The sequence below is a fragment of the Mytilus edulis genome, chromosome 8, assembly GCF_963676685.1.
Source record: "Mytilus edulis chromosome 8, xbMytEdul2.2, whole genome shotgun sequence".
In the NCBI taxonomy this organism is placed as follows: Eukaryota; Metazoa; Mollusca; class Bivalvia; order Mytilida; family Mytilidae; genus Mytilus; species Mytilus edulis.
In genome coordinates, this window is record NC_092351.1 from 58,311,105 (window position 1) to 58,383,193 (window position 72,089).

The 72,089-nt window shown below is 30.5% G+C and overlaps 2 protein-coding genes and 1 long non-coding RNA gene across 5 annotated transcripts; 2 read left to right on the top strand and 1 right to left on the bottom strand.

Moving 5' to 3' along the window:
- Positions 1–8,054: 8,054 nt before the first annotated feature.
- Positions 8,055–13,021, bottom strand: LOC139485995 (uncharacterized). Its single transcript, XM_071270680.1, has 7 exons — positions 12,839–13,021; positions 11,806–12,022; positions 11,398–11,525; positions 10,976–11,046; positions 10,106–10,200; positions 9,182–9,291; positions 8,055–8,424 (listed from the first exon to the last, which is right to left on the bottom strand). Exons 1-7 carry the CDS (start codon positions 13,019–13,021, stop codon positions 8,110–8,112), a joined length of 1,119 nt encoding a protein of 372 aa, XP_071126781.1. The 3' UTR covers positions 8,055–8,109.
- A 46-nt stretch (positions 13,022–13,067) lies between these two features.
- Positions 13,068–23,599, top strand: LOC139485994 (uncharacterized). Of its 3 annotated transcripts, none has more exons than XM_071270679.1 (6): positions 13,068–13,180; positions 15,045–15,131; positions 15,870–15,951; positions 17,314–17,505; positions 18,748–18,818; positions 19,434–23,599. In XM_071270679.1, the coding sequence occupies exon 6, from the start codon at positions 20,135–20,137 to the stop codon at positions 23,000–23,002; it is 2,868 nt and encodes a 955-aa protein (XP_071126780.1). In that variant the 5' UTR covers positions 13,068–13,180; positions 15,045–15,131; positions 15,870–15,951; positions 17,314–17,505; positions 18,748–18,818; positions 19,434–20,134; the 3' UTR covers positions 23,003–23,599. The 3 variants fall into 3 exon arrangements, with proteins under 3 accessions (XP_071126780.1, XP_071126779.1, XP_071126778.1); XM_071270678.1 differs by having other exon boundaries at positions 13,146–13,289; positions 15,045–15,135; XM_071270677.1 differs by having other exon boundaries at positions 13,146–13,289.
- Positions 23,600–42,391: 18,792 nt separating this feature from the next.
- LOC139485956 (uncharacterized) lies at positions 42,392–45,541 on the top strand. The gene is made up of 3 exons (XR_011655435.1): positions 42,392–42,493; positions 43,843–43,958; positions 44,997–45,541. It is a non-coding gene; the product is annotated as an uncharacterized lncRNA (long non-coding RNA).
- The last annotated feature ends 26,548 nt before the right edge of the window (positions 45,542–72,089 follow it).

Here is a 72,089-nt window from a genome sequence, read left to right on the forward strand (position 1 = left end):
TACGATGGCAAAAGTAGAGAGGACTTAATAAATATCACTAAACGTCTTGAATCTGAACTAGCAGTGAAAAAATGCAGTGAGCAATCAATACAAACTGAATTATCAGCTGTCTCTGTTGAGTGCCAAACATCCCAATATGTCAACACTTGTGATGCATCTACTCAGACAAGACCTATTCCAGCTCCAAGACTGTCCAAGTTAAAACTCATAGAAGATAAATGCCTACCTGTCCTTGAGCCAAAATCCCAACATAAAAACTCAAGTCCAAATCCAAAAACTATGAACAACCATTGTCCAGAGAAGGTTAAAAATTCAGGTGACAAAAATTTAATCATTGGATCATCAATACTTAAAGGGATTAAAACTTCTGGCCTATCAAAATCCAACATAAGAACATTCAGAGGGGCACAAATTGATAGAATAACAAAGGAAATTATGAATATGGATCTGAAAGCATATAAGAATATTATTCTTCAAGTTGGTGGAAACGACATAAGTGGTGGAAAATCCCTAAAAGATTTTGAAATTGAATATGAAAGTTTGCTTATAGCAGCTCGTAGTTGTAGTAACTCTGACTGTAACATCATAGTCTCAGGACTCCCTCCCAGGATTGATGTAGATGTTTACAGGGCAAATGTAGCTTTAGAAAGATTATGTCAACACCTTGGACTAGTTTTTATAAGACAGTATGAAATGTATATGCGTGACAGTTTCAATCAAAACAATCATTTCTATGTTCATGATGGTATTCATTTTAATTCAAGAGGAACATCAAGATACATCAAAACAATAGATAACATAATAGGAATAATCAATACACATGATGAATGTGAGAACTGTGGTGAACTTAACCATAAAACATCCTTCTGTAGATTTAATATGAAAATTAAATGCTTCAAGTGTAATAGGTATGGACACAAACTAAAATCTTGTACTGCTTGAAAAAATGGCAAAGAAGGAAATGTCAATTTAACATCTGTTTCAAACAATTTTGATGTACTGACAATAATATGTTCTGAATGCAATTTATTTCCATGCATGTGTAAATTATTTTCTTTGTCACAAGGGCTTCAGATTTCTGAGATAAAGAAAACTAGAAACACTAGACAAACAATTAAAGAAAAGAATGAGAGTAATTTCTCACTTGACACAACCCAGGAAATGTCTACTGTCAAACTTTATAGTACTAATGATGGGTTGATTAATTTTGATAATTTTAACACTGAATCTCAGACATCTGGACAGGATATATTACTTGGTATTAAACAGCATGATACAAACTGTGTAATGTTTGATAATGAGTCTAATGTAGATAATTTATTATTACCTCTCCCTCAGGTCAGTTTAATAATTGATGTGAAATTATCCTATGTCTCTGTGTTTATTTTAGCAATAAGTGTTTGTATATATTATATAATCAATTTAGAAAACCATGCACTGACAGCTAATGATAAGATTTTTAATTCTTATGGTTTTAGTAAATAAAAAGGTATCAGGATTTGTTCTCATAATGTTCATAGGATTGAAAGTAAATATGAAGAAATTAAACATAACCTTATGTTTTCTGATAACCAACCTGATGTATTAGGATTGTGTGAAACATTTTTAACAAAACACACAACTGATAATGAATTACAAGTACCTGGTTATGTATTTGAAAGAAAGGACAGAACATCCCAAGGTGGGGCTGGTCTGATTGTTTACTTTTCTCAAAATATTAAATTTTTAAGAAAAAACAACATAGAAATAGGGGGTACGGAAACGATGTGGTTTGAAATTAAACCAGATTACAAAAAATCTTTTTTATTATGTTTTGTTTATAGGCCACCAAAATCACTGATAGATTGGGTTGATGATTTTGAAAAAGAAATAAGAATGGCAATGACCATGAATTCAGATAAAACAATTATGGGTGATTTTAATTTTAATTTTAAAGTACCAAACAAACCTCCTCAAAAATGGCTAAATGTTTTAGAATCATATAATGTTCAACAACTGATTGAAGAAGCCACAAGGGTAACAAAAGATACTAGTACACTGATTGATCATATTTATGTCAATAATCCAAATATGGTAGAGGAATCACATGTGTGTAGATATGCAATAAGTGACCATTGTCCTATCTGTTTAACAAGGAAAGAAGTCAACATAGGCAAAAAGAATACACACAGTACAATTACATATAGAAATTTTAAAAATTTCAACCAAAACAATTTTTTATTAGATCTGCAATCTACACCTTTTCATGAAATTGAATTTGAAGAAAACCCCTCTGACTGTCTACAATTGTTTTATGATATGTTGAACAAGGCTTTAGATAAACATGCTCCTGTTGTTAAAAAGAGAGTTAAAAGGGACAGGCAGCCTGAATGGTATAACAGTGAAATCATTTACGCTAGGAATATGAGAGATAAATATAATGCACTTGGTTTATGGAGTGAGTATAAATTTTGGAGGAATAAAACTAAACAAATTGTAGATAACTCAAAAAAGAATTATTATAAAAATATGGTAAAAGACTCCAATGACCCTAAAACCTTATGGAAATGTCTTCACAGTTTGAACCCAAAAGTTAAAAATACACCATATGAGTTAGCCACAGAAGATAACAATACAACTAAAAGTAAAAAATGTATAGCTGATACTTTTAATAACTTTTTCACTTCCTGTGCTGAAAAACAAGGACATTATACACCTGTTAACAAAGCAGATTTTAGAAATCTAAGTAAATTTGTTAAAAATAAATAACATAAACATGAACATTTTTCTATACCACCAGTGAACATGAATGAGCTATTTAATGAATTAGCAAAACTTGATATAAATAAAGCATCTGGTATGGATAATATTGGACCAAAAGTCCTAAGATTAGGTGCCCCTTTTATTGCATCACATCTCACATATATATTTGACAGAATGATAGATACTGGTATATATCCTTCATTACTGAAGAATGCTAAGGTAACACCAGTTTTCAAGGATGGTGACAAGCTTCTAGCAACAAATTACAGACCTATATCTGTTCTTCCAACGTTATCAAAGTTAATAGAAAAACATGTTTCTAATAAAATGTACAAATATTTATCAAAACTTAAACTTTTACACCCTACACAATCTGGTTTCAGGCCGCAACATTCTTGTCAAACTGCACTTATCAATATCATTGACAAATGGTTGCAAGAAATGAATGATGGTAATTTAAATCTAGCAATTTTATTAGATTTTAAAAAAGCTTTTGATTTGGTAGATCATGATATTCTTTGTTTAAAGCTTAAAATTTATGGATTTAGTGAGGCTTCTGTTAGTTTTTTCAAGTCATACCTCAATAACAGAAAACAGCAGGTAAACATTTGTAATGTTTATTCTGAACAACAACATGTAAAATTTGGTGTCCCCCAAGGTTCTATACTTGGTCCCCTATTGTTTGTACTATTTATAAATGACCTTCCCTTATGCATTGAAAATTGTGAAACAGACCTATATGCTGATGACACCACTCTTCATAAATCTGGGAAAAACATAGAAAACATACATGATGATGTTCAAGAAGATTTATACAGGGTTGAAGAGTGGTGTAAAATGAACAACATGTTCATTAATGCAAATAAAACAAAATGTTTGGTTACTGGAACAAAACAGAAACTATCAATTCAGACCTGTCAACCAAAGACCTGTTGGTGACCCTCTGCTGTTGTTTTTTATTTGGTCGGGTTGTTGTCTCTTTGACACATTCCCCATTTCCATTCTCAATTTTATTGATAATAAATTCAAAAGTATTACAAAATTCTTCATGTGAAAAAATATTAGGTGTTAAAATTGACAACACACTTAACTGGAAAAAGCAAATTGACCAAGTGTGTGCTAATATATCATTCAGAATATACGTTCTTTCTAAAATAAAGAAATTTTTAGATATAAATGCAAGAAAACATATTACAATGGGTATATTCTTCCCTTAATTGACTACTGCTGTATTATTTGGGGTGAATGTAAAAATGAAGGGATAACAAGAATTTTAAAACTCCAAAAAAGTGCAGCAAGATTAATTCTAGATGCAGATCCTTTATCCCCCCCAGCCCCCTTATTTAAAAAACTTGGGTGGATGACAGTTGACAATAGAATAAAATACCACAAATATTTACTTCTATATAAATGTATGCATAAGGAAGCACCAATGTACTTAGTTCAAAAATTTAAACTGAAATCAGATAATAATCCTTACTCCTTAAGAGGCGTCACTCAAGGTAATCTGATAGTTCCTAAGCCAAAAGCTGAACTATTTAAGAAATCCTTTGCTTATTCTGGATCAGTATTATGGAATGGACTACCACACACAATGCGTAAAGCTCAAAACACTTTTACTTTTAAGCAAAGTATCAAGAAGTACCTAACACAACCCTAATAAGAAATGTTTGCTACAATGTATTTGTATATTTTTTATTTATTATTTTCATTTGATTTTTTTTGACTACATGTATACATCTTAAACAGCATTATATCTTATGTTAATAACAATACATTGAACTACATGAGTGTAAATTAACTATGTGTAAATATCTGTTTTGATTGTATTGTAATTTGTATGTGAGGGCCTCAGGGAAGATTAGTTTATTGTAACTAACTGAGTTTACCCTCTTTAAATAAAGAATTTATTATTATTATTATAGTTATAATACTATATTTCAAAGTTAGCATGGCAGCCTATGTCAACTTGTAGGAAATTTTGTGTTAAGGTAGATGTCTAAATAATAATCAATAGAATGTTTTAATAATTTGCCAAAATGTAGTTTATATCCTGCTTGTTAAAAAAAATAATAAAAAGAATGGGTCATGGGACTTATTTTCACACTACAGGTTGTGCAAAATTGCCCGATTTTGTATAGATTATGCATGAAAAACCAATTTTCCGCCATAAAACGAAAACTACACCAAAGAATTTTGAGATAAAATATGAAAATACAGCCCCAATATTATCGTTACAGATAAGAAGAAGAAATATGGGGTCACAGGACTTGTTTTCTTGCTACATAATACAAAAGGTAAATTCCTAGCACATTCTTTTGTAAAAATAACACTATCTGAATTATCTTCCCTTGCATTTGAGTTACCTCCCCTTATTTGGCAAAGATGGAAAAATTTGAATCAAACAAAAGTATTCGTTTTTTCGTAAAATACAACCATAAATATGATAAAACAAGGCATTTTCTAGATTATAATGAAAATTCATACACATGAATTACCTACTAATCTCATAATTTGCACAATTAATCAAAGATCTAGACCTTGTTTTCTGGTATTTCAAAATCCAAGATGGAGGAAGACACCCTATCTACCTTAAATACTATATATCGAATTTGTTACTAATTTCCGAAGCTTTTCAAACAATACGATTATCACTATCGGTACAACTTTTCACTTTCTTCTTACCTTTGTTATCAAAATTATGGCATATTTGGTCTGTACAAACTGCATGCTGAGTTATGCAAGGAATCACTGAAAGGAACAAAAAGACTTCATATGGGGTATATTTAAAAAGTTAATATTATGTGACAGAACCAGATTTATATATTAAGTATTAATTTAAGCTATTAATCAACAATAATTATTTACATTTTGTCCAGCGTCTAAGTACATTTGTTTGGGTCACTTGCTCACTTTATGGTAAAACATGAAATTGTGCAAAAAGTTAGTTATGACACTGATAAACATGTTTGGCTATATTGAGCCATAAAAAAGAGTCCAAAATGGCCGCCAAGATCAAAATGGCCGCAAATGGTCAAGAAGCTAGGGTCGATACATTGGTATGATTGATCACTTTCCAATAACAGTATGAAACTTGGCACTGTGCTATTAATGACATTCTTTTTTTTTTAAATGATATTCTATTATGGCCGCTAAATTCAAAATTACCATCGATAGACAAGAGGTACAGTTGGGTGCAGACCAAGCATTACATGTAGACGGGCCGAAAAAGTTAACGCGGCGTTGACTCGCGTGCACTTCATGTAAACGCCGCGTTAACTGTGCGTTAACTCCGAAATTGCAGTAGACATTAAAAGTAAACGGGCGTTTACTTTCGCGTTTACCTCCGCGTTAACGCAAAAACGGCGCGTCTTCTAATTTTGTAAAGAGTAAACGGGCGTTTACTTTCCCGTTTACCTCCGCGTTAACGTGGAAAAATGCGCGTCTTCTATTTTCCTAATAATTAAACGCGCGTTTACTGTTTGTAGTAAACGGCCGTTAACGCAGATTGTCATCGTAACCTGGATACACTGACCTAAAATATGAAATGATAAGGAACATCAAAATTAATTGACCAACCGGTCATTTCTGCTTGACATATTGACGATTAAAGTTATTTAAAAATGTCACACATTTGTATTTAATTGAACAATAATTATAGTAAATTTCTTGTTCTTCGCAAATAATAGTTTTCTCATCTTAGACAGACTGACTCGTAAAACAAAATTATTTGATATCATTAACCAAAACTGACAATATTTACCTCTTAACAAGTTATCTTATTCTATATAGAAGTAATTCAGTCATATTTTCATGCATGAAAAAATATCTTTTGAGATATCCAAAAGATGACTAAAAGGCCCAATTTTGACTACATTTTGATGACTTTTTAATACATTTTTAAAAAATCCAAAAGATCTAAAAGATCATCTTTTTGTATACCTTTTTTACTTCAAAAGATAGTCGAAATGGCCCACTTTTGTTTTCACAAAAGGTGTTTAAAAGTCGATCTTTAAATAGCTAAAATGTGTTTGAAAGGTGGATGACAAAATATAACCTTTTGTATGTAAAATATAATCTTTTTTTCTTCAAAAGATAACAAAAGTTCATTTACCAGAAGAAAAAAAGATGACAAAAGGTTTGATACAGATGATATTTCATAGAATAAAAGGCCATAGTCATATGATATTTTGATCCCAAAAGGTCTTCTTTTGTGTAAATATATAGTGACAAAAGATATAGGACAGATTACTTGGTGTGATCCAAAATATTGTAAAAAAAAAGATACAACATGTTTAGATTGTGTGTATCTTATCTGCCAAACTGTACTTCTGAATTTTGACTAACCAGAAGGCTTGTGAGGTTTTTGTAATTCATTCCATGTCAGTTTCGTTTTGTTTATATAGATTAGACCGTTGGTTTTCCCGTTTGAATGTAATTTTGGGGCCCTTTATAGCTTGTTGTTTGGGTGTGAGCCAAGGCTCCGTGTTGAAGGCCGTACTTTGACCTATAATGGTTTACTTTTTAAATTGTTATTTGGATGGAGAGTTGTCTCATTGGCACTCACACCACATCTTCCTATATCTAGTTATATATATAAGTTTTAGTAATAGTAATCATTGTCTCTCTTACTGTCATTTGCTTAATGCCGATATAATAACACCTGAATAGGAAATCAGGAATTAAATAACCAACAATTCCTCTAACAAAAGTTGTACAAACAGAGGAAACAACCAACAACACATTGGCATGGTCCACATAGACTACAGTATTATCAAAATCATGGGTACCTTTAATTTTTTGTTTGTGCCAAATACAAACCTCCCCTTTTACACATATATATATATATAATCAGATTATTTGCCATAAAAGTAAAACACACAATAAAAATTAAAAAACAGAAATCCATGGCCATGCAGCTACCAACCCCATTGCCTCTATAAAAAAAAACACGGAAATAAATGAATGCAAATGATTTGCTAAGAAGGGTCAATGTGTGCTCCTAACTTAATAAAGCTATAGCAGATATAAGCAGTTAAAGCTGTTTGTTAAATGTTGATATTTTATGAGTTTTACATGGATGTACAGAAATTAAAAAAAACCACTGCAAGTAAAAGCTGATATGTTCATTTTGCCAAGGAGTTCTATCTAACAATGTTTCAACTATATACAATCCTTTGTGTTTACAATAACCCTAAGTAAATTATACTAAAACCTTGCAATTGCTGTAGTTGTTTGTCTCATGGAAATTAATACCACATCTCGTTCTATAGTTGAAAATATGTTTATCAAAAGAATTAAACAACTATCAATGCATATATGTGTCCTCACACTTAAGTATTTATTTGAAATTACATGTATCATGTTCTAATTTTCTTTAATAACCCATAAAAGAGTTTCATCTTTTATGTCTGGGTTTTCTTTTTCAGATACTGAACCAATAGTTCTTTTTGACAAAAGTCTTCTGCTCTTTGTGGAGCATATATCTAGAAATTTGCTATCTAATTTCCTCTTGTATTCTGCGAATCTCTTTGACTGCCAGGATGGTTGATGTGTTATAAAACCATCTGCACATTCTTCATCAGATGACATGTATTTGTTTTCTAAACAAGCTCTTATATTTGCTTTCTTAGCTGCGCTGATCTCCATCTTCTCTAGAGCAGTAATCCTGCGCTTGGCTTTCTAAAAAAAGTAAAAATAATCATTGAAATTTATTTTACAGATCTCCAAATCATTTGTATGGTTAAAATAGCTTTCAGCTAAAGATACTTTTTTGTCCTGAATGTGTGCTATAATTACATTTCCCAGTAAGTGTTACACCAAAATTTTCTTCATTAAAACATTATTACCTTTTGGTAAAGTTTAAATGAAATCTGTGTACCATAACTTTTCAATTTGAAATTGAAGGTGTTATATTTACAAGACATATTAACAGACAGATAAGTATACCCAAAATGTTATAACTTTTTTTTATACCAATATACAATATATATCACATCAATCTGGCCGATAAAATTTCGTTGATTTGTTTATACAGAAAATATCATTTCATAACTTTGAAATTAAACTAATAAGACTGTACTTGAAGATACAAAGTTAGTTTTAAAATTAACAAATATATGTTTTCTACCACATAGTCAAATTAACACATACAATACCATATGGAAATATCATCAAAAATTGTTGAATAATTTTTTGTTCGAAAACTAAAAGCTATTAACAAAACCAAAGGTATACAGAACAGAACATGTTTGTTAACTCTCTAAATGATCATTTTAGTGAATACCATACAGTGTGCATGAACATTTACTGTCCTATAATGCAGTAACTATTTGATTACATAATGATTGCTTATGTTGTCTGTTAGTTTGTTTCATGAAAAATTTACTCCACATTTTTAAGAAAAAAAAGAACATTATATATGTCCTTTTAAACATACTTCTTTCTTCCTTTCATACGATGCTCTTTTCCTTTTCTCTGTCTCAAGCTTGTCTTTATGGATGGCAGTGTTTTCCTGCTTCTTTGTAAGGAAGTATCTGTTGAGAGCATCTGAAATAAATCAAATAATCTAGATCTTCTCGTACATATTTTTTTTTATTAAAACATAAGTTCTTTGAACATCCCATCATAGAATACCAATATATGGAATTGTATACTTTATAATAAAAGCGTTTGCATCAGGTCGATACAAGGATATATAGACATAAAAGAAGTATATTGACTGAGGTCAAAGTCCGCGGTCGATATATCTTGTCTATAATTGTTATATTATTAATTTCCACCTTGTTTTAAGATCATCACTGAGTATAATAAATATAATAAGATCATTTAATTTGTTGGAATTTAATAGATATCATATTGTCTCCTGGACAATAACACCCTGTTGTCTGCTCTATGGTCGGGTTGTTGTTGCTTTGACACATTCCCTATTTCCATTCTCAATTTTATATTACTTGTTTTTACATTTATTTTTTTATGTTTTGTTAAAGTTTGTAAATTTTTTTAATTTGAAGATTTTTTTTCTTTAAATAATCGATCATAGATATATTTAAAAAAAAAACTTTTAACAATATCATGAAATTTATTTAATACATGACGTCATGGGGGTTATTTACCATGTTAAAGGGGCACAAGCTACAAGATAACTAGAAAATTAAATAAATTATTTGTTTTGCTCAATCATTAATGAAATGCGAATAGTGAAATAATAGTTCGCTTTTAGCAGCCAGTATGTTTCAATTTGACAAAATATGCTAACAAAAAACATTGATTATGAATGATTCACTTGCAAGTAAATAATTCAACCTCACTGAATCCGTATGCATGTGAACTTCAATTTAAATAGATTTTAATATATACTCACGATTAAGGACAGTTGGGTTATCATATGTCGGATTCCAACCTTTCATAAAATTTTTGATGTGAGATGTCATACCATCATTTACGGCATCACAAACTCTAAAAACAAAATGAATATAAATAAAAAGTTATTGTTAGTTTGAAACAAAGCTTTAAAGATGAAAACTGTAAAACTTGTTAACGAGAACATTAAAATGATGTGATTAAGGTATCAATCATACGCATTACAGTAAAACATTATGTACTGTTTCGAAAAGTATAGTACATTTTAATAGGGATTACTTGAATTTAAGTATAGCTCAGTATTACCGAGTACATGAGAAAATTATAAAACCAAATAATCAGAATACATTTTTAGAAAAAATCAAACCCCCCCCCCCCCCTCCTTGAAGTTAAATGGTCATTCCCTTACAATCAAGTAATAGCTTTGCTTATTTATTGTTATAGGCCATACAGTGAATTAAAACTTCCTTCATTTCATCATGTTTTATTCCACTGCAGGTGGGTAATTATCCCATAATAAATCTTCGCAGTTGTACGTGTACATATGAAAGTATAAGGCAGCAACCATTTGATTTTCTGGGGGCGGGGGCTATGGATTTTTTTCTGGACAAACATTTTTGTTTGCCTGCGGCGAAAAACAATCTATTTTTATCACGACAAGTTGAAAACAAATTTTTTCTTTCAATTTTAGCATTACATATAGTGGCAGCTGAGGATTAAACAAACAATTTTTTTTTCTTAGGATCAAAAATAAATTATTTTTTTTCTCCAAAAACTGGAAACAAACTTGTTTTTCCAAAAAAACCCATAGCCCCCCTCACCAGAAAATCAATAGTTGCTGCCTAAATGTCTAAATAAAATGCTGTAATACCTTTTACCATCATCAAAGATCCATGTCAAGCCTTTGTCTTTTCCATTCTTAAAACCTTGTCGCACAGCATTCTGCAGAAATATCAAAAGTGTGAATTAAAAGTAATGAGACCAAAAATAATAAAAATAAATAATCACACATGTATATGTATATATATAGGTTTGGTAAATTGCATATTTCATTATATGTACATAAAAGCAAGTTGAAAATGCTGTTTAAAAATTATTATGGAACCTTTTAGAAATAAAAAGCAATCATTTGTGAAATTTAGCATGATGACATATGCTGTAGTCATGGTAGTGTTTAACTGATAATTTTGAACTTTATAATTCTTATGGCATTTTGAACTTTATAATTCCTTTGTCATTTTGAACTTTATAATTCTTTTGGCATTTTCATAATCGTCCTCAGTTAAAATATACCTTAACAGCAGGAGGTACAATAACTGTTTGATCAACCTTCTGGGATACTCCTACAGTTTCCCTCTCTTTTAGTCTTATCAAAATTTCATTCTGTCTTTCGTAAATCTTTATGAGTAAATCTCTTGTACCTGAAATGTTCAACAAAATAAGTTTTAATTATTACATATTTCACAAAAATAATAATTTGCAGGTTCTTTAATATATTAAATAAACAATTCAAGTGTACATGTTTGTGTCTGTTTTCCCTTTTACACTCTTGTTTTCTTGTTATACTTTGCCTACTATTATTATATTATTATTGAAAGTTGATAGATATACTAATTTCATTAAGAGAAATCTAAAGAACTATGTATTTACATTTAGTTATGTGTGTACACTGTGGAAATTTATCAAACAGATTTTTCTTACTCATAGAATGTACTGATGGAGTTGTTGTATTCTCATCTTGTAGTTGAGAACTTTGGTGCAGAGGTGTACTGGTGTTAGCTCTACTGTAGCTTGTGTTGTTAGGTGTCCTAGAGTTCCTGTTAGAAATAGGTGTTCTTTGTTCTGTTCTATTTGAAATAGCTATTGGCGTTCTTATTTCAGCAGGCACTGGTGAAACTGAGATATCTCTTGCATCTATCTAAATGGTAAAAAACACATTTTCTATATATATAGTATAAAAATATATAAACATTCAAACTCCATCAGAGGCAGATTTAGGGGGAGGGGGCCTGCACCCCCTTTTGGGAAACAAATTGGTTGCTTAAATAGGGAATCACTGAAGTGTGACTGGAGCAGGCCCCCACTTATGAAAATTCTGAATTATGAATAATGTTATCGGCATGGCCAAATATAACGTAAATAATGTAAAAATGGCAAGATAAAATCAAATTCTGTTTCAACCTTAGAATTTTTTTTTTTTTGGGGGGGGGGGGGTCTGAGTTTTTTCCTAGGCCAGTGATCAAGTATAATAAGGCAGCAACCATTTTATTTTCGGGGGGGGGGGCTATGGTTTTTTTGGAAAATAAAGAATTTGTTTCCAGGTTTTGGTGAAAAAAATAATTTGTTTTGGACCCTGAGATAAAAAAAAAAATTGTTTGTTTCACCCTCAGCTACCACTATATGTAATGCTAAAATTGAAAGTAAAAAAATGTTTTCGGTTTGTCGCTAAAAAAAACCCCAGATTGTTCTTCACTGAAGGCGGGAAAAAAAACATAGCCCCTGCCCCCTGTGTTTCTTCCTCAAAAGATTGAACGGATTGTATATATATATTTCATCCTATTTTTATGAAGGCTTGTATTCATGTTTTCTTAACTGGTCTTTTGGTTTTTGATTAAACTGTTTGATTATCTCCCATTTCATGTAAAAAAAAATGGCGGACTATTTGAGTATTTCATTTCCCTGGAATTATATTTGGCCGTTTTAGTTTTGGATAAAGATTTATTTAGAATAATACCTGGTGTCTTGAATCACTTTCATCGTCAGAATCCACACGAGTTGTTTGGTCGATATCAGAGTCGTCGTCTTCTAGATGGCGGACAAGTTCATCGGCAGTCAATCTCAATCTTTTCATACTTGAAGACCTTGAGCTGGTTGCTTGAATTTCGTCGTCTGATATGTCCGATTCTTCACTAGACATGATAATACTACGGAAATGGAACGTTGATATTAGTTATAGACTATAGCTAGAATACTGCGACTTGAAGATTGAATGGCGATGTTCTCGTTGACCGATGCCGTTCTTTGAAAGAAGCGCGAAGACTGAGAAAAGATAAGAAAATACAGCTGCCGATTGGATGTAAGTTGCTGATGTACTTATATGGAATCCGGCACATGCTCAAAGACAAAGCGGCTTTATTATGCTGATCCCTGATTTGAAATCAACTATGCAAGAAGATTTTGAACATGTATGTAATTGTTAATTGTATTAATATTTGTAGCTACATCAGTACATGCCTGTACAGTAATAATTTCAAGTTTTTAAAAAGTTTAAGGTTCATTTAATATCCCAAGGTTTGTATGTATGTAGTAGCATCATGGTAAACTGTCATGTAATGAGATCCAAAAGGATTTTTTTTATAGATTGTCATGATTGTTGTGATGGCACAGTGATGCTATAGCTATTATTTGTGTTTCTGACTTTTAGTAAAGAATATTTATTTTTAAATATTTTGTACTAGTTATAGGGTGCTTAACTTTTCTTAAGGGGGCATGCTCCAGTCATGCTTCATAATCAACTAAATTTTTCCCACAAAAGGGGGCCCAGGCTCAACCTATGATTTGGAATAAATTGTATATACATTTTAACTGGAATTTCAAAATTAAATATAAATATATTTTTGTGGCTATAACATCATGATACAATGATTATGGTATCCTGTATCAATGAAGAAAATATGGAAATTTCCAAATAAATTGTACTAATTGGTTTCAAAACAAGCACATATTTAGGAGTTTTATAAAACTGTTACATTTAAGATTGATTTTAAGAAAAAGTATACTGTTCAGATCATTTTAAGCAGATTTTGCAATAAAATAAAACTGAAAAAATGCTTTTGGTTTCTTATGGTTTCCTGTCGCGTTTAAAAAAAACTTTAATTTAACATTGAAAATAGATTTTAAATATTAAAGTCATAAGAAACCTCAAATAAAAAAAATAATGCATATGTTTTTTTATAACTTAATGGATAGTTTTCATTATTAAACTTATGTACATATACTTTTTTCTGAAGAAAATTCTTTAATTTATTCATATTTAGAAGAAGTTTACTTCATTTTAATTGCTTCCTTCCAGCAAGCTATTCCCCCGACATATTTTCCATATGCAAAGTGACCTCAGTGTGACCCATCTCGTAAAAATCCGGTGATCACAATACACATGGATGTCCTTAAAATAAACTATTATCTGAATTTACATGTTAAACACGTGCTCTCTTTCCATGCTTTTTTGTTTATTATTTGTTGATTGTTGACAAACAGGTGACCACCGTTAAACTTCGGCTTCAAAACACGAACTTTAATTACCTGCCATATTTTCACAACAACACTGACCGATTGAAAAATAAATGACGATTATACGAAATTTACACGAAAAAAATAATAAATTCGTGCACAGAAGACTAAATTTATTGTGTTAGTATGCATTAGTTCAAGAATTGGAAGAACATTATTTTTCACCGGTCACTCGTTTCTTATGACTTTAACATGAAGCAAGTAACACTAGTAATGGTGTACATTTATATCTTTTGAAATATATTGTGCAAAATAAAGAAAATAAAGATTGGTTTCCTGCTTGGTTTCCTGTCACGTAAACGGTGAATCAAAACGTATTAATTTTTTCTCAAAAAACTCAATTGTTCCATTCATACTATTCTAACACCAACACAACCCACAGAATAAAACTTAAAGTTTTAGAACTTATAAAAAAGGATACAAAAAGAAACCAAAGGTGGAATACCAAATTATGGTCCATATACAATGTACATATGTTGAAATGATTGAATTTATTTTTATGATGAACCTCCAGAAAATTTGTCTGTTTAAAATTCATTCTTATATTTGTACGTGCATGCTGATTTTAATTCATGCTGGGGTTTATGAATGCATGGAATACTGGGCAACGATAGATTTTTTATTTATGAAATGCATTACTTTCATTTCAGAATGCTTGGAGGAATAATAGTTATTGAAAAAAGTGGTATTGATGGAGCCAAGTTTCCTTTAACTGTTAGAAACTGTTTGCTTGGAAGGTAGGTGAGAATATAAAAATCTTTATTAAATTAATTTGTATGTCCCTTGGGCCCTGGTCATGCTGATGTAAGCTTTAAGCTGACAAGATCAATTAATTCAAACATATTTATATGTATATGAAAGAGAATGATAATCCCTTTCTTCATGAATAAGTAGGAGCATTAGTTATCATAAAGAGAGGGATTATCATTCTCTTACAATCTTTGAATATTGTAAAGTGCTCAAGGCTTGAATGACCCCTTGACTGGTTTTATTCAAAAAAATTAGTTTCATTGTCTACATGGTCAATGTAAATTAAATGTTAATTATTGATGCATGACTTCATTTCTAAGCATTTCATTTATAAGTTAGTTTTAGTGATGTAACTTGTAAGGATTGCTTTTTAATTTGGGAAACATTAAAAAAAAAAGTGTTATAGACATTAGGTGACACAAGAGTTTAAAGTAGTTGTTTCCTGATTGTGAGTATGAAAAAAAATATTCATGAAATCTGTTGGGGGAAGCATAGAAATTATGGGTAGGTAAAAGTTAGAAACAGAACTTTATTGTTTGACTAAATGATGATTCATCTTAAATCATCAAGCAATTTAAAAAAGAAAAACAAGATAAGGTTTATTAATTAAGGCATGTTCAACTGGGAGCATATATGCATTTTCTTTTATATGAATATAAATATTTTTTATAACTTGTCATGGACAAGCATGACTTAATTACATGTAGATATATCTTTGTTTGCAGAGACAAAGATTGTGACATAATTATCAATCATACAAATGTGTCCAACAAACATTGCGGAATTTGGATCTTAGATAATGGAGAGGTAATTATTGAATCATATATATATAAGTTTTAATATACATGATATATCATACATGTTCTTGCTGAATATATAATGCCAAACTAGTTTTAGTTTCAATGTTATGCATGCTATTAAAGTCCAAACTAAATAGTTTAGCTGAAGTCAATTACTAGAAAAAAGTAAAATATAAAAAAAATAACTCTAAGGAAAATTCATATCGGAAAGTCTCTTATCAAAAGACAATATCAGAAGCTCAAACACAGCAAAAGAATTGAAACAAATGTCGTATTTCTGACTTTGTACATAGCATGCATCCTGTCAAAATATATCATCCCATTGTTTTTTTTATTTAACAATAAAAAAGCCTGTAATTCAGTGGTTATTGTTTGTTTATGTGTTACATATTTTTTTTTCGTTCATTTTTTTTTACTTAAATAAGGCCGTTAGTTTTCTCGTTTAAATAGTTTTACATTGTCTTATCAGGGCCTTTTATAGCTGACTATGCGGTATGGGCTTTGCTCATTGTTGAAGGTTATGCAGTGACCTATAGTTGTTAATGTTTGTGTCATTTTGGTTTTTTGTGGATAGTTGTCTCATTGGCAATCATACCACATCTTCTTTTTTATATATATTGTGTTCAGATTTTGAGACTTGACCCATATAAATTTGTACATAATAAATATTTAAACATAAGACTGCAGTCTTATAATTTGAAGATTATCAAATTGGAAATCATGAAAGAAGGAAAATAAAAAAGATATTTTGTAAATTTTTCATCATCAGAAATGCCAGCTCATAATTAGGAACAATCATGTTTAATATTAAATAGATATGAATTAATACTACATACATGTATATATGTACTTCCTGACCAGATGATTGGATATTTCAAAACACACATAGTTCTCAACTATAGGCCACTTAAATGACTTTCATTGTACACACTTCATATATATATGCATGTTATATTCATATTGCACTGGACACTTGGTGAAAAAGATCATGATGATAAATGACATCTTTTTTGTTTAAATGAGAGACTACAGAATACTGCTTGTGATACTTGAGTTTTGAAATTTAACCTCATTTAATACATTGTATATGAACATGTGAAAAAGAAACTATATGTCGCAATGACACAAAAAACACCTTTAAAAAATGAAAGGTCACCATATGGTCTTCAATATAGAAAGAAAAAGCTACACCACTGTGAATACATACACATGATATAGGGCTGACGTAAAACAAAAAAATCAGCTGAGAAAAAAAGACATACTGACATGTACATGAATGACCAATATATATTCCATGTATTGATTTCATATTTTGTGAAGGAAAGAATTATCACACTTAAAATATGTTTTCTTTTGTATAATTTTGTAGGCAAAGATTACAAATTTCAGTACAGATTATCCTCTGAAAGTAAACAATCAAGTAATTACAAAACCTGGGAAGCTCAATCATGGAGATGTGTTTACTATAGTAGATAGATCCTTTCGTTTTGAGCATTGTAAAACAGCAACATGTTATCCTGACCAGAAGTCAAAATGCAAGAAACATTGTCCTGAAATCACAGTAAGCCATAAAAACTACCAAACTAGCCAGAACTTTTTTTACACATATATAGCATGCGCCTCTCTCTCCTTTGAATTTTTATGCCTCCGATGAAGTGGAGAGGCCAGGAGGTTTTAACCTTGTCCATCTGTATGTTTTGCCCCTTTATAAATGAAACTTACAAAATGTTTCTCAATAAGCCTCAACCAAATGTTATCAAATTTATACAAAATGATTATTACCACAAAACACAGATCAAGATAGAAGTTTGGCACTTTAATTGGTTTAGAGTAATGCCCCTTTATACAAATGTAAATAGAGAAATTGCAAAATCTTTAGTTTCCGTACTCTTTTATCCTTTTTTTCACAATCAAATATTATCAAACATATACATAATGCTTATTTCCACAAAATACAGATCTAATTTTGGTGGCGTTCACTTTAACCATTCTTTAGGTTTGCCCCTTAATGATGAATGTTGTATGCTTGGCAGCAACCAGGGGCTTCATCAGTGTCTATGGGGACACTTTCTAATTTTTTATTAAGTCATGCAAAACAAAGTTGAGATACTGAGGATTCATTATTATTTCTTGGATACCAATTTTCGTGGGTTTCGTGGATACACTCTCTCTTTTTAAAAAAAAACACAACAAGATTAAAGACACCAATTGAGAAGTTTTTATGTGATCATCAACGGAAGTCATAATCCTTATTTTATACACACCCAAGCTCATTAGTTTAAATCACAATTAATTGTGTTGAAAACATTTTAAATACTTTTCCAAGAACATTAAAAATGTATCACTAATTATTTAGGAAAATTCTATAAAAGTTAATCTTGGGTAAACACTCATGGAAATAGCATATCACAAATCAATAGAGTGGTCAGTGTCTAAAAAAATAATTACATGTGTATCGTTAGATTACCTCTTAAATCCATTTAAATAATTGCTGAAGGTCATGTTTTGACATATGTGTATAAGTTTGAGATAAATAATGAATTTTGAATGCTTTTGTTAACCTTGGGATTGTAAATTTAGTTCGACTCAACCAAAATTTCGACTCATCTGGAGTCGAATTACATACATTTATAAATTATATGGAACAAAGTTCGGGACCAAGTGAAAACTTAAACTCATCCAAATTTCGAGTCAACTGAATTCTAGACAACGAGAGTTAACTGTATTATCATATTACCTTCTCTTTTGTTTCTTTTTAGGTAAGAGCAATATTTATATTTTTCTTCAATTTTTCTTTTCAAAGGAGCGTACAAAGATAAGTAAAGAAAAGGTTAAAGCAAAAAGTAGAAAGCGACGCAGAGAAAAAAGGCAAAGGTAGGCTTAATATCTTTTGATTTTTTTCTAGACATAAACATGATAAACACACTTATAATATACACTTTCTTCAGCATTCTATTTATATCCTTTTAAAAATCAGAGGGGAATCAGGAATATTTCAAATTGTCACCCAAATCAACTAGACATGACCTTGTGATCTTATACACATTAAAATGTGGTCTTATACAAATTGAAAAACTCAAATTACAAAAGACGACTCCAAAAAAGACCACCATAACTAAATATATTTATAAGACTGCAATATTTTGTTTGTTTCATATAATGCTATGATGATGTTGACATTGTCTTCCGGAGACAAATTTTGGTTTCCAGACAATAACTTTAATACATTAATCTGTATGAATCATTGTGCCATTTTTCAAGAAAGTTCTGCTAGTTAGTGATATTATTTGATTTATCCTCTTTGTGACTCATTGTACGCCATGCTGTCTTGAATAAAAATGTGATAAGTCCATACTGAACCCATTAGGAAATGCCAAAATTTAAACAATTTGATTTTCTTGCAAAAAAAAAGGAGCGTCATGGTATTTGCTGGAGCAGCCCTGACATGTAGTGGCATTTAGATCATTTTGGTTTTTTGTTTCACTTTAGGTATAAAGAAACATGTGCACAAAACAAGCTACAACAGGAACTGGCCAACAGTATAACAGAAACAGAAATAGTCACAGAAGAAACACCTGTTCCATGTAAAATAAGGAAACAATCAAACAATTTTTATGAAGACTTGAAGAAAGATCCTCTATTTTCCAACATGGTACAATACCGGAGAGGTCACAGGCTTGCGGCCAACTTGCTAAAGAAAAATAGTGTATTGAATTTAAGTTTGCATTCACATAATTGATATTGTTGTTATATTGATAAGTCACTTGTACAATTAATTTATATTATATATATGATTTATTTTTGGTTTTAACTTAATACCAACATTTAAAAAAACATATTTTTACCTTAAAGGTCTATAAATAATTTAGATAAATTTTCATCGATTAGATTGAATGTTAATTTACTACTTTTGAATTTAATCTGCTATAAAATGCTCTAGCTTAAAATTTTTATTTTCAATTACTTGGTTAGATTATTGGTGTATGAGCTACTTAGGAGAAAGTGTGCACACGGACTGAGAAACTGCAACTCCCTAGGAGAAAGCGTGCACACCAAGCTGTGAAGCCGCTACTTCTTTTGAGAAAGCATATACCCAAAGACGTGAAGCCACTACTCCTAGTTCAACAGTTGTCTTATCACCAACAAATCTGTGCAAGTTATTTTGGTCACTTTTCAAGTATATATATAGAATGGCATCAAATGCAAAACGACCTCGGAAGGCATGTCCAAAATGTAATGCTGTCTTTTCTGACAGACATGCTCGTAGGCATTTATTAGAATGCAATGTAAGATTCTGTGATACAAATGCATTGACTGATGATGCCACAAATACAGACCATACTAGTATTCAGTGTTTAAATCCAAATGACATAAGTGATGAAGAAGTCGAGTTTGATTTAGGTCAAATAAGGAATTGGAATGATGTTTTATCAAAATCTCATAATAATTTAGAAATAGAAGATATTCAGGCATATTTTGATGCAAATTCAGACAATGATGATTTTTCAGACTTATCTGACCATAATTCTGATAGTGATATTTGCTCAGAAGAAAATCATAATAAAGAATCAGAATTTGATTTAAAAATAAAACAGCAAACATATTGGTTTTGCAAAGTTTTAGTTTTATGGCAATGTATTCATTATATTTCTGATGCTGCTGTAACCTTACTGTTGAACATTTTATCTGCATTTTTTAAACTGTTATCTACAAATTCAGAAGTATGTTCTAAGATTGAAAGTAGTTTTCCTGGAAATATGTACCAGTTATCAAAACTTTTAAAGAGTAATATGTTGGATTTTAAGCAGTATGTAGTTTGTACTAAATGTTATTCTTTGTATGACTTTGATGATTGTTTTCATGTAGTTGAAGGTTTACGTTTTTCAAATACATGCTCATATGTAGAGTTTCCTAACCACCGCCTTCCACATCTTAGAAAAAGATGCAATGAACCCCTCTTGAAGGAAATTAATAATAGTTCTTCAAAAATTCTTGTTCCATATAAGATTTATTGTTATAAATCAATTAAATCAAGCTTAAGTTTCTTTGTAAAGAGAAATAATTTTGAAGATTTATGTGAACAATGGCGTACAAGAGAAACAAAAGAAGGTATTATGTATGATATCTATGATGGTAGAATATGGCATGAATTTAATGGCATTAAGCATGAATTTTTTACAAATGAGGGAAATTATGGTTGTATTTTAAATGTAGACTGGTTTCAACCATATGAACACTCTATATATTCAGTTGGTGCCATATACTTAGCTTTTTGTAACCTTCCTAGAATTCAAAGATTTAGGAGGGAAAATATGTTACTTATTGGAGTTATACCTGATATGAGGGTTGAACCAAAGACTAATACATTTTTAAAACCTCTTGTTGAGGAGCTTAAGATTGCTTGGTGTGAAGGTTTTTTCATGTATTCATACAAATCGCCTACTATACTAAAATGTTTCAAACTTGCTGTGATATGTGTTGGTTGTGATATCCCTGCCAGCAGAAAGTTATGCGGGTTTCTTGGACATTCAGCCACAGCTGGTTGTAACAAATGTAAAAAGAAATTTCCTGGTGGTGTTGGAGAAAAAAATTATGGAGGTTTTGATAGAGATAGTTGGATAAGTAGGGATAATGCAAGTCATCGGGAAGAATGCTGTTTATTGAAAAATTGTACCAGCAAAGGCGACAAAGAAGCATTAGAAAGAAATTTTGGAACAAGATACTCTGTGCTTCTTGAATTGGTATATTTTGATCCGATTCGAATGACCGCTCTGGACCCCATGCATAATTTATTTTTAGGAACGGCTAAACATATGATTTCTGTATGGAAGACCAAAAAGTTGTTGTGTGATGATGACTTTAGGACAATACAAGAGAGATTAGAACCTTTTCAGTGTCCATCTGATGTAGGGAGACTACCCAAAAAATTTTCTTCATCCTTTGGTTCGTTTAATGCGGATCAATACAAGAATTGGACTTTGTTATTTTCAATTTATGCTCTGTATGATTTATTACCATCTGAACATCTTGATTGTTGGAGAAAATTCGTTTTGGCTTGTAGAAGATTATGTTCAATTTTTATTACTGTTAACAATGCTAAAGTTGCTGATAGGCTATTGATAGAATTTTGTAAGAAATTTGAACAATTGTATGGACAAGATTTTGTAACTCCTAATATGCATTTGCATGGACATTTGTATGACTGTATTTTAGATTTTGGACCTGTGTATTCATTTTGGTTGTTTAGTTTTGAGAGAGAAAATGGCATACTGGGTTCATACAAAACCAATAAAAAGAACATTGAAGTACAGTTAATGAAAAGATTTTTGAAAGAGTCTTTGGTCAGGGAAGAGGATATGAATATGGACAAACATTTTCAAACAGTATTTAATGACTTGACAAATACAACAAGAGAGAGAGGTACATTGGGTGTAATATCTGCTCAAATAGTACCAAGTATTCTTGAATTATCCTCTCAATATACATCCATTACTGAGGGACGTTATGATGTAGCCACAAATATTTTTGCATCAAAATTTAAGGATGATATTTTAAATGATAATGAGATAAAATGGCTTGATCGATTGTATTCAACATTATATCACCATGATGAGTTCACTGTGTGTACATCTGTTAAAGTATGCAAAGAATTATATGTTAATGGTAGTTTAATAGGATCTAAGACAAGTAGAAGTCATAGATCATCATATGTTTTGGCGTTTTGGTGTAATGAAGAAGGCGCTATTGATACTGATTGTACTGATATGACACCTCACCCAGGACAAATTGTAAAAATTTATATGCATTCTATTATTGTTGATGGATTTGCACATCCACATTATTTAGCCAAAGTTAATTGGTTCCAACAACTACCAGACAATGTAAGACACTGTTATGGTAAACCAATAGAAGTGTGGTCATCAGATTTATATGTTAGAGATGGACCTGCAATGTTCATTCCTATCCAGAGAATCAAGTGTCGATTTGTACATGCAAAAGTAAAAGTTGGACACAGAAATGTAATAGTAGTTTCTCCAAGGGAACGTTTTATTTTATAGATCCTTTTTTTTCAATGAAAGCAAAGTATTATTAGTACTTATAATATTATCAGAGAAAAAAGTATAAAAGGGTATTATATATGTAGACAAATGAGTTATGTTAAAGTATACTTTTGAACTTTTTTGGTCTTAGGAAAATGTTGTTTGTGCTGTATTTAGACCCCTCTACCATGAAAATTGTATTGCATGCACAAGTATAAAAGTTTTTTTCAATATAGATTTGTATATGTAATTTTTTGAATCGTGTAGATTTTATCAAGACAATGAGAATCTAGGATAATTTTTTTTACATGTCGCAAAAGTGTAAGCGCACATTTGCTGTACATTATTATATTTTTGCTGAACATTATTGTATTTAAATTTAATGAATGTAATTAATATTGTTGCTTGTTATTCATTTTGAAGATCTAGTTGGTTTATATAACACTTTACACAATAAAAAGGACACAATACATTTTGTTAAGCAAGCTGTCTTAAACTAAGAAGAATAATTGATATGAAAGTTTTTGTTCATTTAATTTTGTGGTCTTTAATACCAATATGTTCTTAATATGCAAACTTTTTTATACTTAATAAATTTTATAGTACATTATACAATGTGTTTGTTTTTATATTATTCAGTATGTTTCATTTATAAGATCTATGTTAAAAATCTTCGAAGATGCTATTAAAGCTTAACAGTGAGATGTTGAAATTTATAATATTAGCTCAATTGCTATTGCTGAATTGGAATAAAGTTGATCAGGCCTTTAGATTTTTTCTGTCTTGAAATTTTTTCACATGTTGTCATGCCAGTTCAATGAACAGCTTGCTATGGATTTTGCTCTTTGTTGAAGACCATGCAGTGTTGTATAATTATACCATACCTTCTATAGAGTTCATAGAATTCCATTGTTAGTGCGATGTCACATGCTCTCCACAGTTTATATTAAATACACTGTACACAAGTATTAGTAATTGACGTTTCCTGATATAAAACATCATATGTTACATTGTAGATACTCGAAGTAAATGATTTTTACTTTTTTGTTCTTGAAACAAATATCTATAGCTAGTGAGATTTACATACATACACAGTACATCAGTGACCTCATATGGTAAAAATATTAACAAAATGTTTTAATAACCTGTTGTTCACTTTTCAGTATGAACAAAAGGTCACAGATGACCTGTATTTCACCTTTTAGTACTAACAAAATGTCCACTTGATCTGTCGTTCATCTTTCCATACGGACAAAATGTCAATGATGATCTGTCATAAACCTTTTCATAACAACAAAATGTCACATATGGTCTGTCGTCTACCTTTCAATATGAACAAAATATCACAGATGATATGTGGTCCACCTTTTAAAAGGAACAAAATGTCACATATCATCTTTTGTTCACATTTTTTTAAAACAAAAGGCTGAAGGTTGCCTTTCCTATGACAAAAGGTAACAAAATATGATCTTGGGATACGGATTATCTTTTAATAATATTTTGTGCTGTACAAAAGTTGACCAAAAGATGACTTTTCATGCAGTGTGGTTATGTATTTGAAAGAAAGGACAGAACATCCCAAGGTGGGGCTGGTCTGATTGTTTACTTTTCTCAAAATATTAAATTTTTAAGAAAAAACAACATAGAAATAGGGGGTACGGAAACGATGTGGTTTGAAATTAAACCAGATTACAAAAAATCTTTTTTATTATGTTTTGTTTATAGGCCACCAAAATCACTGATAGATTGGGTTGATGATTTTGAAAAAGAAATAAGAATGGCAATGACCATGAATTCAGATAAAACAATTATGGGTGATTTTAATTTTAATTTTAAAGTACCAAACAAACCTCCTCAAAAATGGCTAAATGTTTTAGAATCATATAATGTTCAACAACTGATTGAAGAAGCCACAAGGGTAACAAAAGATACTAGTACACTGATTGATCATATTTATGTCAATAATCCAAATATGGTAGAGGAATCACATGTGTGTAGATATGCAATAAGTGACCATTGTCCTATCTGTTTAACAAGGAAAGAAGTCAACATAGGCAAAAAGAATACACACAGTACAATTACATATAGAAATTTTAAAAATTTCAACCAAAACAATTTTTTATTAGATCTGCAATCTACACCTTTTCATGAAATTGAATTTGAAGAAAACCCCTCTGACTGTCTACAATTGTTTTATGATATGTTGAACAAGGCTTTAGATAAACATGCTCCTGTTGTTAAAAAGAGAGTTAAAAGGGACAGGCAGCCTGAATGGTATAACAGTGAAATCATTTACGCTAGGAATATGAGAGATAAATATAATGCACTTGGTTTATGGAGTGAGTATAAATTTTGGAGGAATAAAACTAAACAAATTGTAGATAACTCAAAAAAGAATTATTATAAAAATATGGTAAAAGACTCCAATGACCCTAAAACCTTATGGAAATGTCTTCACAGTTTGAACCCAAAAGTTAAAAATACACCATATGAGTTAGCCACAGAAGATAACAATACAACTAAAAGTAAAAAATGTATAGCTGATACTTTTAATAACTTTTTCACTTCCTGTGCTGAAAAACAAGGACATTATACACCTGTTAACAAAGCAGATTTTAGAAATCTAAGTAAATTTGTTAAAAATAAATAACATAAACATGAACATTTTTCTATACCACCAGTGAACATGAATGAGCTATTTAATGAATTAGCAAAACTTGATATAAATAAAGCATCTGGTATGGATAATATTGGACCAAAAGTCCTAAGATTAGGTGCCCCTTTTATTGCATCACATCTCACATATATATTTGACAGAATGATAGATACTGGTATATATCCTTCATTACTGAAGAATGCTAAGGTAACACCAGTTTTCAAGGATGGTGACAAGCTTCTAGCAACAAATTACAGACCTATATCTGTTCTTCCAACGTTATCAAAGTTAATAGAAAAACATGTTTCTAATAAAATGTACAAATATTTATCAAAACTTAAACTTTTACACCCTACACAATCTGGTTTCAGGCCGCAACATTCTTGTCAAACTGCACTTATCAATATCATTGACAAATGGTTGCAAGAAATGAATGATGGTAATTTAAATCTAGCAATTTTATTAGATTTTAAAAAAGCTTTTGATTTGGTAGATCATGATATTCTTTGTTTAAAGCTTAAAATTTATGGATTTAGTGAGGCTTCTGTTAGTTTTTTCAAGTCATACCTCAATAACAGAAAACAGCAGGTAAACATTTGTAATGTTTATTCTGAACAACAACATGTAAAATTTGGTGTCCCCCAAGGTTCTATACTTGGTCCCCTATTGTTTGTACTATTTATAAATGACCTTCCCTTATGCATTGAAAATTGTGAAACAGACCTATATGCTGATGACACCACTCTTCATAAATCTGGGAAAAACATAGAAAACATACATGATGATGTTCAAGAAGATTTATACAGGGTTGAAGAGTGGTGTAAAATGAACAACATGTTCATTAATGCAAATAAAACAAAATGTTTGGTTACTGGAACAAAACAGAAACTATCAATTCAGACCTGTCAACCAAAGACCTGTTGGTGACCCTCTGCTGTTGTTTTTTATTTGGTCGGGTTGTTGTCTCTTTGACACATTCCCCATTTCCATTCTCAATTTTATTGATAATAAATTCAAAAGTATTACAAAATTCTTCATGTGAAAAAATATTAGGTGTTAAAATTGACAACACACTTAACTGGAAAAAGCAAATTGACCAAGTGTGTGCTAATATATCATTCAGAATATACGTTCTTTCTAAAATAAAGAAATTTTTAGATATAAATGCAAGAAAACATATTACAATGGGTATATTCTTCCCTTAATTGACTACTGCTGTATTATTTGGGGTGAATGTAAAAATGAAGGGATAACAAGAATTTTAAAACTCCAAAAAAGTGCAGCAAGATTAATTCTAGATGCAGATCCTTTATCCCCCCCAGCCCCCTTATTTAAAAAACTTGGGTGGATGACAGTTGACAATAGAATAAAATACCACAAATATTTACTTCTATATAAATGTATGCATAAGGAAGCACCAATGTACTTAGTTCAAAAATTTAAACTGAAATCAGATAATAATCCTTACTCCTTAAGAGGCGTCACTCAAGGTAATCTGATAGTTCCTAAGCCAAAAGCTGAACTATTTAAGAAATCCTTTGCTTATTCTGGATCAGTATTATGGAATGGACTACCACACACAATGCGTAAAGCTCAAAACACTTTTACTTTTAAGCAAAGTATCAAGAAGTACCTAACACAACCCTAATAAGAAATGTTTGCTACAATGTATTTGTATATTTTTTATTTATTATTTTCATTTGATTTTTTTTGACTACATGTATACATCTTAAACAGCATTATATCTTATGTTAATAACAATACATTGAACTACATGAGTGTAAATTAACTATGTGTAAATATCTGTTTTGATTGTATTGTAATTTGTATGTGAGGGCCTCAGGGAAGATTAGTTTATTGTAACTAACTGAGTTTACCCTCTTTAAATAAAGAATTTATTATTATTATTATAGTTATAATACTATATTTCAAAGTTAGCATGGCAGCCTATGTCAACTTGTAGGAAATTTTGTGTTAAGGTAGATGTCTAAATAATAATCAATAGAATGTTTTAATAATTTGCCAAAATGTAGTTTATATCCTGCTTGTTAAAAAAAATAATAAAAAGAATGGGTCATGGGACTTATTTTCACACTACAGGTTGTGCAAAATTGCCCGATTTTGTATAGATTATGCATGAAAAACCAATTTTCCGCCATAAAACGAAAACTACACCAAAGAATTTTGAGATAAAATATGAAAATACAGCCCCAATATTATCGTTACAGATAAGAAGAAGAAATATGGGGTCACAGGACTTGTTTTCTTGCTACATAATACAAAAGGTAAATTCCTAGCACATTCTTTTGTAAAAATAACACTATCTGAATTATCTTCCCTTGCATTTGAGTTACCTCCCCTTATTTGGCAAAGATGGAAAAATTTGAATCAAACAAAAGTATTCGTTTTTTCGTAAAATACAACCATAAATATGATAAAACAAGGCATTTTCTAGATTATAATGAAAATTCATACACATGAATTACCTACTAATCTCATAATTTGCACAATTAATCAAAGATCTAGACCTTGTTTTCTGGTATTTCAAAATCCAAGATGGAGGAAGACACCCTATCTACCTTAAATACTATATATCGAATTTGTTACTAATTTCCGAAGCTTTTCAAACAATACGATTATCACTATCGGTACAACTTTTCACTTTCTTCTTACCTTTGTTATCAAAATTATGGCATATTTGGTCTGTACAAACTGCATGCTGAGTTATGCAAGGAATCACTGAAAGGAACAAAAAGACTTCATATGGGGTATATTTAAAAAGTTAATATTATGTGACAGAACCAGATTTATATATTAAGTATTAATTTAAGCTATTAATCAACAATAATTATTTACATTTTGTCCAGCGTCTAAGTACATTTGTTTGGGTCACTTGCTCACTTTATGGTAAAACATGAAATTGTGCAAAAAGTTAGTTATGACACTGATAAACATGTTTGGCTATATTGAGCCATAAAAAAGAGTCCAAAATGGCCGCCAAGATCAAAATGGCCGCAAATGGTCAAGAAGCTAGGGTCGATACATTGGTATGATTGATCACTTTCCAATAACAGTATGAAACTTGGCACTGTGCTATTAATGACATTCTTTTTTTTTTAAATGATATTCTATTATGGCCGCTAAATTCAAAATTACCATCGATAGACAAGAGGTACAGTTGGGTGCAGACCAAGCATTACATGTAGACGGGCCGAAAAAGTTAACGCGGCGTTGACTCGCGTGCACTTCATGTAAACGCCGCGTTAACTGTGCGTTAACTCCGAAATTGCAGTAGACATTAAAAGTAAACGGGCGTTTACTTTCGCGTTTACCTCCGCGTTAACGCAAAAACGGCGCGTCTTCTAATTTTGTAAAGAGTAAACGGGCGTTTACTTTCCCGTTTACCTCCGCGTTAACGTGGAAAAATGCGCGTCTTCTATTTTCCTAATAATTAAACGCGCGTTTACTGTTTGTAGTAAACGGCCGTTAACGCAGATTGTCATCGTAACCTGGATACACTGACCTAAAATATGAAATGATAAGGAACATCAAAATTAATTGACCAACCGGTCATTTCTGCTTGACATATTGACGATTAAAGTTATTTAAAAATGTCACACATTTGTATTTAATTGAACAATAATTATAGTAAATTTCTTGTTCTTCGCAAATAATAGTTTTCTCATCTTAGACAGACTGACTCGTAAAACAAAATTATTTGATATCATTAACCAAAACTGACAATATTTACCTCTTAACAAGTTATCTTATTCTATATAGAAGTAATTCAGTCATATTTTCATGCCATAATTGACCATATAATACGTAACAATTGACAGCAATTTTTGTACCAGCCTGACGGACATGACCTCTTTTTATTTAAAATATTGAATAGTAAACAAAATTCAGTAGTTTTCATACATCAGACTAACTCGTAATATATAATTATTTGTTTGCAACACCAAAACTGACCATATAAGCAATTTATTATGTAAATCTATATAGCCGGCATAGTAAATGAGTTATATTTTGATATAAAGATTGATTGTATAATAAAAAAGGAAGCAATATTTAAATATTATGACATAATTTTTTTTTTTGCATCAATTTAGGGTGACGGCATGTCCTTTTTCATTCAAAATATTGAATCGCAAACAAAATTCAATAGTTTTCTTACAGTACTTGCAACCTTAGGCGTTACTGTTTGACGTGAACTTGACTGATCGGTGAATGATCGGTGACGGATGTTTGACTGATCGATGAGTGATCGGTGATCGGTGACCCATAGGATCCGTCAGATAAGTCAAATAACCTATGTGAGAGTTACCCTGACAACTGTCACCGATCGATCAGTAAATTAAATTTATGCACGGATCGGACGGATACGTATATATTTAAAATTTTTTATGTAAACCGAACTCGACAGTGTTTACAAACGATGAACGCGGACCTCTACGAAGACACCTTAATTTACACGTTAATTTGTAATAAAATTAGTTGCAATAAAAAAGTGAAAATAGTAAAACAGAACAAGATGCTTAGAGCGTTAAATTGTTTGTGTTGATTAAAAGTTTTGTATTAAATATTGTTAACATCAGAGACATCTAATACATATTTGTATTATACGACTCTGTTAACATCAACTTATTCCTACGAAAATGGTTATTATTGACCGCCATTGGATTTTTGAACTTTTTATAGTTTCGAATAGGTTGTTTTTTCATGAAATTAAAAGAATGTCAAAGAAATAATATTAACAATTTATCGCATTGTTTAGAATATCCAAAATTATTCTTCTTTTTATCAAAAATGATACTATTTTATTTGAAATCAGTTATTTTTACCATCTTGAGACAAGTCTTCTAATCAGAATTGAGATATAATGTGAATTAAAATACTTAAACTTTTATTTTTGTGGAATAAGAATGCAGTTATTGATTTATTTTGATACAAATTATTAACCGTCATATGATTTAAGTACTTTTTGTACATCAAGATTGGCTGTTCTTCATAAAATATGCTTACTTTAAGGAAAAAGATACTAAATTTTTGTACGTGTAGCTTAAAATGCAAATATTTCTTCATTTTACTGAAAACTATTGACCGCCATTAAATTTTTGTACTTTTTATAGTTTAGAATAGTTTTTTTGTCATAAAATTAAAAGAATATCAGAAAAATCATACTAAAATTTTGTTCGCATTGTTTAGAATTACCAAAATTATTCTTCTTTTTATCAAAAGTGATACTATTTTATTTGAAATCAGTTATTTTTACCATCTTGAGACAAGTCTTCTAATCAGAATTGAGATATATTGAGAATTAAAATACTGAAACTTTTATTTTTGTGGAATAAGAATGCAGTTATTGATTTATACTGATACAAATTATTAACCGTCATATGATTTGAGTACTTTTTGTACATCAAGATTGGTTGTTCTTCATAAAATATGCTTGCTTTAAGGAAAAAGATACTAAATTTTTGTATGCGTTGCCTAAAATGCAAATATTTCTTCATTTTACTGGAAACTATTGACCGCCATTAAATTTTTGTACTTTTAATAGTTTAGAATAGTTTTTTTTTCATAAAATTAGAAGAATATCAGAAAAATCATACTAAAATTTTGTTCGCATTGTTTAGAATTACCAAAATTATTCTTCTTTTTATCAAAAGTGATACTATTTTATTTGAAATCAGTTATTTTTACCATCTTGAGACAAGTCTTCTTATCAGAATTGAGATATAATGAGAATTAAAATACTGAAACTTTTATTTTTGTGGAATAAGAATGCAGTTATTGATTTATTTTGATACAAATTATTAACCGTCATATGATTTGAGTACTTTTTGTACATCAAGATTGGTTGTTCTTCATAAAATATGCTTGCTTTAAGGAAAAAGATACTAAATTTTTGTATGCGTTGCCTAAAATGCAAATATTTCTTCATTTTACTGGAAACTATTGACCGCCATTAAATTTTTGTACTTTTTATAGTTTAGAATAGTTTTTTTTTCATAAAATTAGAAGAATATCAGAAAAATCATACTAAAATTTTGTTCGCATTGTTTAGAATTACCAAAATTATTCTTCTTTTTATCAAAAGTGATACTATTTTATTTGAAATCAGTTATTTTTACCATCTTGAGACAAGTCTTCTTATCAGAATTGAAATATAATCAGAATTAAAATACTGAAACTTTTATTTTTGTGGAATAAGAATGCAGTTATTGATTTATTTTGATACAAATTATTAACCGTCATATGATTTGAGTACTTTTTGTACATCAAGATTGGTTGTTCTTCATAAAATATGCTTGCTTTAAGGAAAAAGATACTAAATTTTTGTATGCCTTGCCTAAAATGCAAATATTTCTTCATTTTACTGAAAACTATTGACCGCCATTAAATTTTTGTACTTTTTATAGTTTAGAATAGGTTTTTTTTCATAAAATTAAAAGAATATCAGAAAAATCATACTAAAATTTTGTTTGCATTGTTTTAAATAACCAAAATTATTCTTCTTTTTATCAAAAATGATACTATTTTATTTGAAATCAGTTATTTTTATCATCTTGAGACAAGTCTTCTGATCAGAATTGAGATATAATGAGAATTAAAATACTGAAACTTTTATTTTTGTGGAATAAGAATGCAGTTATTGATTTATTTTGATACAAATTATTAACCGTCATATGATTTGAGTACTTTTTGTACATCAAGATTGGCTGTTCTTCATAAAATATGCTTACTTTAAGGAAAAAGATACTAAATTTTTGTACGCGTTGCCTAAAATGCAAATATTTCTTCATTTTACTGAAAACTATTGACCGCCATTAAATTTTGGTACTTTTTATAGTTTAGAATAGTTTTTTTGTCATAAAATTAAAAGAATATCAGAAAAATCATACTAAAATTTTGTTCGCATTGTTTAGAATTACCAAAATTATTCTTCTTTTTATCAAAAGTGATACTATTTTATTTGAAATCAGTTATTTTTACCATCTTGAGACAAGTCTTCTAATCAGAATTGAGATATAATGAGAATTAAAATACAGAAACTTTTATTTTTGTGGAATAAGAATGCAGTTATTGATTTATTTTGATACAAATTATTAACCGTCATATGATTTGAGTACTTTTTGTACATCCAGATTGGCTGTTCTTCATAAAATATGCTTACTCTAAGGAAAAAGATACTAAATTTTTGTACGCGTTGCCTAAAATGCAAATATTTCTTCATTTTACTGAAAACTATTGACCGCCATTAAATTTTTGTACTTTTTATAGTTTAGAATAGTTTTTTTTGTCATAAAATTAAAAGAATATCAGAAAAATCATACTAAAATTTTGTTCGCATTGTTTAGAATTACCAAAATTATTTTTCTTTTTATCAAAAGTGATACTATTTTATTTGAAATCAGTTATTTTTACCATCTTGAGACAAGTCTTCTAATCAGAATTGAAATATAATCAGAATTAAAATACTGAAACTTTTATTTTTGTGGAATAAGAATGCAGTTATTGATTTATTTTGATACAAATTATTAACCGTCATATGATTTGAGTACTTTTTGTACATCAAGATTGGCTGTTCTTCATAAAATATGCTTACTTTAAAGAAAAAGATACTAAATTTTTGTACGCGTTGCCTAAAATGCAAATATTTCTTCATTTTACTGAAAATTATTGACCGCCATTAAATTTTTGTACTTTATATAGTTTAGAATAGTTTTTTTGTCATAAAATTAAAAAAATATCAGAAAAATCATACTAAAATTTTTTTGCATTGTTTAAAATAACCAAAATTATTATTCTTTTTATCAGAAATGATACTATTCTATTCGAAATCAGTTATTTTTACCATCTTGCATTCTTGAGACAAGTCTTCTTATTAGAATTGAGATTTAGTGAGAATTAAAATACTTAAACTTTTATTTTTGTGGAATAAGAATGCAGTTATTGATTTATTTTGATACAAATTATTAACCGTCATATGATTTGAGTACTTTTTGTACATCAGGATTGGCTGTTCTTCATAAAACATGCCTACTTTATGGAAAAAGATATTATTTTTTTTGTACGCGTTGCCAAAGATACAAATATTTCTTCTCATATTGGAAAATATTGTAATTTCAATTGCAATCAGTTGTTATAAATGATTTTCATATGTATTTTGTAGAAAATGTGAATTATTTAAGAATAAATCTGCCTAAAATTATTTATTTATTTTTAAGAAATATATTTATGTTTACCACCATTGGATTTTTGTACTTTTTATTGTTTAGGAGTAGTTATTTTTTTTATTAAGGTAAAAAAAGACTATCAGAAAAATATAATGTAATGTTGTTTGCGTTGTTTAAAATTATTCATATTTCTTGTTTAAAAAACAGCATTTATTTTGATAATTTGTTATTTTAAAGGCTTCGATGGTGACGAGAATATAGAAAGTCCATGATTATGATAAGTTTTTTATAAAGAATTATATGATGATAAGGATACAAAAATTTGAAATATTGAAAAAAATAGACTATATTTTTCAATAACTGATCCTTTCATTTTGTTTTTCCCGAGTATGTTTGGAAAATAATAAAATCAATTTCGCGATGTAGACACTCGCCGGGTTTGGAAATACATGTATATAACCTATTAAATAAAACGAAAAAGACCATTCTTTAGTGATGATTTTTTAATTTAGGTTTTATCTGTACATTTCTTTTCATTTCAATTCATAAAACTTTGCTAAATAATTGATAAACAAAATGTATCACTGAACGTTCGATTTTCACGAGTCGCCATTTTAATTAAATTAAACGAAACTAAGATTCCGTAATTTGTATTAGTTTATCATGTGACGTATTAAAGTTCAATCCGTCATCAAGGTCGATCGGTACTATCCGTCCGATCAGTCCGATCAGTCAATTACTTTTACTATAAGTCTGACGGATTGCTGACGTGAGTTTGACGCGAACTTGACTGATCGGTGACTGGTCGATGACCGCTGATTGATCGCTGAAATAGTAACGCCTAAGGTTGCAAGTACTGTACCTTAGACTGACTCGTATAATAAAATTATTTGTCCGCAACACTCAAAACTGACCATATAAGCATTTCATTATGTAAATCTATATAGCCGCACAGTAAATGAGATATATTTTCATGTAAGAATTGATTGTATAAGAAAATAGGTAGCAATATTTGAATATTATGACTAAAAAAATTTGTTCGCATCAATTTAGAGTGCCAGCATGTACTTTTTTATTCAAAATATTGAATCGTAAACAAAATTCAGTAGTTTTCATACCTCAGACTGACTCATATAATAAAATTATTTGTCTGCAACAACCAAAACTGACCATATAAGCATTCTAGTATTTAAATCTATATAGCCGCATAGTAAATGAGTTATATTTTCATGTAATGATTGATTGTATAATAAAATAGTAGATATGGCACAAAATGTGCACCCGAATATAGGTATCTTGTTTTGTTACCCCCATTGAAGCAATGGTTACATTGGTTACATTGGTTACACACATGGACCTTAAGTAAATGATATGCAATAGTGACTTTATCTTTTGCAAACTGTACATGCATGGCTGTCCATGGGGAATCCAGTAAAAATTTGTAACAAGCCTGGGAAAGTCGGGTTACAATGGTTACACGCATGGAGAATCAGGTTACAATGGTTACATACATGGAGAATCAGGTTACAATGGTTACACGCATGGAGAATCAGGTTACAATGGTTACATACATGGGAAATCAGGTTACAATGGTTACACGCATGGAGAATCAGGTTACAACATTTGGTTACATGCATGGGAAAGTCAGGTTACAATGGTTGCACGCATGGAGAATCAGGTTACAATGGTTACATACATGGGAACGTCAGGTTACAATGGTTACACGCATGGAGAATCAGGTTACAATGGTTACACGCATGGAGAATCAGGTAACAATTGTTACATACATGGAGAATGAGGTTACAATGGTTACACGCATGGAGAATCAGGTTACAATGGTTACACGCATGGGAAAGTCAGGTTACAATGGTTACATGCATGGAGAATCAGGTTACAATGGTTACATGCATGGGAAAGTCAGGTTACAATGGTTACACGCATGGAGAATCAGGTTACAATGGTTACATGCATTGGAAAGTCAGGTTACAATGGTTACATGCATGGGAAAGTCAGGTTACAATGGTTACATGCATGGAGAATCAGGTTACAATGGTTACATGCATGGGAAAGTCAGGTTACAATGGTTACACACATGGAGAATCAGGTTACAATGGTTACACGCATGGAGAATCAGGTTACAATGGTTACATACATGGGAAAGTCAGGTTACAATGGTTACATGCATGAAGAATCAGGTTGCAATGGTTACATACATGGGAAAGTCAGGTTACATGCAATGGTTACATGCATGGAGAATCAGGTTACAATGGTTACATGCATGGAGAATCAGGTTACAATGGTTACATACATGGGAAAGTCAGGTTACAATGGTTACATACATGAAAAAATCAGGTTACAATGGTTACATGCATGGAGAATCAGGTTACAATGGTTACACGCATGGAGAATCAGGTTACAATGGTTACACGCATGGAGAATCAGGTTACAATGGTTACATACATGGGAAATCAGGTTACAATGGTTACACGCATGGAGAATCAGGTTACAATGGTTACATACATGGGAAATCAGGTTACAATGGTTACACGCATGAAGAATCAGGTTACAATGGTTACATACATGGGAAAGTCAGGTTACATGCAATGGTTACATGCATGGAGAATCAGGTTACAATGGTTACATGCATGGAGAATCAGGTTACAATGGTTACATACATGGGAAAGTCAGGTTACAATGGTTACATACATGAAAAAATCAGGTTACAATGGTTACATGCATGGAGAATCAGGTTACAATGGTTACACGCATGGAGAATCAGGTTACAATGGTTACACGCATGGAGAATCAGGTTACAATGGTTACATACATGGGAAATCAGGTTACAATGGTTACACGCATGGAGAATCAGGTTACAATGGTTACATACATGGGAAATCAGGTTACAATGGTTACACGCATGGAGAATCAGGTTACAATGGTTACATACATGGCAAAGTCAGGTTACAATGGTTACATGCATGGAGAATCAGGTTACAATGGTTACATACATGGGAAAGTCAGGTTACAATGGTTACATGCATGGAGAATCAGGTTACAATGGTTACATGCATGGAGAATCAGGTTACAATGGTTACATACATGGGAAAGTCAGGTTACAATGGTTACACGCATGGAGAATCAGGTTACAATGGTTACACGCATGGAGAATCAGGTTACAATTGTTACATACATGGAGAATCAGGTTACAATGGTTACACGCATGGAGAATCAGGTTACAATGGTTACACGCATGGGAAAGTCAGGTTACAATGGTTACATGCATGGAGAATCGGGTTACAATGGTTACACGCATGGAGAATCAGGTTACAATGGTTACATGCATGGAGAATAAGGTTACAATGGTTACACACATGGAGAATCAGGTTACAATGGTTACACGCATGGAGAATCAGGTTACAATGGTTACATACATGGGAAATCAGGTTACAATATGGTTACACGCATGGAGAATCAGGTTACAATGGTTACATACATAGGAAATCAGGTTACAATGGTTACACGCATGGAGAATCAGGTTACAATGGTTACATACATGGGAAAGTCAGGTTACAATGGTTACATGCATGGAGAATCAGGTTACAATGGTTACATACATGGGAAAGTCAGGTTACAATGGTTACATGCATGGAGAATCAGGTTACAATGGTTACACGCATGGAGAATCAGGTTACAATGGTTACATACATTGGAAAGTCAGGTTACAATGGTTACATGCATGGAGAATCAGGTTACAATGGTTACACGCATGGAGAATCAGGTTACAATGGTTACATGCATGGGAAAGTCAGGTTACAATGGTTACACGCATGGAGAATCAGGTTACAATGGTTACACGCATGGAGAATCAGGTTACAATGGTTACATGCATGGGAAAGTCAGGTTACAATGGTTACCTACATGAAAAAATCAGGTTTCAATGGTTACATGCATGGAGAATCAGGTTACAATGGTTACATGCATGGAGAATCAGGTTACAATGGTTACATACATGGGAAAGTCAGGTTACAATGGTTACATACATGAAAAAATCAGGTTACAATGGTTACATGCATGGAGAATCAGGTTACAATGGTTACATACATGGAAAAGTCAGGCAAGAATATATAGAAAAACTGGAAATATATTTTTACAAAATTTCCTTCTGCATACTATAGCTATTAATCATAAATAAGCTTCTGTCCAAGTTTGGTACCTTAGAAATCCAGGATAGTTAAAGAAAGTTATTAAAATTTTAAAAACTTTAACCACTGATTGAATATTTGTGGACGCCATTGATGCACCCGATGGAATGTAGAATCGCTTTTTTTAGACAAAAGTCAAAGGCTTGACAAAAATGATTTCAGGAATTGTCATGAAATTGTAAATTGTTTATATCTATTTATGTGAACTCCCTTTTGATTTTCAGAAATTTCAAGTATGCCATTGAGAAGTAATTGAACATTATTCTTTGCAAATTTGACGGGCGTATGATCATGCGCTCATGGTGCAGATGTTTATTTTATTTGGCCCTAGCCATATTTGATGACTGTCATTTGACACTTGTGATGTATTTTATGAATTGTAAATTAAATTTTATGTAGCATATGTTCATTTCTCTGTTTAGAAAATTGTTCATAAGCCTTGTCAAAAGTAAATCTATTAAATTTTAATCATATATTTCTTAAAATACAAACTTTTTTTTAAAACAAGTTTGTATACGACCGCAAAAAAATATTTTGCGTCCTATATCACTGTATATTGGGTGATGTTGTCGTAGTCTGCGTCGTACAAAGACATTTGATTCCAGACAAAAACTTAAGTTTAATGAATGCATCTCTATGAAATTTTACCAGAAGGTTCAATACCACAAAGAAAAAGTTGGGATTGAGTTCGGGGTTTATGGAACCAAAGGTATAAAAATAAGGGGGGAAAGCAATTTTGTAGTGTCTGGACCATAACTTGTGTGTTATTGTATGGATCTCTCTGAAATTGTACCACAAGATTCCATATCACAATGGGAAGACTGGGTATGAGTTAGTAGGACAGAAAGTCACAATTCATTTTTTCTGATTATTTTCTTTGAATAAAAACCGCTTATTTTTACAAAAATATTTTTGTATTTTTCTTGAACTATTGTATATAAACCAACTTTGTTAACAAAATTTATCAAAAAAATATCAAAGATGATCAAATAATTGGTAAAAAAACAAAATGTCAAAGTGGTTTGGCACTTAAATGGCTTCATGGTGCCAAGAAATGTATCTTTTGCCTGATTAAAATTAAATAAATCTTGATTTTTCAAGTATAATGACACATTTCCTAAACTTTAATATGAATATATGTATTAAAAAGTAAATATTTCTCTTATATATTCAAACAATTGTCACCAAATTATTTGTGACTTTTTGTCCTATCAAATTTGTGACTTTATGTCCTGTGACTTTCTGTCCGTTTACCGTTTGTCTCAACATACTCTAAATGTGCTTTTCAAGGTCATAACTTAAAAGTCTGTTATTGTCCTGACATATTTTATACTTTATGATAAATCTGTTTGAAAATGTCTTATGCACGTTTAATCTGAACTGACTTGGTGTCTTCTGTGAGTAAAATAAAAAAAAATTCTGCGACAGACCTCAGAGACTAAGTATAACACAGTAGTCTCAGTACCAACTTAGTCAAGTTCATTTGTTAAACTCCCTTAGTAGAAGGACTTTGTTAATGTTCATGTCAAGACCAATTACGGAATCACATTTAGCCTGGGAACATTCTTTTGAATTTCAGTGTTTTATCTGAATTCATAAACATGATAAATGTTAATTGATTATGACGGTGTTTTTTTTGTGTTGACAATGATCATCCAAAAAAATTTAACAATATGCTGGTTGTTAATCTTGAACAGTAAAAAAAACCTGAAACAACATCTTCTACTCATTATTTTAGTCAAACTTTTTTATATAATGCTATTCAATTTTTAAACTTGCCTTAAAATTAATGAATTAATAAACATCTTCCCCAATGTAACATTATATCAATTTGTTTATTACTTATAATTTAAACTCTGTTTATAACCTACAGTCCAAACTCTGTTTATTACATATTATTTAAACTCTGTGTATAACTTACAATCTTAACCTTGTTTATTACTTATAATTCAAACTCAGATTAATACCTAATTTATAAACATGATAAATGTTTACATCTTACATAATGTCTATTCTAGAGACATATAATATATGAATTATATGTTTCTGTCATTTCATATTTCATATTTGCATGGCATATATATCTATATAATTATTTGTTTCAAATGGAAAGTTGTAAATTTTTTCAACATGCAATTGACATGTTCAAATGTAAATCAAATCATGCAAATAGGTTAGAAAAATAAATATAATTAATATCAAAATTATTGAATTAAAATTAGAGTGTGTCCTTGTATTCATGTACGTATTTATTGAAAAAAAAACTTTGTATTAAAATAAACCCTAAAAAAAGGTTAGTCCTAAAATAAAACCATACCCTTTATATTGAAAGGTTTAAAGACATTATAATGAAATTTTAAATTTGTTTAATTTATATCAAAACTATAAATATGTTATACACATGTGAAATTCAACAAGAATAAACAGATTGTTGAAGAAGTGGTTGATAAGATAATCAATGTCTTTGCCTCTCTGTAATTGTTAATTTTTATAGGGATAGTGATCCGGCGGCGGCTTTAGCTAAGTGCTTAAAAGTTTAATATTTTAGAAGGTGGAAGACCTGGAAGCGTCATACTTGGTATATAGATGCCTCATGTTAGGAAGTTTCCGTCATTCACATGTCCAATGTTCTTGACCTCATTTTCATGGTTCAGTGGTTATAGTTAAGTTGTGGTGTTTTGGTCTGTATTACTTATGCTGTATGTATTAGGTCTACTATTTGGTGTATAGAATGATTGTATGGTGTACATGTCTAGCTGACAGGTGTCATCTGACCTTGACCTCATTTTCATGGCTCAGTGGTCAAAGTTAAAGTTTTTAATTGAGTTTTGGTATTTTTTTCTAATGCTATACATGCAATAGATTAACTAGATTTGGTGTATGAAATATTTTATGATTTATATGTCAGTAGCGCAGGTTTTATTTGACCTCGACCTTATTTTCACAGTTCATTGCTCAGTGTTAAGTTTTTGTGTTTTGGTCTGTTTTTCTTTAAATATAAGCAATAGGTCAACTATATTTGTTTATGGTAGAATTGTTAGCTGTAAGCTGAAAGTTAAGAAGACCGCATTAAATAATTTTAATTTATAGCATTATGAATGCAATCTCCTTTAAGAATGCAGGAAAGAAAGTCACAAGATTCTATTTTGGAAATTTTAGAAGAAACTGGGACTTCAGAGGCGGATTTAGAGGGGTTTTCAGGGGCCAGGGCCCCACTTTTCTGGGATAAAAATGGTTGATGATATAGGGAATCACTGAAGCATGACTGGAGTGGGCCCATCTTAGGCAGTCAGTGGGCCCCACTTATGAAAATGTCTGGATCCGACACTTTTAAACATAGCTGGTTAAACATGATCGATGGGACTTGAGAATGTTTTGGTAGTAATTGGTGCTTACAAATACAGCAAAGGACTTGTCTTGTTGCACTAGAAACAAAGTTTTAAAACTAATTACCATAAATCAGTGTTTTAGAAGCACAGAGTGCATATATGAAAACATTCGAGAAAGATCTGAGTGTCTTTGTTCAAATTGATCAATTGGTGAAGTTGAAGATGAGCTTTATTTTTTGTTAGAATGCCCTCTTTTTGATATTCAGAGGGAAGATTTTTTTAAATACATTTCTCACAATTGTTATAATTTAAAAAATTTAAATAAATCTTATAAATTGTTATGGCTGTTACCCAAGAAAATTTAACTCTTATGGAAAAATTATATTTGTGACCGTTTTGAATTAAGGGGATCAGGTATACCCAGTAAACACACGACGTACTCCCGACGTCGGTTAATGGTCGTCTGAACGTCATGTCGTGAGTTTACGTCGTACCAACGTTGTGGGAACGTAAAAATCCAACGTTGGATGCAGACGTACAGACGACGTTATGAAATTACGTCGGATTCACGTAAATTTAGTACCTTGTCAGGACGTAACATTTTATTACGTTGTGACAACGTGCTTATAACTGTCATAATCCGACGTAACATTTTGTTACGTCGTATCGACATTATATAAGAACGTAGTGAATACATTGTAAAAATCTGGTTTTATGGGACGAATTTTTGGGGTATGTCATAATGAGTATTCCTGGATATATCAATCATTCACCTTCACTAGAATATATTTACGATTTTTTCGATTTAAAAAAAAAAATCCCCCTTTTTTCCCGCAGACATAATTTGCATCAAGATGTCAAAGAAAATATTACAAATCCAATTTTAATGTTCTAATATATGTATTTTACATGAATATTTATTGTTTATTATATCATTAATATTTTGTCATCATTTATCACTTGGATTTCATAATCGTTTTTCACGATTTGATTAGTGTAACGTTCAGCAGTACTCGGGTTTTACCGCTGCATCCTATGAAAAGTCTGAGCATGCGCACTTTTGCCGCTTGATTTTTGAAAACAGTGAGGAATTGGCAGTGGAAATTTAGCTTGATCCAGATTCCAGAACAAAGAAAAAGGTAAAATAATGATTGCACATTACACCAAATAGGTTCTCCATGATAAAAACAAGTTTGATTGATGAAAATAAAACAGCTGTTACCGTGTTGGGCGCCTCTTTCAAGTCGGTTATACGTGATCGTGTTGAAATATGATACTTTTTCTTATACTGTCAATATATTGCACTGATACAAGATATTTTAGCCATGATGTGTGTTATTTGAATCCATTTATCAAATTTCTTGATTAACTTGTGTTGTTTCTGAAGATATATGCAAGTAAAAATAAGTAAAAACTGTAGAAAGTAAAAAAAGGGGGAGGGGTGCACAGCCACAAGTACTTGTTTTCTATCTGTGACAAGAGCTACTATCCCTATATATTAAGGCTACAAGTGTCTGCTCTGTTATTGTTTGATAATCATTGAAGCATAAAAGTCTTATCCATGTTATCAATATCAGAAAATGTGAAGCTAAACATCTCAGCACTTTAGATATTTGGGTCCATTACAAACTCCGCACATTTCAAACTTGGCATATTACCAACCCGGCCTATTAATGATAATGCTGCATATATCACTGGGGGTCGTCGCTAACATGCATGAAATATTTGCCACTGGATGTTAAGCAACAAACGATCAATCATTGTATCACTGGGTCTGACATGGAAATAGACAATTGTGCCAATAAAGATGTTGTAAAATATAGGCGTCACAGAAAAAAATTAAGATAGCCATCACGGTTGTCGTAATAGGATTAGGTCGTTGTAGGAAGGCGTCCCAGAAAAAAATAAAAAAACAGCCTTCCAAGTCTTGAAAGTGTCATAATGATTTAGACTAGGATCTAGCCTTGAAAGTTGGGTAAAATTTTCTTGTTTTCAGGGTAAAACCCAGTTTACAGGTGTTAAAACAGTACATAGGGACATCTTTTTTGCTGTACAATTTATAATATGAAATCTACATGTTTATCAATGACGAGCTACATTTGTACATGTACAATCACTAAATATGTGATCAGAAACCATGTTGTAATCAATCATAAAACATATGAATTTTGGAATGCATTTAAATTTGTCACTTTGTTCTCCTAAAGATTTGTTGGACTAACATTTTTTTTTTATATAAATAAGGCGGTGAATTTTCTCGTTTGAATTGTTTCACATTGTCATTTCGGGCCTTTCATAGCTGGCTATGCGGTATGGGCTTTGCTCATTGTTGAAGGCAGTACGGTTACCTATAAATGTTAATTTCTGTGTCATTTTGGTCTCTTGTAAAGAGTTATCTAATTGGCAATCATACCACATCTTCTTTTTTATATGAAACAGACAGAAGAATATAAAAGATAATTGAACGTATTTTTAATTTTTTTTCCAGAGTCTTGTATATAAATCCACAGATCCAATGTGTCTGAGGTTGAGGAAATCATTGCAGTAACCATGTAACAGTTAAGCATGCACCAGCTCAAGAATTTGGACCAAGACTTTAAAAAGGTAAACATCAGTTGATCAGCTCTTTTTCTGTCCCCCTTAACTGAGTGATATAGTTTAACTCTTGTACTGTACGTACATACATGTACATTGAACTCAAAATTGGATTTTGTTATCTAACGTTTGCCTAAACCACATGTTATGCAACCAATACACAACGCTTATTATCATAAAACGCAGAGTTTGAATTTGGAGAGCATCTGCTTTACTGTTCTCTAGATATGTCCTTTAAATTAAGTTTGATAAGATCATTTGTGGCTCATGGACACATTCTTCTGATATTAATTTTATTTATCAAATTATAATTTGTTGACTTTATAGATTGCGTTCATTGGCATATGCTATGAGGTCTTGTTGTATCGATGTACATTTACATGCTAAATTTATTAAGGTAGAATCCTTTGCATATCTTAAATTAATTGAAAAATGACAATATTGTGAAACCAAACTTCCTTTATTAATTATTTGGACTCATTATTATTTGTAGAATAACCACTGGTTGCTCCAGAAAATATTATGTCCCCTCTCCCCCAGGGAAAGCTCTTTTCTTAAATTTTATTTGGGGGTGGATGTGTATGAAATACCAAAATGCAAAGGAAGTGTTGTTCTTATTAATTTTTAATTCTGTCGGTGCTGGGATTTTTTTTTTTTAAAAAGGGCTTAGGGCTGTCCCTTAGGGGCGGACATAGTATTTTCTGGAACAGACATAATTTCATTAACACATGTTCAATTTAACAACAAATTTATTTTTTAAATAAGAACGAAGGTTAATCATAAGTTTATAGGTGAATAATTATATACTGTTGAAATTGTGTTAAATTTCTAACATACATCATCAAAATGTGTATAATTGGCAAAGATACAAACATCTCAGTAACAACATAACATAATTATGAATCTGCAGTTTAATTATTATAGGACCAGCAATAGAAAAAATATTGATGATGTGTAAACACAGGATAATTTTTAAGAACTGCTGTAATTCATAAGTTGGGATCAATTTATTTTTTTGTATTTTATAATTTATGATTTTTTTTTCAGAGATCTGAAACCAACACAAGACCAGCTGGGTCAATATTCCTAATGCACCTCCAAATGAGGAACTAATGCGCCATCAAATGAGGAACACAAAAGTTGTGTGTAAACAAAAATTGTCTCTGTAGTGATATTGAACATGTTTCATTTTTAACAAGTGGCTGAGCTTTACCATTTGTGTTGATCTGGAAAGTAGAGGATCATAGTATAAATATGTAAAAACTATGGAGTTTTTTAATGTATTCAAAGTTTTAAATTTTCAAAGAAATTGTTGTGTGAAAAAAAATCGCACTTCGTATTCCGAAAATTTAACCACATATATGTGAAAATGTCTTAGCTTCGAAACAAGCCATCCTACATATCCAGTGTACTATATTGACTGAGCTAGAGTAGAAAACATTACCAATACCAACTACGTGTATGCAGAAACAATTGTGCAAATTGCCCAGCTGATTAGAGGGCAGAAAACCAACATTTGGAATGACATGTACAATGTATACAACCAACACAAGACTAAAATTTGGAATAAAAATTAAAAATTCAGAAACAAACTATTATTTTTTTTATTGGTTCATGTAGCTACATGTACATTGTAAGAAAAAAGAAGTCTAAACTGTTGGATAGGTTTTGGTCTCTTGTGGACAGTTGTCTCATTGGCAATCATACCACATCTTCTTTTTTATACTCTCTCTAGTTGGTCAAAGGAAAAAAGCAATAGTTAGTTGAATTGAATTTCAGGTATTTTCTTCATTTGGGATATTTTTAGAAGTGTGTATGAATTGTGTAGAATATATATATTTATAAATTAGACAGTCAGATTTTGGGCCGATTTTCCTAGCTTGTAATCGTGTAGTGAATCCAGCTGAATGCATTTTCAGTAAATATTATGGTAAATATGGTAGTTTGTTGTATTTCTGAATAATTCATTAAAAATGGTTTTCCGTCGTCAAAGTGAAACCTTCATTCTAGAATTTCCGCCATCATAGTGAAATCTGAGTTCTAGGCCACTGAAACACTAAACATTCAGAATTTGAAGCACTTACCAAGATGTCATGTTGAAGGCTGTACATGTACCTATAATTGCTAACATCATCAATATTTGATTTTAGGATAGAGGGTTGTCTTATTGGCCATCATACAAAATTTCTTTTTTTGAAAAGTATTATGTGTTAAAAGAAAGAAAAGTTGCAAATTTGTTAAATGGAAATGTGTAATTCTTGTACTTCAGTATTGCAAAAGTTAAAAACTTAAGACTTTATAAACCTTAAACACCTATTTTTGGGAAAACTAGACATTTATACATTTCACACTGAAACCTGCCAAAGATTAATAAAAACCAACTTTTTGACAATTTCATATACAGCTGGCAGTTTGGAAATAGAGTACATATAAACAATTGTCCATCTTTCCCACATAGAAATATTTACAACTTAAAACGGGTCAAAAGAAAAAATAAAGACCCTGTTTACATACTTCTTCAATGGAATTGCATTGATTCTATCAATTAAATGAGGACAAGGGACATTTATAGTTGTGCTGTGACGTTGTTACAACGTTTTATGATGGTAATAAATTACGTCATAAATTACGTTGTGCCAACGTTGTGTGGATGGTTGTCAGCACGTGCCTTGGAGTTCACAAAATTACGTTGTACCAACGTAATTTTACTACGTTGTCACAACGATAGTATTACGTTGTCACAACGTAATGTCGACGTTGGATTGTTTACTGGGTACATATTGAATATAAGTCAAGTACTAGTAAACGATTTGAGAATGAATGCATATAATGTAATTTCATTCTTTTAATTATTCACAATATATATGTGGTTTTGGTTCTGCTTCTGCCCAATGCTGATATATACTTAATATATATTTACATTTGACTATTATTGTTGTTGTTACCAATTATGTAAATCAATTGTATCTGATTTTATGCCCTTTATAGGCCCTGTAATTTGGGAAATAAAAATATTCTATACTATTCTATTCTATTACATTCTATTATATGATGTAAGAAAAGATAAGCATATAAAACCATAAATAAAAAGTTTGGTATTTACAGATATTATGACTTTGTAATTAAATAACTTTATAATCAGCACATTACACATGACTGATGACTTTGTGCAAATTGCAAATTATCATGTTCAATCAACCATATCAGAGACATAAATACACACTGGCCATATCCAATAAACAATTCTAATATGACGTGCTTCTTTCGCTTTGTAAACAACACCGTGATAAAATTCTTGATATATCTATACTTAGCGCAGACTCCAAGATGTACACAAATGGCTGTTTAAATATGCCTCCCACGTAAATCCACATGTATCGTAACCTATGTGTAAACGGTTGTGGATTTCGCTTTAATTACAATCATTATTGAATAAAACCATATAGAACATTTATTCTGATTCTGACGCATAACAAAAAGAATTTACACATTAGAGAACGGAAAAATGGACAAAAACAAAATAAATTAAAATTCCGCGAAATTCCAGTAATGATTTTGGCGCATTAACGTCATTTCAAAACATGACGTCATACGAATGAAAACGTCAAAGCTGAAGGTTTTTCTAATGCGTTTACCATCTAAACTCGGATACAATTGCATTAAAATAAAGTATTGAGGTAGGTGTTGCTTGTTTTCTGTGCTATTGCATTATTCGCACATTTACTGATTTCAGCAAGTCAACATGGCGGCTCCTTGGTTACAACATGTCAACAGTGAATTTGACGGTAGCTTACGATAAAAAATGTAAATTTAAAATTGCAAATGTTGGGTTTACTGAGAAGTAAATAAAGTAATCATATTTTGTTTTCTAGCGGTTAGTTAAGAAATCATTCATGCATGTTTATTAGATTTGTTTTACATTTATAGAACAGTGGGTAAAATAGAACAGCCACACACACGGTATACCCATCATCGCTTCAGATTTTTAATGATCGTATTTGTCCTATTAGAATCGAAATAATTCATGGAAGCCATAGATTTGTTGTAAATTTACACATGGCCTGGGCCGTGATATTCGTTAATTTTATCCCTCGCTAACGCTCAGGATAAAATTCTCCATGCGTGTAACCATTGTAACCTGATTTCCCATGTATGTAACCATTGTAACCTGATTCTCCATGCGTGTAACCATATTGTAACCTGATTTCCCATGTATGTAACCATTGTAACCTGATTCTCCATGCGTGTAACCATTGTAACCTGATTCTCCATGTGTGTAACCATTGTAACCTTATTCTCCATGCATGTAACCATTGTAACCTGATTCTCCATGCGTGTAACCATTGTAACCCGATTCTCCATGCATGTAACCATTGTAACCTGACTTTCCCATGCGTGTAACCATTGTAACCTGATTCTCCATGCGTGTAACCATTGTAACCTGATTCTCCATGTATGTAACAATTGTAACCTGATTCTCCATGCGTGTAACCATTGTAACCTGATTCTCCATGCATGTAACCATTGTAACCCGACTTTCCCATGTATGTAACCATTGTAACCCGATTCTCCATGCATGTAACCATTGCAACCTGATTTTCCCATACATGTAACCATTGTAACCTATTTCTCCATGCATGTAACCATTGTAACCAAATTCTCCATGTATGTAACCATTGTAACCCGATTCCCCATGTATGTAACCATTGTAACCTGATTCTCCATGCATGTAACCATTGTAACCTGATTTTCCCATACATGTAACCATTGTAACCTATTTCTCCATGCATGTAACCATTGTAACCTATTTCTCCATGCATGTAACCATTGTAACCAAATTCTCCATGTATGTAACCATTGTAACCCAATTCCCCATGTATGTAACCATTGTAACCTGATTCTCCATGCATGTAACCATTGTAACCTGATTTTCCCATACATGTAACCATTGTAACCTATTTCTCCATGCATGTAACCATTGTAACAAAATTCTCCATGTATGTAACGATTGTAACCTGATTCCCTATACATGTAACCATTGTAACCTGATTCTCCATGCATGTAACCATTGTAACCCTAAATCATTGTAACCTAAATAACTTATGTAACCTCACAGCCATGAATACTGGGGTTGCCATGGTAACAAGATGGCTAAAAGGGATTCTTGCATGTGTGTAACCAGTGTAACCAATGTAACCATTAGGTCAATGGAGGTTACAAATGTACCAGGATTTGAGAATTTCTGAATATGATGATTTATGATAGTTTGTATGAGTGTAACCAATGTAACCAATGTAACCATTATGTCAATGGGGGTTACAAAACAAGGTAACTGAATTATGGTGCACATTTTGTGCCTTATATGTAAAATAGGTAGCAATATTTGAATATTATGAATAAAAAATTTTGTTCGCATAAATTAAGAGGGCCAGCATGTCCTTTATATATTCAAAATATTGAATCGTAAACAAAAATCAGTAGTTTTCATACCTCAGACTGACTCATATAATAAAATTATTTGTCCGCATCAACCAAAACTGACTATATAAGCATTTAATTATGTAAATCTATATATCTGCATAGTAAATGAGTTATATTTTCATGTAAGGATTGATTGTATAATAAAATAGGTAGCAATATTTGAATATTATGAATAACAAAATTTTGTTCGCATCAATTTAAAGGGCCAGCATGTCCCTTTTTTATTCAAAATATTGAATCGTAAACAAAATTCAGTAGTTTTCATACCTCAGACTGACTCATATAATAAAATTATTTGTCCGCAACAACCAAAACTGACCATATAAGCATTCTAGTATTTAAATCTATATAGCCGCATAGTAAATGTGTTATATTTTCATGTATGGATTGATTGTATAATAAAATAGGTAGCAATATTTGAATATTATGACTAAAACATTTTGTTCGCATCAATTTAGGTTGCCAGCATGTCCCTTTTTTATTCAAAATATTGAATTGTAAACCAAATTCAGTAGTTTTCATACCTCAGACTGACTCATATAATAAAATTATTTGTCCGCAACAACCAAAACTGACCATATAAACATTCTATTATGTAAATCTATATAGCTGCATAGTAAATGAGTTATATTTTCATGTAAGGATTGATTGTATAAGAAAATAGGTAGCAATATTTGAATATTATGACTAAAAAATTTTGTTCGCATCAATTTAGGTTGCCAGCATGTACTTTTTTATTCAAAATATTGAATCGTAAACAAAATTCAGTAGTTTTCATACCTCAGACTGACTCATATAATAAAATTATTTGTCCGCAACAACCAAAACTGACCATATAAGCATTCTAGTATTTAAATCTATATAGCCGCATAGTAAATGAGTTATATTTTCATGTATGGATTGATTGTATAATAAAATAGGTAGCAATATTTGAATATTATGACTAAAAAATTTTGTTCGCATCAATTTAGGTTGCCAGCATGTCCCTTTTTTATTCAAAATATTGAATCATAAACCAAATTCAGTAGTTTCATACCTCAGACTGACTCATATAATAAAATTATTTGTCCGCAACAACCAAAACTGACCATATAAGCATTTTATTATGTAAATCTATATAGCCTCATAGTAAATGAGTTATATTTTCATGTAAGGATTGATTGTATAATAAAATAGGTAGCAATATTTGAATATTATGACTAAAAAATTTTGTTCACATCAATTTAGAGGGCCAGCATGTACTTTTTTATTCAAAATATTGAATCGTAAACAAAATTCAGTAGTTTTCATACCTCAGACTGACTCATATAATAAAATTATTTGTCTGCAACAACTAAAACTGACCATATAAGCATTCTAGTATTTAAATCTATATAGCCGCATAGTAAATGAGTTATATTTTCATGTAATGATTGATTGTATAATAAAATAGGTAGCAATATTTGAATATTATGAATAAAAAATTTTGTTCGCATAAATTAAGAGGGCCAGCATGTCCTTTTTATATTCAAAATATTGAATCGTAAACAAAAATCAGTAGTTTTCATACCTCAGACTGACTCATATAATAAAATTATTTGTCCGCATCAACCAAAACTGACTATATAAGCATTTAATTATGTAAATCTATATATCTGCATAGTAAATGAGTTATATTTTCATGTAAGGATTGATTGTATAATAAAATAGGTAGCAATATTTGAATATTATGAATAAAAAAAATTTGTTCGCATCAATTTAAAGGGCCAGCATGTCCCTTTTTTATTCAAAATATTGAATCGTAAACAAAATTCAGTAGTTTTCATACCTCAGACTGACTCATATAATAAAATTATTTGTCCGCAACAACCAAAACTGACCATATAAGCATTCTAGTATTTAAATCTATATAGCCGCATAGTAAATGTGTTATATTTTCATGTATGGATTGATTGTATAATAAAATAGGTAGCAATATTTGAATATTATGACTAAAACATTTTGTTCGCATCAATTTAGGTTGCCAGCATGTCCCTTTTTTATTCAAAATATTGAATTGTAAACCAAATTCAGTAGTTTTCATACCTCAGACTGACTCATATAATAAAATTATTTGTCCGCAACAACCAAAACTGACCATATAAACATTCTATTATGTAAATCTATATAGCTGCATAGTAAATGAGTTATATTTTCATGTAAGGATTGATTGTATAAGAAAATAGGTAGCAATATTTGAATATTATGACTAAAACATTTTGTTCGCATCAATTTAGGTTGCCAGCATGTCCCTTTTTTATTCAAAATATTGAATTGTAAACCAAATTCAGTAGTTTTCATACCTCAGACTGACTCATATAATAAAATTATTTGTCCGCAACAACCAAAACTGACCATATAAGCATTCTAGTATTTAAATCTATATAGCCGCATAGTAAATGTGTTATATTTTCATGTATGGATTGATTGTATAATAAAATAGGTAGCAATATTTGAATATTATGACTAAAACATTTTGTTCGCATCAATTTAGGTTGCCAGCATGTCCCTTTTTTATTCAAAATATTGAATTGTAAACCAAATTCAGTAGTTTTCATACCTCAGACTGACTCATATAATAAAATTATTTGTCCGCAACAACCAAAACTGACCATATAAACATTCTATTATGTAAATCTATATAGCTGCATAGTAAATGAGTTATATTTTCATGTAAGGATTGATTGTATAAGAAAATAGGTAGCAATATTTGAATATTATGACTAAAACATTTTGTTCGCATCAATTTAGGTTGCCAGCATGTCCCTTTTTTATTCAAAATATTGAATTGTAAACCAAATTCAGTAGTTTTCATACCTCAGACTGACTCATATAATAAAATTATTTGTCCGCAACAACCAAAACTGACCATATAAACATTCTATTATGTAAATCTATATAGCTGCATAGTAAATGAGTTATATTTTCATGTAAGGATTGATTGTATAAGAAAATAGGTAGGAATATTTGAATATTATGACTAAAAAATTTTGTTCGCATCAATTTAGAGTGCCAGCATGTACTTTTTTATTCAAAATATTGAATCATAAAAACATTCAGTAGTTTTCATACCTCAGACTGACTCATATAATAAGATTATTTGTTCGCAACAACCAAAACTGACCATATAAGCATTCTAGTATTTAAATCTATATAGCCGCATAGTAAATGTGTTATATTTTCATGTATGGATTGATTGTATAATAAAATAGGTAGCAATATTTGAATATTATGACTAAAACATTTTGTTCGCATCAATTTAGGTTGCCAGCATGTCCCTTTTTTATTCAAAATATTGAATTGTAAACCAAATTCAGTAGTTTTCATACCTCAGACTGACTCATATAATAAAATTATTTGTCCGCAACAACCAAAACTGACCATATAAACATTCTATTATGTAAATCTATATAGCTGCATAGTAAATGAGTTATATTTTCATGTAAGGATTGATTGTATAAGAAAATAGGTAGCAATATTTGAATATTATGACTAAAACATTTTGTTCGCATCAATTTAGGTTGCCAGCATGTCCCTTTTTTATTCAAAATATTGAATTGTAAACCAAATTCAGTAGTTTTCATACCTCAGACTGACTCATATAATAAAATTATTTGTCCGCAACAACCAAAACTGACCATATAAACATTCTATTATGTAAATCTATATAGCTGCATAGTAAATGAGTTATATTTTCATGTAAGGATTGATTGTATAAGAAAATAGGTAGCAATATTTGAATATTATGACTAAAAAATTTTGTTCGCATCAATTAAGAGTGCCAGCATGTACTTTTTTATTCAAAATATTGAATCGTAAACAAAATTCAGTAGTTTTCATACCTCAGACTGACTCATATAATAAAATTATTTGTCCACAACAACCAAAACTGACCATATAAGCATTCTAGTATTTAAATCTATATAGCCGCATAGTAAATGAGTTATATTTTCATGTATGGATTGATTGTATAATAAAATAGGTAGCAATATTTGAATATTATGACTAAAAAATTTTGTTCGCATCAATTTAGGTTGCCAGCATGTCCCTTTTTTATTCAAAATATTGAATCATAAACCAAATTCAGTAGTTTTCATACCTCAGACTGACTCATATAATAAAATTATTTGTCCGCAACAACCAAAACTGACCATATAAGCATTTTATTATGTAAATCTATATAGCCTCATAGTAAATGAGTTATATTTTCATGTAAGGATTGATTGTATAATAAAATAGGTAGCAATATTTGAATATTATGACTAAAAAATTTTGTTCACATCAATTTAGAGGGCCAGCATGTACTTTTTTATTCAAAATATTGAATCGTAAACAAAATTCAGTAGTTTTCATACCTCAGACTGACTCATATAATAAAATTATTTGTCTGCAACAACCAAAACTGACCATATAAGCATTCTAGTATTTAAATCTATATAGCCGCATAGTAAATGAGTTATATTTTCATGTAATGATTGATTGTATAATAAAATAGGTAGCAATATTTGAATATTATGAATAAAAAATTTTGTTCGCATAAATTAAGAGGGCCAGCATGTCCTTTTTATATTCAAAATATTGAATCGTAAACAAAAATCAGTAGTTTTCATACCTCAGACTGACTCATATAATAAAATTATTTGTCCGCATCAACCAAAACTGACTATATAAGCATTTAATTATGTAAATCTATATATCTGCATAGTAAATGAGTTATATTTTCATGTAAGGATTGATTGTATAATAAAATAGGTAGCAATATTTGAATATTATGAATAAAAAAAATTTGTTCGCATCAATTTAAAGGGCCAGCATGTCCCTTTTTTATTCAAAATATTGAATCGTAAACAAAATTCAGTAGTTTTCATACCTAAGACTGACTCAGATAATAAAATTATTTGTCCGCAACAACCAAAACTGACCATATAAGCATTCTAGTATTTAAATCTATATAGCCGCATAGTAAATGTGTTATATTTTCATGTATGGATTGATTGTATTATAAAATAGGTAGCAATATTTGAATATTATGACTAAAACATTTTGTTCGCATCAATTTAGGTTGCCAGCATGTCCCTTTTTTATTCAAAATATTGAATTGTAAACCAAATTCAGTAGTTTTCATACCTCAGACTGACTCATATAATAAAATTATTTGTCCGCAACAACCAAAACTGACCATATAAACATTCTATTATGTAAATCTATATAGCTGCATAGTAAATGAGTTATATTTTCATGTAAGGATTGATTGTATAAGAAAATAGGTAGCAATATTTGAATATTATGACTAAAACATTTTGTTCGCATCAATTTAGGTTGCCAGCATGTCCCTTTTTTATTCAAAATATTGAATTGTAAACCAAATTCAGTAGTTTTCATACCTCAGACTGACTCATATAATAAAATTATTTGTCCGCAACAACCAAAACTGACCATATAAACATTCTATTATGTAAATCTATATAGCTGCATAGTAAATGAGTTATATTTTCATGTAAGGATTGATTGTATAAGAAAATAGGTAGCAATATTTGAATATTATGACTAAAAAATTTTGTTCGCATCAATTTAGAGTGCCAGCATGTACTTTTTTATTCAAAATATTGAATCGTAAACAAAATTCAGTAGTTTTCATACCTCAGACTGACTCATATAATAAAATTATTTGTCCGCAACAACCAAAACTGACCATATAAGCATTCTAGTATTTAAATCTATATAGCCGCATAGTAAATGAGTTATATTTTCATGTATGGATTGATTGTATAATAAAATAGGTAGCAATATTTGAATATTATGACTAAAAAATTTTGTTCGCATTAATTTAGGTTGCCAGCATGTCCCTTTTTTATTCAAAATATTGAATCATAAACCAAATTCAGTAGTTTTCATACCTCAGACTGACTCATATAATAAAATTATTTGTCCGCAACAACCAAAACTGACCATATAAGCATTTTATTATGTAAATCTATATAGCCTCATAGTAAATGAGTTATATTTTCATGTAAGGATTGATTGTATAATAAAATAGGTAGCAATATTTGAATATTATGACTAAAAAATTTTGTTCACATCAATTTAGAGGGCCAGCATGTCCTTTTTTTATTCAAAATATTGAATCATAAACAAAATTCAGTAGTTTTCATACCTCAGACTGACTCATATAATAAAATTATTTGTCCGCAACAACAAAAACTGACCATATAAGCATTTAATTATGTAAATCTATATAGCCGCATAGTAAATGAGTTATATTTTTATGTAAGGATTGATTGTATAAGAAAATAGGTAGCAATATTTGAATATTATGACTAACAAATTTTGTTCGCATCAATTTAGAGTGCCAGCATGTACTTTTTTATTCAAAATATTGAATCATAAAAACATTCAGTAGTTTTCATACCTCAGACTGACTCATATAATAAGATTATTTGTTCGCAACAACCAAAACTGACCATCCCGTACGAAATTATAAGGCGTATTACGCCTGGAAATAAGGCGTAAACCAGGCGTAAGTGGTAGTTACGTGTCTAGATCCAAGCGTAAGGGAGCAGGAAACGTAAATTTGTAGTCCTTACGGGCGTAGAAAAAAGCAGTTAACCTGGCGTAAATTGAAATAAGCAAGGCGTAAGTTTTCTTACGGGCGTAAATTGAAATAAGCAAGGCGTAAATTTTCTTACGGGCGTAAAACTGTTGGTATGGCGTAAATAGAAATACCCATAATGCTTTGTTTAAAGGATCATGGGATTTTTTTCAAAATTTGGCTCTTTGGTTTTAGTTTGTAAGTGTTGGACACATGGCAGCTTCATATATTCAGGGATAATTTGCTTGTTTTGTGCTTTTTTGAAGAATCTGAAATTGGAAATTACTGAATCAAATAAATTAATGAAAATTGTAAAATAAAAGGAAAGTAGTAATACATGGTAAATAATAATAATGTGAGTATAACTATGTTATTAAGTATTATGTTCTATCAGAATTTTTGAAATCCCAAAACCTTTATCCTTAGATAATAACATTATAAAAATCTTTAACTTTAAGTTAAATTGCAGTATTATCATTTATAAATTAGTTCAAAAGACAATAATTTTCAAAAACAACTTAGTTAAAATGCTACTTTTATTTCAAGAAAAAATAATTGTAACAGTTATAATTCTTATTTAAACTTAAACTTATTTGAGCCATTGTCTGCATAAAATGTATTTATTTCTATATATATTAGCTTCTTCAATGGTTAATATTTCAAGTTTTTTGTCAAACAATAAGAAATAAAAGCAACAGTACAGAAGTTTGTATCAAATACACAAAAGTACACAGCTTAGGGTTAATACACTGAACTAAAATAAGTGTAGTATTATGTAAGGATATTACGCCTGGTTTATTTATTGACCAGGCGTACTCATTTGCATATTACGCCTATTTTTTTGTGAACCAGGCGTACTCATTTAAATATTACGCCTAATTTTACGCCTGGTTTACGCCTTACTTACGCCTAATTTACGCCTGGTTTACGCCTGGTTGACGCCTGGATATGCATTTTGTAAACACTGCAATGCCGCCAGGATAAAGTATGATTTTTACGCCTGGTTTCCGTGTCATATACGGGCGTCACAGTTCGTACAGGATATAAGCATTCTATTATGTAAATCTATATAGCTGCATAGTACATGAGTTATATTTTCATGTAAGGATTGATTGTATAATGAAAAAGGTAGCAACATTTGAATATTATGACTAAAAAATTTTGTTTGCATCAATTTAGAGTGCCAGCATGTACTTTTTTTATTCATAATATTGAATATTGAAACAAATTTCAATAGTTTTCTAACCTCAGACTGACTCGAATTTTAACCAAAACAGACCATATTAGCACTATATATAGCTGCATAGTAAATTAGTTTATTATATCCATGTAAAGATAGCAATATTTGAACATTTAAATTGACGAGATGACCGGTACAAATGTACATACTTATATTACCCTTTATCGATATCCCTTTCAATACACTGTATAATTTACGTCTTTTTTTTTTTTATCATTTTTCAAAACAGAATCTTATCATATAAATCCAAGGCAAACAAGGTGAATTTCGATTAAAAATCATGTATTAAATACCCCGAGTTATAGTAGGAATTCGAAGAGACAATTATGAATGGGGAACGAAACAATATAAACCATGATGTTGATATCCCATCATATTAAAATATTCTCCCGATGTCTCGGATAACCTTTCTTTTCGTATCGATATTTGCACATGTAACTTTTGGAAGAAAAATATAGAAAATCTGCCAATCAGTAAAGTTAATGGACTTAATGAAAGTGATTTTGTGTAATTTAATATTTCGAATTAAAAGAGTTTTTGAATTGTTCTGGTTTGAAACACATATACGTAAAATATTAAGACTAAAGGTCGTTTTTATAAAATAAATGTGCAAATGAACTTGAAGTTTATTTCTAAATTTACCCAATCAGTTAACGCGAAAAGTAAACGTGCGTTTACTTTCAAGTGCACGTAAAAATATACTTGTAAAATCTGTACTAAACGCCCGTTTACTTTTAAGTGCACGTAAAAATAAAGTTGAAGAATTCTGAAGTAAACGCCCGTTTACTACTGACTAAACGGACACATAGTAAACGCCCGTTTACTAAGGTAGACATTAGAAATTTCCATTTCAGCCACGTTAACGTAATTATAGTAAACGTGCGTTTACTAGTAAACGGGAGATTTGAAGTTAACTAACGAAATATGTGCACGCGGCGTTAACTTGCGTTTACTTTATGTAATGCTTGGTCTGCACCCAACTGTAATTTTGTAAAGAGTAAACGGGCGTTTACTTCGCGTTAACGCGAAAAAGGCGCGTCTTCTAATTTTGTATAAAAAAAGTAAACGCCCGTTTACTGTTTGTAGTAAACGCGCGTTAACGCAGATTGTCCTCGTATCCTGGATACACTGACCTAACATATCACATGATAAGGTACATCAAAATATCCATCTGTCCATTTTCGATCAACATATTGACGTTTGCATTTAATGAAATGACCTCTTTAATTAATTTATTGAAACTAATCATTGCATATAAGAACAAAATGGAAATTCGTCCTGAAACTGTAAAACCTACAAGCCTTTCAGTTTACATTCGTGAGTCGATATTTGTAGATGTAAATTTTGAACAGAAAAAATAGTAAATCCGCTGTTGAAGATTTATAAACTGACTTTTTTTGCAATTAATAAATGTTTATATTTCTAATAAAAAAGTGTTTTTGAATGTTATGGTTCAAAACACATATATGTAAAATATTAAATCATGTAAACAACATAAATAAATGTACAAATGCACACGACGATTATTTTATAATATACACAATTAGTTAACGTGAAAAGTAAACGCGCGTTTATTTTCAAGTGCTCGTAAAAATACAATTGAGAAATCTGTAGTAAACGCCCGTTTACTTTTACGTGCACGTTGGATTAAACTTGTGAATTCTGAAGTAGACGGCCGTTTACTACTGACTAAACGGACACAGAGTAAACGCGCGTTTACTCGAGTAGACATTAGACATTTCCATTTTTACCGCGTTAACGTAAATGAAGTAAACGTGCGTTTACTAGTAAACGCGAAATTTAATGTTAACTTACGAAATTTGTGCACGCCGCGTTAACTTGTGTTTACTTTATGTAATGCTTGGTCTGCACCCAACTGTATTTTGCAATATATTGATTTAATTGATAACTTAATGTTAAAAACATGCATATTTTTGAAATATATCCTGAATAACTTTTGGACATAGACCAATCTAAAGAAATTTCAAGATAGCAAACAAACTTGAACTCGGAAATGGTCAAATATATTAGTAAACTTGACAACTGTATAATAAAAGCATGAACATTTTCAAAAGTTATGTTAGTTATGATGCCATTGAAATATGAATCCAACTTTTTTTTCAAATGTCTACCCGAGTAAAAGCGCGTTTACTCTGTGTCCGTTTAGTCAGAAGTAAACAGTGTTTACGTTAGACTGCTTAAGTTTATTCTTACGTGTACCTAAACAGATTGCTCAAGTTTTTTTTACCTTGCAATTATGAAATAAACTTTGTGAACATTTGTACATCGTTTTATTTTGTAAAATTACGTAAATCCTAATTTTTTATGTATATGTGTTTAAACCCAGTAGAATTAAAAAGCAATATCAATTTTTAAATGCAGAAACAACAGTTCCAATAACTTTAAATAGCTGATCAATAAACGTTCGTTTATTTTTCAAAATAAAAGACGGGTCTTTTTTCACGTTAACGCGCGCGGGAGTAAACGCGAAAGTACACGCCCGTTAACTCTACACAATTAGAACAAGCGTTGTTTTTGAGTTAACTCTGACGTAAACGCAAGATTAAAAATCCATTCACTCCTTATATAAACTGAAATTTTGGAGTAAATGCAGAGTTAAAGCTGAGTTGCAATGAAATGCAAGCGAGTAAACGCCGGGTTAACTTTTCCTGCCCGTCTTCATGTATTGCGTTGTCTGTACCAGTAAATTTCACTTACTGGCAACTATTTGCTTAACAGATTTAATTTGATGGTGCGATTGACTCGTGTATATTAAAAAAAAGTAATTTTTCAGGTCCGTTTATATTTGTGTTCATTCGTCTTATGCTTTCAGACATAACAAAAATGACGTTTTTTTGTGGCGTTTATTCTAACAAAGGTGAATTTATAGAAATAAAATATAAAAAAAAATGATTTTGAGTTTGTAATGGTGCAATTATATATATGTGATAACCATGACAATAGTATTAAAATGTATCTTATTAATTTTCTTTACTTTAAGATAGATAATGAAAATAAAAACATAAATTCAAACCACAAACTAAAATATCTAACTATACAAAAGAAACATCATAACTAAATACACATATGTTTTATGAATAAATTTCGAGAAACGTCGTGTACCAATACGAATTTACAATCGGCAAAACCATCATGAACGGGAATAGACACGACGATGCAGATGGTAACCCATAATATATGACGTGGTTAAATATCGTTAGTTCGTTTCAACACAGTAAGATCAACTGAGATATTTTTAAATCATAAGATGGGACAATGGCTTGTTCCTCCTAAAAATGGGAAAATAATAATTGGAAATTTGAAATCGTCCAGTTTGTCATAAATATTAGTGTGAAATCGTTTATCTGCTATGAATCAGTCCTTCTAGTATCGGTCAATCAGTCGGTTTATATTATGGTGGTTCTTTGATCCTAAATTTCAAGAGTTTGAAATATTTGTCAATTCATCCACATGGGGGACCAAATTTGTCCTTATAATTGGAAAATCGTATTATGTTACTTTTGCAAGACTTACTACAATAAAAAAGGTGTATATCCCTATAAAATATAAGAAGGACAACATATATTAAATTAAAAAAAAATTGTAATTCAATTCTAGTAAATACTTTAATTTAGATGGAAATCTATCAATTCTAGATTTTGTGCAGATTTATTCTATCACGTCAAAAAATGCACACGTTAGCCGAATACAACTGTTAGGAAGTCAGTCCATGTACATTATTTAACTAAATTAGAAAACAATACTTCACATCCTCACAGTCATTCATCCTATATGATAATATTCATGGTTTAAAAATATAATGTTATGCTGACATGAACTAATGACGTTACATATAATTACACGTAATCGTTGAAGTAAAACAGGAAATATTCTGGATATGTTGTATAGGACAGGTGCAATACAGATTTAGAAATGAATATCATAATCACAGTTAAAACCTGTATGTGTCTTGTGTTTCCCTTGGTATATACACAAGTATGTTTCAACAATCCAGATGGAAGGTAAAATTGATAATTATTATTATATAGATATCAATATTTGTTATTGTGCATTTCAGTGACACAACTTTTGAATTAAAATCTCGCAACTTATTAGTATTTAAAAAAAGACTATAGCCATTGATTAAAATCGTTTTTAAAAATAGAAAAAAATAAGTTTTTATGTTCTAGATTAAGGCAACCGTAGTCTATCATCAATGTTGAAATATCAGAAACCGATTAAGAAGATAAATCGAGGTAGCATACTCAAATTAAGGTATCACATCAACTAAAATAGGATAAAACATGGTTAAACATTTCAAGCATGAATAAATTATGTGTGTCTTCGTATACTAGTCCTATGGTAACAGTTCAGTGTCTATTGTTTTGGTATCAAAAATACAATATTGTATAATCCCAATGAGACGGATATGCTACTATCCTATGCCTGTGTAAACATTGTTAATAGTACGATCGTCTGGCGTTCAAACTAATGTAAATCTTTGATTTGATTTTGAGAAAACATATGTGTACGTTTTGTTTGTTATTGGTCTGCAGTCTTTAGTTCTCGAGGGTAAATATTAAGGTTTTACCTATTGCATACACTTTATTGATAACACAATATATCATTTGTTTCTTTAACAGCATTAGTGATAGTTCGGTATATAACAAGGAGTATTTCTGTTGTGATCACTACGAAATAAAAGATGAGGAGTGTATTGGTAAGATATATGTCACACCTCATAAATGATAATTTACAAACAATTTTTCAAAGTTTTGTTGCCGTAGAACTTGTTACAGTTGACAAAAGCTTTTTTCAAAACATCGCGTACCTTAGTGTAGCTAAAATGTAGGACAAATTTAAGAATATGAAGTGTAATTTTTTAATACACATAGTTTTGCCAAATTATTGTCTTATATCCATCACGCCTTAACACACAAGAATATACATAGTACTTTAGTGAACGTAGTTGGTTTTTAATTTAATTTTACTTTCGTATTCTCTTGCAATAATGTTTAGATGTTTTCAAAGTAACATTAATCCACCACCCGACTCCTAAGCAATCTTTCATCAATAATGCTGAGAAGTGTTTACGTGTCGTTTAATGAAACTGTCGTTTTACGATTGAATTTATATTTGTAAAAGTCATTTGCAACATGATTATTTTTTATTTCAGAATGTAAAATAGGGTTTACGTCATCAAAAGGTGAACACTGTAAGCCGTGTTCACAAGATACATTTGGTTATCGATGTACTGAGAGTTGCCTCACTTGTACAAAATATGAAAGGTTGGAGATTTTGAAATCATATAACTTAATTTATATTCTTGTTATTTTATTCTTACAATTTTCGTTATGAATAACCGGTCGATTAATGCTTGGATGAAAAATAGAAATCTAAATATGAATGAATATAAAAGTAATATAAATATAATAGTCTATCAAATATGAGTTCAATAGAAATAAAATGCACCAACAAACGTTAAAATGATTTATGGTAGGTAAATGTACTCAGTATTTTCATATGAATTCCAAAGGATATATGATTACTATGTTTCGAAGAAAAAAGACAATTGTTTACTCATTTCAGATGTGACCATATACGTGGATGTACATCTCAATCAACGACGAGTGTCCACTTGTCAGAATTGAGAGGTTTGTGTTACTTCTAACCGCATCGTGGATTTAGTTAATCTAAGAACGATTGTTTAAAACAAATAAACAAGAAAACAGTACGGGTATATTGTTATCGTAATATGAAACTCCAATGACTTGAGATCACTTTAACACACTTATAGAATAGAAGTGCGAAAGTTGCCTATTGCCAAAAAAAAGCAAATAACATGATTTGTACTACAAAACTTTCAGTAACCAGCGCAACTTATGTGTTAATTTTTTCAGCACACATAATAATGAGGTAAAGATTTGATATCAAAATAATGACTTTTATCTTGAATTAAGAAGTAGATAGGAATTATACAAATGGGAGAGTTAAAAATATACGCGGAATCTCAACGAATAAGGGTTTTTATACCGACTGTTGATTATTTATTATTTGTGAGATACTAAAGGCAAAGAGCTGCAAACATATATTTGTAAAATGTTGATATTTGATAAATATGAAGAAGCCTTTGCTAAATATTTCAATTTAATGTATAGATCATATCTAATTTCAAAGTATAAATATATTTAATAAATTGGTTACATTTGAACATACATAGTTATTCTCTACACTGCAAAATACCCAACAAATTATCAAAATATATAATACAAGGTGGAATGTGTTCGTTTATAAAAAAACATGTTAATTTTGTTTTGTCTTTTCACCTTGAATTACTAGGTACTTTTCCTACCGACCAGATACCAACACAGACAGAAAAACAATTTGGAATTAAAGGTACAACCGTAACTTACTACTTAAAATCATTTCAGTAAATTTATCAAAAGTTTTAAAAAGAAACATATTGATCAAATCCTGTGTTTAAACAAAGATATTAGCCATGCTAACCTGAATGAATCTTAAATTGTCATTTAAAAGGTATTACTGGCAATATCTGTTTAACACCTACATTTGTAATTGGGAAAAAACAAATAACTAAATAAAATACGACACAGCAATGCATGTACACAACACACATAGAGAAACGAATTCCAAAAGTACTTTTAAACTGTAAATATAAAAAAAGAAGATGTGGTATGATTGCCAATGAGACAACTATCCACAAAAGACCAAAATGACACAGACACTAACAACTATAGGTCACCGTACGGCCTTCAACAATGAGCAAAGCCCATACCGCATAGTCAGCTATAATAGGCCCCGATAAGACAATGTAAAACAATTCAAACGAGAAAACTAACGGCCTTCTAAAGTTTATTTTTATTAACTGTAACTGCTCATAAACGCGCATAATTTAGATTGACCTTGATCATGTTGATCAAAAACTCTGAAAATAAAACATTACTAAGGTCAGAAAAATACAATTTCATAAATAATTCAATAACCAAAAAAATTAGAAAAACCAAATTCTTGACAACAATCTTATTGACCTCGAAATTTAATGACATAATAAAGTAAATGTGATTTTTTTTTACATTTTTTAATGGTTCTGCTGTTATTATTCTCCTGATAAACCGATTTTTCCAAGAACTATTGACAAACAAAAACATTCATGAAATAATACTTTAGAATGTCAGTCGTTTTTATATAATCAAGGGTGTTCTTAAGTTATATTTAGTCCCAAACAATGAATGGGAAGGTAGAAACGTCTTGATAGTTACGTCACCTACTTAAAGCAGAAACAAATATACCTTATCCTTGTTTAACGACCTCTTGATGGAAAATTGCTCTTCTGTAATCTAGTTAATTCAAAAACGTTAAACGATTTAGCGCGTGCCCTGATGTTTTAACTAATGTATTCTGTTCTATCCGTGGTATTACTGAATACATTTTCTGTTTTAACCTTCAATTTGTCCTGACCATTTTTCTTTGAAACATTTTTCATTTAAACTTTATATTTGAGATCAGGTTTAATAATCGTCCATGTGTGCATTCAGCTATTACAATTGTATCGAAGGCCTATTTGAAAGATGAATGAAGATTTTTCCAATATATTTATAAGATACTTGCAACATCGACACAATGTGTAAACTTTATGCTGTGTATGCTACAATAAACCCTTATTTTACAGTATTGCTAAAAAGGCCAACACGCAGAGATATTTATAATAGGAGAAAGGACAATCAATATAAATGATGGGTGAAAAACCCTGCTATGTTTGCATGTTTCCTGTATTTTCTACTCATAAACACATCAACTTGCTAATTTACCGATATTTCTTTTTAAGATGCATCATCTGTTCCAAACCTATACACATACATTTATGGAGGCGGTGGTGTATTTGGGTTGATCCTAATTTGTACTATAGTTTACAAGATAAGATCTTACAAGTCAACAAAAGTGGTCATAACTCAAGATTTAGAAACAAATGCGGCAGAAACCGGATTTGAAAGCGTTTATGAAGAAATTGATGAAACCGATCTCGATGAAATTATTCAACAATCTCATCTTTACACTTCTAATGTGGATGAGACCTCTACCAGCTCGTCAGATGGTACAGATAAGAATAGTGCGTCTAACTGTGACGATTACCTCAATCCTTACCAATCAATACTAGAACATACTGAAAACCACGCATACAGGTCAACTTCAAACGTTGTATCAGATTCCTCAATTGAGAGATGCGAGGGTCATAGTATACTTGTTGATAATTGTAACCCAATTAGTGTCAATGTCGAAAAGGGCGAACGTATAGTGATATCAACAGATAATTCAAAATGCATTTATCTAAAGTATTCCGATCTAGAAATAGATACTCCAAATATAGACAATGGCCTTAATAGATATGAAAATACTCGCATATTTCAAACTGAAAAGAAAAGTACACCACAAAATAAAGCTAAATGTGATACAGAATATGCTGAGATCATACACACTGTAGTATAACAGTTTAATCTCATCATGTAGGTCTATATACATTTGTAGTATGGATTCGTATTGGAATGACAAAAAAATTGATTTTACCTGTATACTTTCGATATTATAGAATTAAAAGACTTTTTCCGTCCTTGTTTATCCAATTTGGTTTGCTTCTAATTAAGCTCATACAAGTGCCGAAAGAAATGATGTATATTATTTTTTTTTCGCTCAAAATTTGATGTTTTTTTTTTTTTAAATATTATAGGTAGGACATTAAGGTTGAACTCTCTCAGTCTAATTTGTCTTTTAATGAATTTGGCTATCATAATTCCAGGTCCTTTTTTGTCTAACTGTTAATAATGGTTTAACGTTTTATTGTACATTTATTGCTTACATTTTTTTTTAAATGTTGGCATGTGGTATGGGAGTCTTACTTAAAAATGACAGACTTTGTCTATATTTTGCAAAACGTAAAATATATTGATATATGTTCAAAAATGTAAAAAAAAACATACATGTAGGTCACCGCGCATATTCTCAACCTACAGGTTGTGACAAATGACATATTTTGTATGGGTTATACAGGAAAAAATAATATGATTAGAAGCACTAAACGATAGATTGTAAAATGAAATACGAGAAGACTGCTTTTAGAAAATGCTTTGAGGAAATGAAAAGAAAAGATAGTGTCACCGTTCGTTTTGTCCGGCTAAAATACAAAATAGCAGAATTCCATGTTGATTCCTTCAGAAAATGCACTATTTTAGAGTTACCGTCCCTTAGAATGGCAATTCAAAAAATTATAAATCAAGCAAAAAACAATCTACAGTTGTAAAATTATTAATATTTATAACATTGTATAAGTTATTCTTATAATTTTTTTTTTAAAATGTAAATTCACATTAGATATCTTCATTCCTACATCAAATTTTGCTTAGTTAAACTTGATTGAAAATCTGGACCTTAGATTATCTTTTTTTTACACTTCAAGATAAGGAAAGACACACATACCTTATTGAATCGATCAAGGGACTACTACATTGTACCTGGTATATATACTTTTATTTTAAACACCATAAACCTTTTAAAGGAAATATCCTTACACGTGATTTTCAAATACAGTTTCCAAATACTGTTGACAATTACTAATTATTAATCTTTGGTCGTCATTTCCTCCTTTTAAATAACGTTTTGTCATATGATATTTATCACTAAAACATATACTGTTTCTTTAACTTTATTTCAACCTACTTAAGCTTGTTCAAATTGTCAAGGGCGTTTTAGATAATGCTTATTTATATCAAATAGATATTAATAAACGAAGATACAATTGAACACTGTTTTTTTGTTTGGTCTGCATAGAGGTTTGCTTAAGACGGTGTTACGTAATAACTATATTTATTTCCGATGGTCTAGAGATGCCCTTTTTATTTTTTCTGTAATTTTGTTATCCATTAGGTACTCTATTGTCTTTAGCTTCTTTGTACGTTTTTTTTCAAATAAATTGATTGTTGCTTTTTCTGAGTGTGATTGAACATTTGTGTGTGAATATGATGCCAAAAAAAGAAATTTCTTAATGTAAAACGTGAAACCAAACCTTTAAAGGCGCAGAAGCTTTCAGAATAAAATGAATCAATTTGATCGAAAATATCATATTTGATTTATAACAATATAAAACATTTATCAAAAGTATTATAAGTGTAAAATGAACTATTTGTAGGACAAGGGCTCGGGAATATGTAGCCTTATTTCGTGTGTATTTTAATCTAGACGTCATTTAGTTCTCTCCGATTTATCGAGTTGACATACGAAGACCTCTGATGTTCATATAAGCGATATGCGATTAACATAAATATAGATATAAATGGACATTTATATGGATCTTGTCTGTACACCAGCTTTGATTATTTGTAATATCTTCAATTTTTCACTTATTCTTACACATTTGTATAAACTTCAAGATTATAAAAAAAAACGTTTTTTTTCTAAAGTGAACATTGATTGGTTAAATATTTCTCAGTCATGTCCTGTGTTTGAATTTGTTTGTTAGCTTTTTGGTCATGAATGTTTGTCTCTAATATTTAATTAACTGTGCATTTGTATTCTAATATCGCAGATCAAATTTATTCGTTCATTGTTTAATCATACGTTTTTTGATTGAGTTAAGTCTGCCAATTGATATTTTATCGTATGTTTTTCTTTGTTGTGATGTTATGCAATTGTTTCAGAAAAAGGGAGAAGGTTTGGATCCATTAAAACGTTTAATCCCGCTGCAAATGTTTGCACCTGTCCTAAGTCAGGAATCTGATGTAGAGTAGTTGTCGTTTGTTTATGTAATATATACGTGTTTCTCGTTCTCGTTTTGTTTATATAGATTAGACCGTTGGTTTTCCCGTCTGAATGGTTTTACACTAGTAATTTTGGGGCCCTTTATAGCTTGTTGTTCGGTGTGAGCCAAGGCTCCGTGTTGAAGGCCGTACTTTAACCTATAATGGTTTACTTTTTAAATTATTTGTATGGAGAGTTGAATCTGATGTTCAGTAGTTGTTGGTTGTGGTTCATAAGTGTTTCTCGTTTATCTTTTTTATATAGATTAGACCGTTGGTTTTCCCATTTAAATGATTGTACACTAGTAATTATTGGGCCCTTTATAGCTTGATGTTCAGTGTGAGTCTAAGCTTCGTTTTGAAGACCGTACCTTGAGCTTTAATGGTTTACTTTTATTAATTTTGACTTGGTTTGAAAGTTGTTTCATTGACACTCGTACCAAATATTCCCAAATCTTCTTTGTATGCTTTCGTTCAAATAGTTTCCTGCGTTTCATTGTCTCTGTGTATACGCGTGGTGTTGTAAGCACATTTGTTAAATGTATTTATATATATTTTTTTTAATTTTTAATCACGATAACATTAACACTACTGTAGCATACTAAGATTTGACAATGAGAGATTGTTAATTCAAAAACAGTCATAAAATTAATGACTATGATAGATTGGGATTTTCAAACTAGAGCCTTTAAAGGGCATGTGTCGCTCACCTTGGTCTATGTGCACATTAAACAAAGGACACACATGAATTCATGACAAAATTATGTTTTGATGATGATTATGTATTTGTAGATCTTACTTCACTGAACACTCTTGTTGCTTGCAATTATCCCTATTTCTCTAATGACATTAGTTCAGTAGTTCTAGAGGAAAATGTTTTATAAAAATTTACCAAATTGTTGAAAGTTGACTATAAAGGATATTAACTCCTAAAGGGGTCAATTGACCATGTAATTTAAAAGGTTCAGGTAAACATATGTTCTATAACATGTATGCGTTGATATCGCACTATCAATTAGTAAGATTTCCCTTCGGCTTCAGCATTTATTTTTTTTTTTGTGATCTAAATGTTTCTCATAACTCATGTATCCTTCCTTTGTGTTAAGGAATACAAATACATTATGAGTTACACGCATGTTTTCATATTAATAAACTTTGAATATGATACATGCTTGTGTTATATATCATTATATCTTTATTTCCAATACGTTATACAAATCTCTACGAAATAGCACAATGGTACTGAAATCACTCAAATTAAGATTAAACAAAACCAGAATCAAAACAAAGAAAATTGAAAATCAACGTAGTATCAGAAAGTATACAATGTTTTTTTTTTATACTGAAACCTTTTGTAAATTAGATAAAATAAACAGATGTGTGTATTAGCCAAATTGATTGTGCAATTGGTGTGTATTCATTTTGTATTTGATATTATAGGTCATTCTACCATACAAGAGACCATTACGGTATCGTTTCCTGCAGAAAATATTGCTCGAAATCAGTGTAAGTGAAAAGTATTTTTTTGTCTGGTACCTTCCTTGTTTTTGTTAACATTAATTTGGCTATAACATGTAGAAGAATTAACTTTCATACATATGTATATCATTATTAAAATACTTTTATTTGTTGTCAGATCGTCAATTTGTTGATACATTTGTAAGTAAAACATTGCTTAAGGCATTATATGTTCTTTTGAATCGCATTGCTGTATGTGTTTGTTTATTTTGAGATAAACAAAATTACCGTCATAACCGGGAAAGTGAATCGCCTTTTTCAGATGCAAGAATTTTGGGCATCCAGCCAATACTTATTTACATAATGTGTGCAGGATTTGTAACAATTTTGGTAACGATAACATCAGCTATTATGATATACAGAAAGAAGAGACAAAATCAAAAGCCCAAAGATGTTCAAAGAATAACCAATGAGGAACAGCATCAGACTGAAAATATCGAAACAGATCATTACTTGACAATTTTGTGAATCATTGTTTTTCCATATGAGTGTAAGGATATGATTAACTTGTGATAAATGATTTACACAATTTGTCTTCTTTGGAACCTGTGTACCAGTTGTTATGGTGGGTTTTTTTTTCATACAGCTCTGCAACTTTCAATATATTAAGTGTTTAGGATCAAAGTAAATCAAGAAAAAGCGCTTAGAACGCTAGTCCAAATAATGATGACGTCTTAAAAGGCTATTATATTTTTCTTCTTTGACGACTTACATATCGACGTCATAACGCTGAATTCATATTTTCAGTTGGACTTTGAGAGGGAATTTACTGCTTTATTAAAACGATTAGCTGATTTCTCTTCAAGATGCTTCATTTTAGGAGTATAAAATATAATTTTGAACCAAAATCGGTAAAATTTGACGGACCTGAATTTACGGATGAGGTAAAACAAAGGTTCCGGAAATTCGGGTCTGTCATATTTTACCGAGAATGCCGGTGCAAAAATTATTTTATAATCTCCTAAAAAGAAATCAGATTAACGTTTTAAAAAAAAGGAGTCGACATATTCCCGCCTTGGATGGAATTGTAACTTAATTATTATTACTGTTGGAAATATTTTGCACAAGCAAACACATTAGAGTTAAGAATTTCTTATATATGCAAAACGTTTTAGCCTTCGATAAAAAAGATTATGGCTAAATTGGGTCTTAAACTTGAGAGCAAAATATGCTCCAAAAGTTCAACCGACAATGCTGGCTTCAGCATTATGACGTCGATGTAAGGCGTCAAAGAATAAAAATATAATAGCCTTTCAAGATGTCATAATGATTTGGACTTTTCGAACGCATACAATTGCTATAGTGTAGTTTTTTTTTTTTATAACACAAGGTTGATACCACTGTTGGTGAACTATCAGTCACTAAGTACATTTTCAGCTCAGCAGGTAGTAATTCAGTACTGAGAGTATAAATAACAAACCCATAGTCTGCCGTTGACGGACTTTGAACTGCACGACATATTTAAAATTTGTTTACATGTTGTTAATTAACTTAATTATACGTATATGGTATTGACAAAAATACCTTTGGTGTTTAAAGTATTCCAAATTAGTTATGGCTCTTTAACTCTAAGATTTATAAAGGGTTGTTTAATGTGATTCATTAGAAGGAGTATTCCATTTTCAAATTACTATTAACTATACATTGGTATTCATATTAAAGAATGTACGTTTCCATTTTATTTTTAAAAAATATCCTCTGCAGATATTCTAAAGTTGTGCAAGTTGTATATGCCTAAAGTCATTTTAATTTGTATGTAACTGACATTCTCTGATTATCTATTTTTGTTTTGAAATGGATTATCATTGACCATGTGTAGATGTGGTCATTAATTATCGTTAACCATGTTGATATGGTCATATTTAAAATGTACACTTTATTTACAAAAGTTTTTTTTAAATTCTAAATATCATCTAACCCAGAAATAAATAACCTAATTTTTAACTTTTTGATTGAAGTGTCATTAATAAGTCTTTTGTAGGCGAAACGATTGTCTGGCAAATATTATTTAATTCATTGATATATGTTAGTGTATTAGTCATGTAGTTCTTAAAGCATTCAAATGTCTCCGGTTTTTGAAGTTTGGGTATTACGCGTCCCTGTTGAAGGTAAACGAAAATGGCGCTTCGTACGCATCAAATTTATAAGGTTTTCGAATATATGTTAGTTCTTTTTGTAATAGATCTTTCCAATAAAATGAAATATGTACTTAATCGACGTACGGACATAATGGGACTGGTCATTGTCAAACTTTGAATATTATTTATTACGTTGCTCAGGTTTAAACAAGGTATTCCAAGACTTTCACAAAATCACACACTGGAATTTTGTCCATATAAAATAATGTTATCATGACGAAAAATGATAGAAATCTAACAGTATAAATTATCAGTTTTTTTCTAGTTTCCCGTCCTTATTTTCACTGAAAAAAGATCACGTATGTGAACACCCATCGGGTACCTATCATACGTACGATTTGAGTTATCTTT

Bases quoted from the DNA above. Each gene is read 5' to 3' on its own strand.
- LOC139485995 (XM_071270680.1), bottom strand. From the start codon at position 13,021: ATGTCTAGTGAAGAATCGGACATATCAGACGACGAAATTCAAGCAACC. The intron at 11,047-11,397 runs GTATATTTTAAC...ATATTTCTGCAG, and splicing joins TTGTACCTCCTGCTGTTAAG to AATGCTGTGCGACAAGGTTT. The intron at 10,201-10,975 runs GTATTACAGCAT...TTTTGTTTTTAG, and splicing joins ATCTTTGATGATGGTAAAAG to AGTTTGTGATGCCGTAAATG.
- LOC139485994 (XM_071270679.1), top strand. From the start codon at position 20,135: ATGGCATCAAATGCAAAACGACCTCGGAAGGCATGTCCAAAATGTAAT.